Raw genomic sequence first — 72,089 nt, 5'->3', positions numbered from 1 at the left:
TTGTCAAAGATGAAGGGTGCATCTTTTTCAAGCAATTTTGTTAGAGGTCTTGAAATTTTCGAAAAGTCTTTGATAAACCTTCTATAGAATCCGGCATGCCCTAGGAAACTTCTGATTGCTCGCACGGAGGATGGAGGAGGTAATCGAGATATGGTCTCGATTTTTGCTCGATCAACTTCCATTCCTTCGCTTGAGATTTTATGTCCGAGTACTATTCCCTCTGTTACCATGAAATGGCATTTTTCCCAGTTAAGGGCGAGGTTAGTTTCCTCACATCGGGATAGCATCCGTTCAAGATTATCGAGGCATTGATCATATGAGTCTCCAAAGATGGAAAAGTCATCCATGAAGACTTCCATGGTTTTTTCAATCATATCATGGAAAATGGCGACCATACAACGTTGGAATGTTGCAGGCGCATTACATAGACCGAATGGCATGCGTCGATATGCAAAAGTTCCGTAGGGGCATGTGAAAGTTGTTTTCTCTTGGTCTTCTGGTGCTATCGGTATTTGAAAGTAACCTGAAAAACCATCTAAGAAACAATAAAATTTATGACCGGATAATCTTTCTAACATTTGATCAATGAAGGGCAAAGGAAAGTGGTCTTTCCTTGTTGCTTCATTTAATCTCCTATAGTCTATACAGACTCTCCATCCTGTGACGGTTCTTGTGGGTATTAATTCATTTTTCTCGTTAGTTATTACCGTCATACCTCCTTTCTTTGGGACTACTTGGACGGGACTTACCCACGGGCTATCGGAGATAGGGTAGATTAGTCCGGCGTCGAGTAGTTTGATGACTTCATTTTTAACCACTTCTTGAACATTGGGGTTCACTCTTCGTTGTGGTTGAATTACTGTTTTGTAGTCATCATTCATTAAAATTTTGTGCGTGCACATGGAAGGACTTATTCCCTTAATATCTACAAGCTTCCAAGCGATCGCATTCTTGTGTTTTTTAAGTAGGTTAACTAATTTTTCTTTTTCTACGCTAGTTAATTTAGACGAAATAATTACAGGTAAACTACCATCTTTGCCTAGAAAAGCATATTCCAAACCTTTAGGGAGTTCTTTGAGCTCGATGGGTGGGTCTTTAGGAGACACCTTATTTTGTGGTTCATCTAGATCAAGAACTTTAAAAGTTTGTTCTATGGCTACCTCTTCGTCGACAAAGTGGTCTTCCTCGTGGTTTGTATCAGGTGGTTCAGCTTCATCTTCAATTAGGGGGTCATTGTTGCCAAAAGGATATTTCATTGAGCGCTCAAGATCTATGCTCCTTTTGAATGCCCCTAATTGAAGAGTTAGATTGTTGAATTTCCGGTTTTTCAAAGCTTTGTGAGTTTGTACAAAAGGTTTTCCCAAGACTAGGGGGGCATCATCTAAGATGACGAAGTCGGTTGGGATTACCATTTGATTTGTTCGAACCAAAATATCTTCGACTACACCGATTGATTTCATTACTTTTCGGTCGGATAGAAAAATGGGTATTTGAAGTGGAGTAAAATCACTAATACTTAACTTTTCAAAAATGTAGTTGGGCATTATGTTAACACAAAGATCTTTATCAATAGTGACATTACTAATAAACGAATTTTGAAAGAAACATGGAACCGGTGTGATGTTAATTTCAAAAGGATCTTCTTTTATTAGCGAGGTTTGATCATTAGTTAACTTAACACTTACCATTTCTTCAATTTTAGCACTAGTGTTTAACTCTTTTAAAAACTTAGCATGAGGGGTTATTAAACAATTGTTTTCGAAAGTAGGTGACAAGAGAATAATTTCCTCTAAATTAGACTCTTCTTGAATTTTAACATTATCGGACTCACCATTTTCGTTGTTTAACTCATGTGTCTGTTTTTCACTTTCTTGTTCTTCCATTTTTACATTTTCAACTATCTCTACGTTATTATTACTTTTTAACTCTTCTCTCGCGCGGGATTCCTCTTCCCTTGCGCGAGATTCTTTTATGCAACGTTCGATAGTTTTAATGTGTTCTAATATCCTATTGGTTACTTCGGTGAGATTGAAAGAATTTGGATCCTCTAAGCTTGAATCCGGTTGTTCGATCCTTGGTTCCTCATAGTACTCATATGAAGTAGATGGTTCACACCATTGTTCTTCATTGTAAGTATATGATGGATAAGGGTCGAAACTTTGTTCTTCATAGTACTCATATGAGGTGGGTTGTTCACGCCATGGTTCCTCATAATAAGTGTATGAAGGTGGTGGCTCATATGTTGAATCTTCAAAGTATGAGTATGAAGGCTCATACCTTGGTTCATCAAAATACGAGTATGAGGGAGGAGGTTCATACCTTTGGTCTTCATAGGATGTGTATGAAGTCGATGGCTCGTACCTGGGCTCCTCATAATGGTTATACGAATTGGATGGTTGATATGAAGTATTATATTGAACCGAGTGTGTATTACGACAATTAGTGCAATAATTACCTCTATACTCATCCTCATCATAGGTGTAGTTGTAATCTCTTGAGTATTGATCCATAGGAATCACTCAACAGACTACAACTGAGTCTCGGGACCAGAAAACAAAAATAAGACGGAAACAGAAGCTGGACACGGCCCCGTGTTGGGTGAACACGGCCCCGTGTTCAGGGACTGTATCTGGGCGTTTTAATTAAATTAACTGGTCACTTTGAGCACGGGGGCGTGTTGAGTGAACACGGCCCCGTGGTCAGACTCTGTATCTGGGTATCTACTCTAAAATATGCAGCACGGGGGCGTGTTCAGCGAGCACGGCCCCGTGTTCAAGCTACTGTAAATGCAAAAACTAAACTAAAATGCAGAAAAATGCGCGCGTTTTGAAAAACTGATTAGGCCGTCGATTTTAAGCTTTCTTAAAATCCTTGTGTCCCCGGCAGCGGCGCCAAAAACTTGATGTGCGTGTAGTGTAATATAATTTTAGATATATTTTTAAGCCCTTTTTACACTTTTAGTCAAGTTTTAAATTTATAAAACACGATATTTACTAACACTAAACACACATATGGGCAAGTGCACCCATCGTGGACGTAGTATAGTGTTGGTAAGATACCGAGGTCGTCCAAGGACACAAGAGCTTTTAATACCGGTTTATCCTCAACGTCTAATCAAATCAAAAAGTTAGAAAAATGTTTTAAACTAATAAAAACTAACTAAATGCTGAAAAATAAAATAAAAGTAAAAACAGATAGACAAGATGAATCACTTGGATCCGACACGTGTATTAGTATAACCTTTGATTATTTTCGCACTTTTGCACTTGTTTAAGAGATTATCTTAGTTATTGTAGTAGGCCCCTTTTTCGGAGGTGACGTTACCCTCAACCCAGTAGTTTGAGTCAGCAAGGATACAATCCTAAAGGGTTGGATTATTGAAAGATAATGAATTAAGTTATTAATGCAAATTATGGTAGGCCCCGCTTTTGGCGGTGACGTTACCCTCGGCTAAGTAGTCTGAGTCAGCAGGGATACAGTCCTAAATAGCCGGGTTATAGTATTAATAGTAGTTAGCTTATGAGGGGGTCAAAGAGTTTGGATCCCCGCCATCCAATACCTATGGGCATTGAAGGAGATCCTACTAAATTTGACCCAGGTCCCAAGCAGGACCTCTAAACGCTGAACAAGGGCAAGACCTTTACCAAACCGTTCCCTTAACCCCCGACCAGGTAGCCAACATACCTCCATATAGACCGTGGAGATATGAATGGTGAAAATCTTTTATTTTATATAGACAGTAAAATAATGCCAAGACACCACGGACAAACGATAAGGAAAGATCACCTTCAACATAAGTAACTAGTTATTAAAGTCATTAATACAAAACCAAATAAAAAGTGCAAAAGATTAAAAATAAAAAGTATTATACTAAACACTTGTCTTCACCAAGTGATGTAAGAGACTTAGGCAAACATGGCCTTGATTGTCAAGAACTCTTACGATCAATCTTGGATCCCGAGACGACTCACACACTCTATGATGGACAATGGATGATGGTGGTGGATGATGGTGTTATGGTGGTGGTGGGTGGTGGATGAAGTGTGAGAGAGGTGGTGTGCCAAGGGATGAGAGAGAATGAAGCCAAGCTCCTCTATTTATAGGCTGAACAGAACGCTGGACACGGCCCCGTGTTCGCTGAACACGGCCCCGTGCCCGTCTGACATTCTCTCTCTTCATTAATTGTAATTGCGAATTACAATTAATGCGCCTGCTGTACTTTCAACACGCCCCCGTGTCCGCTGGGCACGGCCCCGTGGTGAGCAATGGAAGCTTCTACTGGTTTGTCTTTTCTGCTGCTTCCTGGGCACGCCCCCGTGTTCACTGAACACGGGGCGTGTTCAGACATCTGTTCTCTTCTCTTTGTCTTGGGAGGTGCCGTTGAGGGTCCGGGCAGTTTGCTTTTGTTCCTTTTCTTGTAATTATGATAGAATTAGGGGTCTTTTTGCTTCTTTTGTGATTTTGAGCTCATTTCATCCTGAAAATACAAAAGGAAGACAAAAACACTCTTTTTCCAACATTAGTACTTAAAAAGGGTTAGTTTTATGCCTTAATTGATGTGTTTTATATGTTGCATTTTACACACATCAGTCTTACAATAAAGGCACACTTTTTTCGTTACGAAATCTTGTAGCTGACTTTACAAACGCTTTGACATTGTGATAATCCAGGGTGGAAACGATTATTCTTTTTTTATTTTATTTAAATAGATTCAAACCACACTTGTATAATTAAAAAAAAGAGTAAACTGTCATTTTGGTCCCTGTGGTTTGGCCAGTTTTGCCACTTTAGTCCAAATCTCAAACTTATTACATCTGGGTCCCTGTGGTTTGCATTTTGTTGCCATTTTAGTCCAAAATCCAAAAACCCTAGTTTTTTGACTGTTGCAACCTCCTATTTTGTCCTGTAGTGCAGGGGCATTTTGATCATTTTTTAAATTTCATTTGTTTTAATTTTTTTTAGAAAAAATATATGAGGAGGATGATGATGATGATATTGGGGATGATGATCAAAATGGCAGTTTACTCTCTCTCTCTCTTCTCTCTCTCTCTATAGCACCACAACCGCCATCTCCTTCCTCACCCCTCAAACCCTACCAGATCTCACCTCCTTCCTCACCCCTTAAACCCTAAATCATCATCGGTCTGCCAGAAAATCCGTCCTCCACCTCGACCCCACCCCCACTACGGCTTCCACTACTCCACCCTCACTCTCCTCGACCTCACCCCTCAAACCCTAAATCCCCAAAAATCCGGCACCGAAGAAGCACCAGATCACACCACCGCTGTCTTCCTGCCATTTTCACTGTTGAAAAGGGTGGTGATGGTGGCTGCATTTGGTGGGATTTTCAATGTTGAAGTGAATCAGAGGTAGTAGGGGTGTTGCGGTGGTCGTCGGAAAAGATTTCAGAGGTTTCAGGTTATGTTGGTGGTGGTGGCCAGAGAATGGAGGTGGAGGTTATCTGAAAATAGAAATGGTGGTGGTTGGTATTTATACTTGATTCAGAGTCCTTGATTTTTTTATACTTATTTCTTTCGGTTCGTGAGTCCTCCAGATCTGGATCTTTGTGTTTTCATATTGGTCACTGCAAATTCATTTGATTTGATTTTGTTATTGTTTGTTTGACATTTGTAGATCGGATGAGTGTTCGATTTGAATTTTGATCAGTTTTGATGTTGAGTTTTTGAGTCCTCCAGATCTGGATCTCATATAATCAATGATACATTTTGTATACTTTTGATGTTGAAGGTAATGAGTGTTCGATTTGAATTTTGATCGGTTCTGATGTTGTGTTTTGAGTCGGTTTTTTGTTTTGTAACTTCAGATCTGAATTTCGTATAATCAATTATACATATGTGCAGGCTGTGATGATGATGTTTGATGATGTTCTTGAAGATACAGATATGAGCCTCGTTTCTTTTTACAAATCGGTTTTTGATTTTCTTGAAGATGATGTTCTTGATTTGCTGGATTTTCTGGGTTTTGATGATGATGTTTAATGATGTTCTTGAAGATACAGATCTGAGCCTTGTTTCTTTTTACAAATCGGTTTTTGTTTTGATTTAATTTTAATGAAATTATATTTTTATTCTGGGTTTTGTTCTGGTTTCTTGATTTTCTTGAAGATGTTCTTGATTTTCTGGGTTTTGATGATGAAGTTTGATGATGTTCTTGAAGATGATGTTATTAATTATTGAAATGTTATAATAAATTAACATGGACCAAAATGCCCCTGCACTACTGGACAAAATAGGAGGTTGCAACAGTCAAAAAACTAGGGTTTTTGGATTTTGGACTAAAATGGCAACAAAATGCAAACCACAGGGACCCAGATGTAATAAGTTTGAGATTTGGAATAAAGTGGCAAAACTGGACAAACCACAGGGACCAAAATGGCAGTTTACTCTTAAAAAAAAAAAAAAAAAAAAAAAAAAAAAAAAAAACCTTGCCCCTTGCTCATTTAATAAGAAAACAGTTCGTGAGTTATTTCACAAACTCAAGTTTGTTTGAAACTGCCTTGTTATTGTTTAGTTATTCTCTATATATATTTTTTTGAACGGCTAATTTTTTAATCCCATGTCGTCTGTGGGACTTGAACCCAAGACCTTCCTCTTCCCAATCTAGGTGTTTTAAAGGCTTTGCCTTTGCCAATGAACCACCATCCCATTGGTAGTTATTCTGTATATACATATAAAGTTTTTCTTATATATTTTTATAGCTATAAGTGTATATGTTCTTACTTTTTTTTATTTTTTTAATCATAACAACCATTATTAAATATTTAAATAGTATAAAATCATATACAAGAACTTCTATTATAAAAGTTGTTCATGGCAGCTAGTTGTTCTAGAGAAGAGAGAAAGGAGAAACGAATGGCTGAAATCTGTGAGAGCGATGTCGTCCGTTTACAGCTTCATCACTACCGACACCGACATCATCGGCACTAGTTATTATATAAAAGTATAGTGTGTCAATTTATTTTAGAATTTTTAAAAATATTTTTCTATATAAAATGACTCATTTCAATCCGACTCTATTTTGTCCAGAACCTGATTTAACCCGCACCAAATTGATATTTTTTGTAAGACAGACCGTCTTAATTTGAACTCGTTTTGCTCACAACCTGAACACGTTCTTATACAAATTTGTTTTAATATGTCACCTGAACCCGTCGAGTTTGTCCTTTATTAAAGGGAGATCCTATTCGCACATCGGCCAATTTATCCGCACACTTTGACTTTTTCAATACGGATCGTATAGGCCTATACGATCCGTATAGGTTAGGATTTTAGACATGACAGAGTCAGTCTTTGTCCGACGGCTGGTCTTATACGGATCGTATAGGCCTATACGATCCATATTGGCCACCAGCTTTTTTTGAGGATAAAGTTTAGTGTTTTGGTTGTGGTTATTGGTGTTTATTGTTGATTATTTTTTGTTTTTATGTGTTTTATAATTTATATTATAATTTTATGGTGACGTATCGCATTTGTATTTTGTATGATATTTTATGGTAACGTATCCTATTATATCGTATCCTTTTTGTATTCTGTATCATATTTTTATCATATCGTATCCTGTCGTATCGTGACGTGTCAGTATTTTGTATGATATTCTATCGTGACGTATCGTATTTGTATTTTGTATTATATTTTTATCGTACCGTATCGTATCGTATTGTGACGTGTCATATCGTATTATACATTATACATAACCAATTAACAAATCTAAACATTGTAAATAAACAATACAAAACATAAATAAATTGAAATTGCAATATTAACTATATAATAAGTTTGTTTATACATGACATAATACAAAATACATAAAAAGACAAAACACAAAAGAGGATAATAAACTATCCTAAACCATCGGATCCGGATCCAAAGGATCCTGAGTAGTGCCTGACGGCCTCGGATCCTAAGCGCTGCCAGACGACCCTGGATCCTGTCCAGGGCGATGCAGCAATGTCTGTAACAACCCGCGTTTTGAAGTCAAGTACAAGTCAAAATCAAAGGAAAAAAAGATTGCTAAATGCGATCTGTCACTCCTTGCTTAATTATTGATTGTACTCTTTGACTTGTTAATCGATTTCTTTAATTTGTGAACTTTAGTTGTACTATGTGGAGTAAATGCTAATAATCGCATGTTAATCTCTAATCTATTTATCGCTAATCGCATCGATATCGCATCGCAACTTGAATCGCAGGTTCTGAATATTGTTTTACGTGTGTGTGCTATTTATGTGTTACTTGTGCATGTTTGTTATATGTTGTGGTGATCAATCGGAAACGCAATCGCAACTCTATGGCAACGCAATCTCATTGCGAACTGGAAATGCAAGTTTACTTATGTTGTTGAATGTTAGTTATGTTATTTGTGTGACTATTATTTAAACTATCTGATAGAAATCGCATACGTAATAGTATATTGTAATTGTGAAGGGGGGGTTGGTGTAATTACTACTTAAATAAATAAGGTATTAGTCATTAGGGAAGGGGAGGAGAGAAATTAGTAAGTTGTTAGGCTCATGCTTATGCATTGAGAAGGGCATAGCCCTGGCCACTTCGGTGGTTATTAGTTTGTATTGTCTTCTTCAATCAAGCAATAAAGTCACAGATTTGCTTTCATCATCTCAATTAAATTCAATCTCTATTATTGGTCCGACCTGCCACTGCTCTACCACTACTCGATCACAAATTCAACCAGATCTATCTTCAATTTTCGGATCTCTGTCACATTCGGATCTCAGATCCAATTCGTTTCAGACCTGCTCGACCTGCCTTCCTCTTCCTTTGTTCTATCCAGTTCATTTCAATTTCCTATTCTCAGATCTCACTTCGATTTCTACTTCCAGATCTATAATTCCAATTCCTCCATCTATTTTTCCGATTCCGTCTTCTTCAATTCTCGGTTTCTGATCCAATTTCATTTGCGTTCCTGCTTCCATTTTCCGATTCAATTTCCAGATTCATTCTCGGATTTAATTTTTTACTTCATATCAATCGCTAGTTTCACTTTCCTTTTCTGTTCCAGTTCGATTGAAATTGCGCTACGGTGACTGATCTGACTTCGAGATTGGATCTTCACGACCAACAGATCCATCAAATTCACAGTGATATGGCTGAAATTAAAGCAACGTTGCAGGTTTTGAAAGCGGATCAAGAGGAACAGAGAGATTTCCAAAAGTTTTTTTCTAAATTGGATAAAACAACAGAATTCGAGTGCAGTGATGGATTCTTCATGTGTGGATGTCCGATCTTCGCCTTCGTCTTCACATTTGGCTGTCGTGGACTTGTTATTTTCCGCATCATCCGTTCGTCATGGCAACTCGGTAGCTCCGGTCACTTCAATTACCTCGTCAGATCTGGCCGACTGTGTAACGGATCGTTCCTCAGGTTTAACCTCTCGATCCTCGTCTACCTTTGTCAAATTGGCTGCCATCAGATCTGAATTTGACGTTCTTCCGCTTGACCAAGAGAACTCAATAATGCAGAATGCAGATAGGGCCATATCGGAGGATTTTACGTGGGTGTTCGACTAGCCGACTTACTGCCTAAGTTGTTTGATCTGGATCCTGATCCAGAACCACCTGACCGTCATACACCTTCGCTTTCAGCTCCTATTCGGGTTCCTTCAAGTCACCTCTGGGTGGTGCACGGGCAGTGTTGGCCTCCCGAAGACTCAACTAAGGAGATCTCAATTTGCCTTTGGAGCTCGTTATCGGATTCCAGTCTTGAGGACAAGACTATTTTGAAGGGGGAAGTATTGATAGAAATCGCATACGTAATAGTATATTGTAATTGTGAAGGGGGGTTGGTGTAATTACTACTTATATAAATAAGGCATTAGTCATTAGAGAAAGGGAGGAGAGAAATTAGTAAGTTGTTAGGCTCATGCTTATGCATTGAGAAGGGCATAGCCCTGGCCACTTCGGTGGTTATTATTTTGTATTGTCTTCTTCAATCAAACAATATAGTCACAGATTTGCTTTCATCATCTCAATTAAATTCAATCTCTATCACTATCGCATCTCTAAATCGACACTCGCTTAAACGCATCGCAATGCTCAACGCACGAAACGAAACATCGAGAAACCAACCCATCACGCCATCTGATCGAATAACCGTTCGATCGAATGGTCATCCGACCGGATGACCATCCGATCGGATGGCCATCCGATCGAAGGGCCCCCCGATCGAATCACTCACACCGCCTTTCTCACCCTTTCACCTATAAATAGCACATGTCACATCACTGTTCATGTGATGTGACAGCTCTCGTTCGACTAACACGCTTTTGGGCTATTTTCTCTCGATTCCCTGCGATTCTTGTAAGTTTCTACCTCAAACCTTGTACATCTTTGATCTCCACACACTTCTCCATCATTTCCACCATCAAATCTTAACTTTTCACCGTGAAATCTATCGATTTGGGCTGTTCTAGGGTGATGTCATCATGGGTTCTCAAGAACTTCAAAGTGTGACCTTATTCCACCAAGAATAACTCAGATCTAAGAGATTTCAACATGTTTAAACACTGATTTCACCTAAATCTAAACATTTTCAAACTGATTTAAGTTTCTTTCAACTCTTTTACACTCTTGCACTCAAAACCGATAGAATCGGAGCTCATTCAGGCCTTCCACTCATTCTCTAGTGAAGTGTCGGTCTGAGAACTGATTCCTATCGATGAGATAACCGACTTAGCGGGTTAAATATGAACAACCTTCAAGAACAGTTAACCTATCGAAAGGGGTGATTCCCACACGATCGGGTGACTTGGACTTGGTGTAGTTTTCGTTTGTTTAACACGTTGTCATACCGTCTCGGCCAAACCGCAGACTTTATAAACTTAGTGAATTTTCCTGATTTCAAAACGCGCCGGTTACCAAACGGACTGCCGTCCGATCGGATTGCCATCCGATCGAACGACAATCCGATCGGATGACTTGTGGTCTCAAATACTTAAAAACTATTACAAATTTCCAATACATGACAATAGCCAAACGAATGGTCATCCGATCGGACGGCCATTCGAACGAACGACCGTTCGACCGGACGACCTGAAAGGTAGAGATACTTCTCTGTTTTTAAAATGCTACAACGAAAACTTCAAAGTCATTATACACAAACACATCCATCCCAAACGAATGACAATCCGACCGTATGGCCATCCGACCGGATGACCATCCGTCCGGATTGTCATCCGTTCGAATGACCCTACGTCATTCAGTTCACGCGACACCGTCTTTCGCACCGTTCATCACTTATGCTATTGTTTTGTAATCAGACTAACTTTCCAGCGCTCCCTTCAATCCAATCCAAGACTGTGTTTATTTTAAACACAATCTGTGAGTATACTTGAACCCTTTTTGCTTTACACACTTTTGAGTGTTACATACGTTACCTATTTCAAATCACAATCGACACACAACGCAAACACTTTTATACGCTGACTGTTACTGCATGTTGTATGTGTTACTCGATGAATGCTTGTATGTTATGTTTACACAGTGATTGTTGCCTGACACCTTAGCAACGATAGTACTATAGTTTGGACTCAGCACCTGTCGTGGACAGGGGTTGTTAAGGGTTTTACTTCACGTGTCACAGTGGTGATAGGTGTTGCGCATTCTATAACTCGCAGTCACGTCTGTGCATATTTCATTGTCGATAACCTGATGGCTTCACTTTGCTACATGTTACATGCTGGTTATGCGTAAACCGATTTTCGCTATCTATTATGCTATTAAACTTGTATGCTCACCTTTACACTATGTGTATTGACCTCTATTTTAACGTATGTGACAGGTGTTTAGGATGATGTGCTTTGCTTGCTATGTGGAATCGAGCTTAGGAGAGTCTAGAAACAAACAATTAATTTATGAGTTGTCGAAACTATGATTTGTCTTTGGGATATCTATGTCTGTAATAACTGCTTTATTTGATAAGTTATGGTATGGGACATAATGTTAATTATCCAGTAATTTAGTTGTTATGGATTTCTCTTGGACAATCTGTTTCGCTCAGTGCCTCACCTCGATGTTTCCGCCATCGGTTGGGTTGTGACAGATTGGTATCGGAGCCATAACTATAGGGAATTAGGCAAGACTCGACCTAGTCTGGGTCGATGTATTAGAAACGACCTAGTCTATAGTCTAAGTACCAGCAAACCGCGTTGTGCGAACCCGGTAGGGGTTCCGCACGAGCTTACTTCTGTTAATCGACCAACTCGCGAACATCCTACACTCCGTCGACCTATCCTAAGGTCGAGCACTATAACTCTGCCTTTCCTATGGCAGGCACACCGCATACTATTTTCGAAAACGAACGAGTGATCAGGTCGAGATTAGGTGTGAAAACCGCAAACTCTCGATTGGATCGCTTGTTCGACGCGTGATTTTTACTATAAACACGAGAAGTTGCATTGAATCAGGAGTGAAATCCATATTTTGACGCAAATCTCTCTCTATCTCGTGATTCTATCACACAAAAAGGAACGTAGTCGCTAAGTTAGGGGTGAAACCCGAACCTTGATGACTTGTTCCCCTCTCTATTTTGGTTTTACAAAACTCTCACCAAAGTCACGATGGATTCCAATGACTCGAGTTGCGTAAATAACTGAAAGGGCGCGTGCCATTCACCGTATTCCGGTGATAGAGCACAATCTGTTAGGCCAAAACGTGTACTCGAAGTCCTTGAGAATAGTCGAATCACTTTGGGTAGTCGACGTCTATCAGCCAAGACACTCTATTTTTCGATTTCAAGCTTTTAATCGCTGATTTTATGTGTTTCGATTCTGAGCCCGCAACCGCTGACTCTGTGATTTATCGCTTTTATGTGGAATTTTATGTGATTTATGTAGTTTTACATGCTTATGTGTTTCGATTTTAGTGGTTTATACGCTTTTCTCTTTGATCAACACGCACATCTCGCACTGCACATCTATCTCAAAACGTTAACAAATCGCATGCTATGTTACTCACTTATGCTATACTACTCGCTATGCTACTCGCTGTGTACTCGCTACTCGCAATCGCTGCCCTCGAACGCACTCGCGGACTTGAATGATAGGTGAATAAGTGCAATATATGTAGGTGAATACGTGCAAAATATAGTGTGGTTACGGTGTGCTTAGGTACTTATGTGCTCTACTTGCTTATATGCTTATGTGTTTATGTGCTTCTATGCTTATGTGCCTTTGTGATTACGTGATTGATGTATTCCTGAGCTTTATTTAGTAGTAGTGCGTGTGAGGTGAGACTCGATTACATAGTGTTTGAATCCTATGGTGATGTCTGTTGCAGACAATGTCGTCATTTGGATCGCATCACTCCCGCGCTGCTCGCCGCAATCACGTTGACAAGCGAATCGCTTCTCTATTCGCTAAGCAGATGGCTAAAGTTATCCCGCAAATCGTCAGCGAGCTTAATGAAAACGCCAGCAAGTCCTCTGAGGAATCAAGGACTGACTCGCCTAAGGGTACTTTCACCTTTAAGCAGTTTAAGGCCTGTGGCCCAAAAGACTTCACAGGCGAAGACAGACCAAGCGCAATGTTTCAATGGTTCGAATCAATCAAAGTCACGCTATGCCAGAGCGAATGTCCCGAACACCTACGAACTGTCAACGCCAGACGTGGGAACGACACAGCCTATGGGCTCACGTGGGATGAGTTGAAAGAACTCATGATGAAGGAATTCTGCCCACCCCACGAGCTCCAGAAGCTGGAGAACGAGTTCTGGAACATCAAGCAGGATGGTGGCGATAACGCCGGTCAAACAGCTCGCTTTAAGTAGCTAAGTATCATTTGTCCAAGCCAGGTGGAAACACCTGACATGACGATCAAGAAGTATATCCGTGCTTTACCGGATTGTGTTGCTGACTTCGTGCAAGTCGCGAAGACAACAACAATTGAAGAGACCTACCTACTCACTACTGAGATTAATGACAAGCGAGTTCTCGCTGGGTGCTTCAAGAATGCTCCGAAGAATCTTCATCAAGCAATCGCTGCTCCGCAAGCTTCAAAGTCCTCCCGCCGCAAGCGAAAGAACAACAACAGCAAGAATTGCGCTGTCACAAACGCCGCTCCTCTCCAAGCTGTACCTGCTCAACTGCAACCTCAGAACCGCCAAGTAGCGGCACCGGTGACTAATGCACTGCCAGCCAAGTGTGCATATACTGGTCCACACCCGGTCTGCCCTACCTGTACCTATTATCATCCTGTTGGGATTGCATGCAGGTTTTGTGTTCACTGCAATATGAACGGCCACTTTACTGCCAATTGCCGTACTGGTCCTCGCCAAGCCCCAGCTCAAGCTCAAGCTCCTGCACCACCAGCTCTCCTTCCTGCTCCCCAGGGCCAACAAGCAGCTCCTGCCCCCGCAGATCATGCAAGAGTCTGCTTTGCATGTGGTGATCCTAACCACTTTTCAAACATGTGCCCCAACAGAGTGGTGAAGCAAGAGCCGCAGCAGCAGCAGCCTCAACATCAACAGTAGCAGCCTCAGTAGCAGCAACAGCAGCCAGCAGCCCGCGGATGTGCTTTCAACATCAACGCCCGCTAGGCTCAAGCAGACAACAATGTGGTTAGTGGTACGTTCCTCGTAAATGGTATATATGCTTCGTGTTTATTTGATATTGGAGCCGATAACTGTTTTGTGTCGTTAGAATTCGAAAAGCTCCTTAATCGTAAGCGTGCCCATCTCCCTACGACGTTCGACATTGAAGTTGCCACTGGAAGAACCGTCACTGTTCGTTCTATTCTTCGTGATTGTACGCTTGAACTCAACAATCACGTCTTCCCTATCGACCTTATCCCGATGCAGCTTGGTAGTTTTGATATCATAATATGCATGGATTTTCTTCGTGAAAATCATGCTGAAGTTGTTTACTTTGATAAAATGATTCGTTTCTCACTCGTTAACGGTGATCAACTTTGTGTTTATGGTGAAGTCGCATCGAAGGATCTCAAACTCATGTCGTGTATCCAAGCGAGCAAGTATCTCCGCAAGGAATACAAAGCTTTCTTGGCACACATCATAGTAGCGAAGGAAAAGGAAAAGAAGGCAATGGATAAGGTGCCTGTGGTTCGTGGTTTTCCTAAAGTCTTTCCTGATGATTTACCTGGTTTACCCCCGAGCCGTGATATCGATTTCCGAATCGACCTCATTCCTGGAGCTAATCCTATTGCTAAATCTCCTTATCGCCTCACTCCATCCGAAATACGCAAACTCTCGAGTCAACTCCAGGAATTACTTGACAAAGGCTTCATTCGCCCTAGCACCTCTCCTTGGGGCGCGCCAGTTCTCTTCGTTAAAAAGAAGGACGGGTCGTTCCGGATGTGCATCGACTATAGGGAGTTGAATAAGCTGACTATCAAGAATCGCTATCCCCTGCCCTGAATAGATGATTTGTTTGACCAATTGCAAGGCGCAACGTGTTTCTCGAAGATTGATTTACTCTTAGGCTATCACCAGTTACGAATCCAGGAGGAAGATATACCGAAAACTGCTTTCCGAACCCGATACGGCCATTATGAATTTGTCGTAATGCCCTTTGTTTTAACCAATGCCCCTGCGGTTTTCATGTATTTGATGCACCGGGTGTGCAAACCATTTCTTGACCGTTTCGTTATCGTGTTCATCGATGACATCCTTATCTATTCGAAGTCGAAAACCGAACACACGCAGCATCTACGTTCGGTTCTTGAACTACTCCAAGGGAATCGACTCTATGCCAAAGTATCAAAGTGTGAATTTTGGTTAGAGAAGGTTCAATTCCTCGGTCACATCGTCAATAGTCAAGGTATACACGTCGACCCCGCAAAGATCGAAGCTGTTAAGAGTTGGGTTACTCCAAAATCACCATCCGATGTTCGTTCATTCCTCGGACTGGCGGGCTATTACCGTCGATTCATGGTTGACTTCTCGAAAATCACCGTTCCGCTTACTTCCTTGACGCATAAAGACAAGCCTTTTGTTTGGGAAACCGAACAAGAGTAAGCCTTTCAGACTCTGAAGCATATGCTCTGCAATGCTCCTGTTCTCGCTCTACCTGACGGAAACAATGACTTCGTTGTCTACTGCGATGCCTAGAACCTAAGTCGCGGTTGTGTTCTCATTCAACGGGACAAGGTTATCGCGTACGCTTCTCGTCAGCTCAAGATCCACGAGAAGAACTATACGACCCACGACCTCGAGCTAGGCGCAGTTGTTTTTGCGTTGAAAATTTGCGACACTACCTTTATGGTACCAAGTGTACGGTCTTCACCGACCATAAGAGCCTGCAACACATCCTCAACCAAAAGGAACTGAATATGCGCTGATGTGCACAAAATGCAACATATAAATTACATCAATTGTGGCTTAAAACTAACCCTTTTTTAGTACTAATGTTGGAAAAAGTGTGCTTTTGTCTTCCTTTTGTATTTTCAGGATTAAATGAGCTCAAAATAACAAAAGAAGCAAAAAGACAGCAAAATCTAACATAAATACAAGAAAAGGAACAAAAGTGATATGCCCGACCCCCCGACAGCAACTTCCCAAGCAAAACAAAGAAGACAGAAGACTGAACACGCCCCGTGCTCAGTGAGCACGGGGCCGTGCCCAAGTGCCAGCAGAAAGGACAAACTCATAGAAGCTTCTGTTGCCCACCACGGGGCCGTGCCCAGTGGACACGGGGGCGTGATTAACTTCCTTCAGGCACATTTATTGTAATTGCGAATTACAATTAATGAAGAGAGAGAGTCAGATGGACACGGGGCCGTGCCCGAGCTTCTGTTCAGCCTATAAATAGGAGTGTTTGGAGCTCTTGCAACTCATCCCTTGGCACACCACCTCTCTCACACTTCACCCACCACCCACCACCATCATAACACCATCATCCACCACCATCATCCATTGTCCATCATAGAGTGTGTGAGTCGTCTCGGGATCCAAGATTGATCGTAAGAGTTTTTGACAATCAAAGGCCATGTTTGCCTAAGTCTCTTACATCACTTGGTGAAGACAAGTGTTTAGTGTAATACTTTTTATTTTTAATCTTTTGCACTTTTTAATTGGTTTTGTATTAATGACTTTAATTACTAGTTTCTTATGTTGAAGGTGATTCTTCCTTATCGTTTGTCCGTGGTGTCTTGGCATTATTTTACTGTCTATATAAAATAAAAGATTTTCACCATTCATATCTCCACGGTCTATATGGAGGTATGTTGGCTACCTGGTCGGGGGTTAAGGGAACGGTTTGGTAAGAGTCTTGCCATTGTTCAGTGTATAGATCCTGCAAAGGACCTGGATCAAATTTAGTAGGAACTCCTTCAATACCCAAAGGTATTGGATGGCGGGGGTCCAAACTCTTTGATCCCCTCATAAGTTAAACTACTATTATAACTTTAACTCAGCTACTTAGGACTGTATCCCTGCTGACTCAGACTACTTAGCTGAGGTAACGTCGCCTTCAAAAGAGGGGCCTACCACTTTATGCATTAATAACTTAATTAATTATCTTTCAATAATCCGACCCTTTAGGATTATATCCTTGCTAACTCAAACTACTAGGTTGAGGGTAACGTCGCCTTCAAAAGAGGGGCCTACTACAATAACTAAGATAATCTCTTAAACAAGTGCAAAAGTGCGAAAATAATCAAAGGTTACACTACACACGAGTCGGATCCAAGTGATTCATCTTGTCTATCTGTTTTTATTTTTATTTTATTTTTCAGCATTTTAGTTAATTTTATTTTCTTAGTTTAAAATCTTTTTCTAACATTTTGATTTGATTAGACGTTGAGGATAAACTGGTATAAAAGCTCTTGTGTCCTTGGACGACCTCGGTATCTTACCAACACTATACTACGTCCACGATGGGTGCACTTGCCCGTATGTGTGTTTAGTGTTAGTAAATATCGTGTTTTATAAATTTAAAACTTGGCTAAAAAGTGTAAAAAGGGCTTAAAATATATACCTAAATTATATTACACCTAACGCACATCAAGTTTTTGGCGCCGTTGCCGGGGACACAAGGATTTTAAGAAAGTTAGGAATCAATGGCCTAATCAAATTTTTTTTATTTTTTTAGGATTTTCTTAATTTTTCAGCTTCTGCAGAGCTCAGCACGGGCCGTGCCTGCTGCACACGCCTCCGTGCCCAATCATTGGAACAAGCGATCTTGTTTTAAGTCAGACAGTAAGCTGAACACGGGGCCGTGCCCACTCAACACGCCCCCGTGCCCAAGATTCAGTTATGAAAACATAACCGTAAGATCCTAACGGTTGGTAATTTCTGACACAAAAATGAGTGATAATGATCTTTTTTACTTTCGGCACTCTTATGGTACGTGGTGTCAATTATGTGGAGGCGGTCATAAAGAACTAGAATGTTATTTTCTAAATTATAAGCCCCACTATATAGACCTATCGTTTGCCTGTATCCTTAAGAGGGGCGAAAGTAAAAATAATCCTTATCTCTCCCTCGAAGGCGCCCAACCAGATATTCTAGGAGAAATGCTTCTTGATGAATTATTTCAACTAGAAGATCTAGTTCTTAATTGGTTAAAAGAACTTAAGATGGGTTTCCTTAATTCATCTCAAGGCGATTACCAAGAAGAAGTGTTGGGGTCGCATTCAAACAACCTCGCTGTTCCCGATAATACCTTCAACTCTAGCGAAGACTTGGACGATAGTCGTCCTTGTGCCGATTGTGCCATGAAGGACTCCCCATCGACTTCGTTCGATGCATACATAGACCTGAGCGATTCGGCATACACCTTCTTTAACAAGAGCCCGGAAAAGGGTTGGACTTGTCAGCCTACATTTAGCTTAGGAATCACCCTCACCGACAACCTCTTGCGTTCTCGTCTTAATCTAGATCAATTAAGGTATCTTAGGCACTTCGGGGTTGTTTCATCCAGTAAGGAACCACCCGATCCTGATAAGTTCCTTAAAAATAGACAAACTTCATAATCAGCCTTTCGACACGGGGCCGTGTCCGGCCAACACGCCCCCGTGTCCACCAAAAGATTCCTTTCTGACCTTACGTCAAAATACGGACAAACTGTGTCAGGATCCTGCCTGCACACGGGGCCGTGTCCAGCGGACACGGGGCCCTGTCCAGCATGCTGTCGTTTTCTATAAATGCAGCCAAGACTCCTGCACATTTGGACCATCTAGGGACAGAGATTTGAAGGGATCTTCTCTCCTACCATCCTAGGTATGTTCTAAAAGAAGGTTCCAACAACCATCTTGTCCTTTCCTCTTTTATCCATTTCCTTCTTCTTCATCTTTCTCCAAAAACCTCCATTAAAGGTTGAGATTTCAAGCTTTATGGCAATGATTATTGAGTTTTGTTCCAAGAATCTTGTTAAAAATAAGTTGTATAACATTGTTTTAAGTTGCTATTGTTCAAAAAGGCTTCACAAGTTAGAAAAATAACTTAAAACTTCAAGATTCCTTGTTTCCAAATTCTGCAGAAAGGTGAACACGGGACCATGCTCATTGAGCACGGGGCCATGTCCAAGGTACTGTTTCACTAAAATAAGCTGTTTTCGTTTTATCTTCGTAGAATGTCAAGTGAAAACAGTGGAACATCGTCAGTGCATTCAAGAAACAGTAGAAGTGGAAGAAGGCCTTCCATTGAAGCTACCCTTGTACACTACGTCATGGCGCTACCGGAAGCTCTCGATGAAATGACTTCGATAGAGGAGGTCCTAATAGACCGTATAAACTATCTTACGGTGGGGCTGGAAAATAGTTTTCAAGAGATTAACCTCTTGCACCAGAGGTTAAATATTCTTGTAACACCTCCCATGGAACCCGTCCTCCCTCAAGAGGATTGGAACCTAGCACTTAGAGTCAACAACCCTACCGGATGGGGTGACATTCCAGCGGAACCTCCTCTTGAAAATCTACAAGAAGTCCAGGTGGAAGTTGCACCTCCTCAAACCAACGCCAACGAGCCCTCCTTCCTCCTCCCGAGGGAGATAGAGGAGTGGCTCGCCGACATATGAGGAGTCCATACCCGGAGGAAGGAGTTCTATAAAGCCGCATCCAACCGAGACTACTATCTTCTCGGAAATTTTGCTAATTAGAATAACTTGTAGGCTAGAACTCCTTGGTTTAAGCTTCTTGTGCTTACTTATCTAACTTACTAGCATTTTAGGACTATGTAATTCTCTCTATGATGGTTTTTAATGAAATGATGGTTTTAAGGTTTGGATGATGTTGTAATAAACACTCGGGATGGTGAAGGATAACAAGGGAAACGAGAAACATCGCCCCATGCACGAAAACATGGCCATCCGACAACAATTTCTTCATTACAGTAAGCTCAGCACGGGCCGTGTCCGCCCAACACAGCCCCGTGCTGCACACTCTGCAGAAAATTGCCCAGTTTAGGTAACTAGACACGGGTCGTGTTCGCTGAACACGCCCCCGTGTCCAGGCTTCTGTTTCTTTTCTTTAATTTTTGTCGCTGGCACCTGAACACGGGGTCGTGCCCGGTCACCACGGGGCCGTGTCCAGGATGCTAGTAACATAAAATTCTGCTTTTAACACCATTTTACACATTCAATCAACCTAAAAACTTATTTTGGGGACACATTGAGGACAATGTGTAATTTAAGTGTGGGGGGGATGCTAAAACCTTGAATTATGCAAGTCCAAATAACAAGCCTTACACAAAACTCTATTGGAACCGCTAATCACCCCAAATTTTTTCAAAAATTTTCACTTTTTTTACTTCTCTAAGTTTAAGTTGGAAATTCAAGTTCTAACAAGGTTATATTTTTACAAGTTTACAACCGATAGCGTTGTGATAAAAAGAACCAACATAAGAAAATTACGAAAAGGCATGACAAACTTAGTTAAAATTTGATTATATATACTTGATCACATAAAAACCCTTTCCCACAAAAGTGAGTTTTGAGCCTTTAAGTAGCATACAAATATATATCTTTACACTAAATGCTCATTTTTCGTTTCTTGTGTGAATAGTCGCTTGGTTCGTACGACTCTAGAACTTGCCACAACAATACATTCCCGGTCCTTACCAACTTAAACCCGAGTAAGTAAATGATGGAGGCATTAGGACTAACCCTTTTTCTTTCTACACCATTATTTTTCATTTTTTTTACCACCTACCCAAAATCCCCCTAGTTAACCCCTTTGAGCCTAAATCTTTTCATTTCTTAACCCAAAACAATCACCCTTTTTACCCACCTAAACCTTTTTATTTTTAAACCTTTCTTTTAGTAACAACGTTCGGTTTTCTAATGACTCTTCCAAATATATATATATATATATATATATATATATATATTGATGAAACCAAACAAACAAACAAGTTCATCAAAAATAACTTTGTCAATTGGTTCATCAAAATAAAATAAAAATGTGAAAAATAAAAAGTCTTTCAAAAACCGACGTTTGTTACGCTTTTCGCCCTTTTACTAACCACTAACCCAACCACTCACCTTTAGCCCAAGCCTAACCCTTCACCGAAAAAGTCCTCTTGATATTTACAAAGGTATATAGTTAAAAAGGAGGAGGATTGATTGCTTGGCAAGCTTATGGTAGGAGTAAGTTCCATGCCGTTCTCGAGTGATTCACTAAAAATACACCTTCGGCCGAGTGTTGAGTGATTCCCCGTGAGGTATGTGAACTTGTATATAAATGGAATTTTAAAGAGGTATGTTATGCCCTAATAAACAATTTATCTTGTGAAATGTTTTTAATAAATCATGACGAATAGGATTGTAAATAAATAAAAATAAAACCTAAATGATCTTGGAAATCCCGACATTCTATGACAAGCCCAAAAACCTTCTCTTCTACCCATTCCATTTGGGAGTGAATAAAGCCACATTATAAAGAGTTTTGCTTGAGGACAAGCAAAGATTCAAGTGTCGGGGTATTTGATGTGCACAAAATGCAACATACAAATTACATCAATTGTGGCTTAAAACTAACCCTTTTTTAATACTAATGTTGGAAAAAATGTGCTTTTGTCTTCCTTTTGTATTTTCAGGATTAAATGAGCTCAAAATAACAAAAGAAGCAAAAAGACAGCAAAATCTAACATAAATACAAGAAAAGGAACAAAAGTGATATGCCCGACCCCCCGACAGCATCTTCCCAAGCAAAACAAAGAAGACAGAAGACTGAACACGCCCCGTGCTCAGTGAGCACGGGGCCGTGCCCAAGTGCCAGCAGAAAAGACAAACTCATAGAAGCTTCTGTTGCCCACCACGGGGCCGTGCCCAGTGGACACGGGGCGTGGTCAACTTCCTGCAGGTACATTTATTGTAATTGCGAATTACAATTAATGAAGAGAGAGAGTCAGATGGACACGGGGCCGTGCCCAGCGGACACGGGGCCGTGCCCGAGCTTCTCTTCAGCCTATAAATAGGGGTGTTTGGAGCTCTTGCAACTCATCCCTTGGCACACCACCTCTCTCACACTTCACCCACCAGCCACCTCCATCATAACACCATCATCCACCACCATCATCCATTGTCCATCATAGAGTGTGTGAGTTGTCTCGGGATCCAAGATTGATCGTAAGAGTTCTTGACAATCAAAGGCCATGTTTGCCTAAGTCTCTTACATCACTTGGTGACGACAAGTGTTTAGTGTAATTCTTTTTATTTTTAATCTTTTGCACTTTTTAATTGGTTTTGTATTAATGACTTTAATTACTAGTTTCGTATGTTGAAGGTGATTCTTCCTTATCGTTTGTCCGTGGTGTCTTGGCATTATTTTACTGTCTATATAAAATAAAAGATTTTCACCATTCATATCTCCACGGCCTATATGGAGGTATGTTGGCTACCTGGTCGGGGGTTAAGGGAGCGGTTTGGTAAGAGTCTTGCCATTGTTCAGTGTATAGATCCTGCAAAGGACCTGGATCAAATTTAGTAGGACCTCCTTCAATACCCAAAGGTATTGGATGGCGGGGGTCCAAACTCTTTGATCCCCTCATAAGTTAAACTACTATTAAAACTTTAACCTAGCTACTTAGGACTGTATCCCTGCTGACTCAGACTACTTAGCTGAGGGTAACGTCGCCTTCAAAACAGGGGCCTACCACATTATGCGTTAATAACTTAATTAATTATCTTTCAAAAATCCGACCCTTTAGGATTGTATCCTTGCTGACTCAAACTACTGGGTTGAGGGTAACGTCGCCTCCAAAAGAGGGGCCTACTACAATAACTAAGATAATCTCTTAAACAAGTGCAAAAGTGCGAAAATAATCAAAGGTTACACTACACACGAGTCAGATCCAAGTGATTCATCTTGTCTATCTGTTTTTATTTTTATTTTATTTTTCAGCATTTTAGTTAATTTTATTTTCTTAGTTTAAAATCTTTTTCTAACATTTTGATTTGATTAGAGGTTGAGGATAAACCGGTACTAAAAGCTCTTGTGTCCTTGGACGACCTCGGTATCTTACCAACACTATACTACGTCCACGATGGGTGCACTTGCTCATATGTGTGTTTAGTGTTAGTAAATATCGTGTTTTATAAATTTAAAACTTGGCTAAAAAGTGTATAAAGGGATTAAAATATATACCTAAATTATATTACACCTAACGCACATCAGCGCCAACGCCGATGGGTTGAACTTCTTAACGATTACGACTATGAGATTCGTTACCACCCTGGCAAAGCAAATGTCGTGGCCGATGCTCTAAGTAGACGAAGCTATTTGCATAGCGTTCGTAATACTCACGCCCAGCACGACCTCGAAACCTTGATTCGTGATGCCCAGTACGCCTACTTCGTTGAAGATACCATACGAGAGGAAATGAAAAAGTGTGGTGCCGAATCACACTTTGTCACCAAATCGAACGGTATCTATTACTCTCTAGATCGCATCTGGATTCCACGTCGCAATAACCTTCAAGATATATTGTTGACTGAAGCGTACAAGTCTCGATATTCCATTCATCCTGGCGCCGACAAGATGTACCATCACCTTCGTCTACGGTACTGGTGGCCTTGAATGAAGAAGGATATTGCAATCTATGTTTCGAAGTGCCTAACTTGTTCGAAAGTCATGGACGAGCAACAAAGACCGTCTAGCTTACTCGTGCAACCCGAGATCTCGAGTGGAAATGGGAGAGTATAGCTATGGACTTTATAACGAAACTTCCGCGTACACCATCAGGTCACGATAGCATCTGGGTTATCGTTGACCGTTTGACTAAATCTGCTCATTTTCTGCCGATACGAGAAGACTTTAAGGTAGAACGATTAGCCCGGATCTACACCGACGAGATCATCTGTCGACACGGGACACCTCGTGATATCATCTCTTACCGCGATGGTCAGTTTACCTTGCGTCTTTGGGAAATGTTTCAATCTGCTCTCGGTACTACCCTCAATCTAAGTACTGCTTTCCATCCCCAAACCGACGGTCAGACTGAAAGAAGGATTCGTACACTTGAAGACATGCTTCGCTCGTGTGTCATAGACTTCGGTGGTAACTGGGACGCACACTTACCTCTGGTCAAATTATTGTACAATAACATTTATCATTCTAGCATTTAAATGGCACCATTTGAGGCACTATACGGAAGAAAATGTCGATCGCCGATTGTGTGGCATGAGATCGGAGATGCACAACTAACCGGTCCTGAGCTGCTGCAAAAAACGACTGGCAAAATCCTCCAAATTCGAGACAACCTGCTGAAAGCTCGTAGTCATCAGAAAAGTTACGCCAATAAACGCCGCAAGCCCCTTGAATTTGACGTTGGCGATCACGTACTCCTAAAGGTTTCACCTTGGAAGGGGGTGATCCGATTCGGCAAGAAAGGGAAACTCGCGCCACGATATGTTGGACCCTTTAAAATCCTGGAAAGGATTGGCAAAGTGGCTTACAGACACGAACTACCGGAGGAACTTAGTAATGTCCACCCGACTTTCCATGTATCGAATCTCAGAAAGTGCCTGGCCGAACAGAATTTACAAGTACCACTTGTGGATCTACAAGTGGACGAAACATTACACTTCGTGGAAAAGCCTGTCGGGATCATGGATTGAGAAACCAAGAAGCTCAGACGCTCACGCATTCCCGTTGTGAAGGTTCGCTGGGAAGGCAAACGAGGCGCAGAGTTCACCTGGGAACTCGAACGTGACATGAAGGCGAAGTTTCCATAGTTGTTTGTTACGCCTGCGGCCTAATTTTAGGACGAAATTCCCTAAAGTAGGGGAGGCTGTAACAACCCGCATTTTGAAGTCAAGTACAAGTCAAAGTCAAAGGAAGAAAAGATTGCTAAATACGATTTGTCACTCCTTGCTTAATTATTGATTGTACTCTTTGACTTGTTAATCGATTTCTTTAATTTGTGAACTTTAGTTGTATTATTGTCACACCCCGATATTTCCACGTATTACCGGTGGGCCCGGTGGGGAGTACCGTGACGTAGTTGATATCATCATAGTCAAATAATCACAGTTCAATGCACAACGGAAGTCTAAAGTAAATATATTACAAACCGATTCAAATGTAACATCAGATATTACAAACGGATTGTAAGATGGATCCACATGCGGATCTTAAACAGAAACAGAAACATAAACACAGTTCAACAGACTTTAGACGTCTAGGACTTGCAAGATTCCTTATTAACGCCCTGAGCTCCTAGCCAATTATGTACAGTACCTGTCACTTAATCTTTTTTTGGAAAATACGTCAGTTTACACTGTTAAATACAATTAACTGACTCTTTTGAAAACATTTATGAAAATTGGTTTAAATGCACAAGGCACAAATATTCTTTTATAACTTGGGACAATTATATAAAAATAATCTTGTATACAGATTTACATGTTCGTTATACATTCAGGGCCCAATGTTAGAAACCGAGTCAAGATTAACAGACACACCACAAGTATAGGCCCACAAGAGAGTGAGATACCGTTTCCCTTACGCAACTGTCAGGTGTATGCCTACACCCCGTGCTTAAGACGTGGCCATTTCTTAATAATGATGCCAAGGATATCCGGGACATGGTCATTAACCCCTAAAGGCTTTATTTCAAACAAGACAGATTAAAACGGGTTACCTCAATAATTTAACCACTAATCGATTAAATATTCAATACCCGACCAAGCGGTATTATTATAATACCGTATCCCAAGCCCGTATAGGGAAAATAAGTTAAAAGTATTTACCTGAGCTTAAAATGCAATTTATACTCAGCTGTATATTCTAATCAGCAAGCACAGGTACCTCTACTGGGGCTCTCAATCTAGAACGAAGGTTTTATTAACCTATTAGATTCCTAACGGGTCTTATTTAAGTTGTAACTTAGACTGGTTAGTTTTAAGGAAAGGTTTACGGTTCAAAACGCAAGATTAAGCGAAGATCGGATTAGAATGTGATTTAGACCCGACAAGTATGGAGACTTGTATAATATGGGTAAACTAAACACCTTCTGGATTTTGAAATGAAAATGATAAGGTTTGCCCCGTTTCGGTTAATTTATGCAAACTGGTTACATAAATCGTACCGAACGTGAAAAATGCATGACGGGTAACCAAGAGAGTCATGAACATGTTTCACAACTTAATATGCCTTAAATATGTTGTGATATCAGTGGGATACCTTCCATTATGCCCAAAACGAATTTAAAACCAATTTAAGCCTCGTAGGGGTATTTTGGTCATTTTAAAGGTTATAAAAGAGGTTAAATAGTAATCTGAGGTTCTGGTCTAAAATAATCAGTAAAAATATTTATTTTGTCAAGTTATATCAGTAAGATATCTCACATATGTGAAATTTATCATTTATGGCCAAACTATGCACCGTAGGGGCATTTTGGTCATTTCACATATGCTTTAACGGTTAATTTTGGAAATCTGAGTTCAAAACTTTTATTTACTGTTAAAGTATAAAAAATTATTCATAACATCGGTAGGTATCAAGCTTTAGGTGCCTAATATGGTTTTAAACCATACTATGCGCCTAAATCGCATAAAAGTCGGTATTTGACGGTATTCAGGTTAAATAAGTAAGTTAGAGATTTTGAATAACCTTTACTGTTTAAAATAATTTATTTAATATATAAAATTAGTAGAAAAGGGTTTGATATGTAAAGGATGTGTGAAACTCATTTTATTAGCCAAAAAGGGCATAACCGTCAATTACCGAATCAATGCAAGAACCCTATGTTATGATCAGTTTAAAATTTAATAAAAATTTCCAAAATCCCTAAATATTATATTACATCAGTGGGTAGAAAGTTTGGTGTCAAAATTTGGGTTTAAATAGGCTTTATGCCGAAAATGCCGTTTAATTAATAAAAAGCTTTCAATTTACGCTATCACGCATAATTCTTAATTTAGACCTCAAACTGATGTCAAATTTTTAGGACATGTTTATAAATCAGTAATAAAGGTTTTTATCGTCTCACATTTTCAAAAATCTTGTTTTTACATCAAAAGGGCATAATGGTCAACTTTTAGGCAATTAACGGAAACATGCAATAAACTAGGATTTCTAAGGAACCAAGTTGTATAACCTCAGAGAGTTATACTAACCTATAACATGGTCCTAAAGGAATCCTAAGGCATATCTAAACTAAACTAAATCGGGTCAGAACTGAAAGTCAAAGCAAAAGTCTACTTTTGTGACTTTCGGTTCCGAACCGAGCCTAAACTCAGAATTGTCGGGTTGAACATGCCTAGACATGTTCAATTAATATTTACCAAGTTATTAAAGTGACAAAACTGATTTTATTGCCTTTACATCATTAGTTATGAATTTTGTTTAAAAACCGACTCGCTTGACTTTTATTTTAATTACTTTGACCCGACAATTAACTAAGCAAACGTGGTAATTAGGAGGTGCCCTTTTGAGGGTTTAATACCTACATAATTACGATCACGTAGCCATGTTCGTTGCGAAGGATGGCTCGATCGTTTAAAAGTCAAAGCGTTTATCGTGAACGCTTGACTTTTCGGCTTTAAGAGACAAACAATTAAACTAAGCACGAAAGGACACTTACAAAGGGTCCAAGCAAGGATGGAATTGATCTAGAATGCTCAGGTATGAAGTATAGAAGCTCCAACTTAGAACAATTCAGATCAAGTGTGAAATGAGAGCAAGAACAAGTGGGTTTATATAGGATTTCAAGAACCGTTAGGATCGTTTCTCGTAACCCGTGGTTCAATCTTGGCCTTCCATGTGTGCCCATGGTTTCTAAATACAATGGGGGTTGAAAACCAGCTCATGGTATTGAGAATTTTACATAAAAGCCCTTGAAAAACGACCATAATGTTGAAAATAAGAATCTGCCCAGACCTGGGCGTAGGCTACACTGCAGGGGGCGTAGGCTACGGCCTGCACAGATCAAATAACTTTTAGCAGTTGCAGTTTTGGTCCCTGTATGTGTTTAAGCTCATATTTGACCCGTTTAAAGCCCGTTAAGCCATTCTCAATGCTCTACAATGATGTCTAAACATAGGGAACATAAAACATGCTCAAAAATATGTCGGTTCATTTGGTCGTACGGTTGCGTTGATCGGCTAATTACGACGAAACACGAATGGACGCGAAAAACGATCCAAATTACACGAAGAATGGAATTTTATCATGCCAATCACTAAAATAAAATATTTTAATGATTACATAAATTTTTGGATGTCCAGATATATTCAGAACATAAGATATGCGCGAAAATGCAAACTTATGCACTCTTTGACGCTTTTAGTCCCTGTTGATCAAATAAGTTTATTTTTACGCACCAAACACCTCTAAGCCTATTTCTAAGCTATGTAAAGGATATTTAGGGCATGTTTAACTTATGATCATATTCCGGAAGGTTCGATACCATACGAATCGACAGACTTTTGCAGTTTGACGCAAATAGTCCCTCTAAAGCGCAAACTTGCGCATATCATCGTTTAATAGCATCAATGCCTTATCTAATCCATATTAGGCATTCTTGAGAGTATTATTAAACATCATGATGCTTCAGGTTCGTAAAAAGGTCATTCAGAGGTATGATTAAACATATTGATGCTTTTAACCTCTTAAACTTGCAAAGTTGCGCGTAACGTCACTTAAAGGGATAAAAGCCTTAGACGGCCAATAATTGGCATTCCCGAGAGTATAATCAATTATCATGAAGCTCCCAGTTTGTTAAAAGGTCACTCAGAGGTAAGAATTAACATGTTGACGCTTTTAACCCTTCATCGCGCAAACTTTCAATTAATCACGCAAACGGCTACTCTCGATCAATCAAGCGGCTCATTTGTGAATATGAATACCGTAAGAGGTTATTCAGAAACTTATTTTAAGTATGTTAACACTTCCAGTCCTTCCATAATCAAAGTTTTCGATTTTTTGAAAAATCAGTCCCTTAAATTCAACGTTTGACTTTATTAGGGTTTATTTCACGTGTCAATACATCATTGGACGTGATTTTACGAGGTGTTACAATTATGTGAAGTAAATGCTAATAATCACAGTTTAATCTGTAACAACTCTTACTAAAATCAATACTTAAGGTGTTAATTATCTATTAAGGAAACCCTAATTAAGATCCCCAGGTGATTCTACACAAACCCTGAAAGTTTCAGAACAATCAGAATCAGGATCAGGGCCCCTAAAACTCAAGAGGGGTAAACCCTAGCCAACGATTATCCTTATCATTTGCTGTAGGATGAGAATTTCGTCGAATTATGACTCACCAAGGCTATGTTGGACACGAACCTACCCTACCCTAAAAACTAACCCGTCGCGCCACGCGACAGATGCACATCTCCCTGTCGCGACACGTGAGGGAGTCAATTTTTCAGTATAAATAGAGGGCTTTGGGACTTGAATTTGGGAGTTAGAACGACGTACAAATTCTCTCTGTACGTTGAGTTATTGTCTAATTACTCCAAAACACACACCAATCCCGAAACGCTGCTACGATTCAGGGTATTAATTCGATCGCTATTACGATTCAACGTCCGATCGATTGAAACTATCCAACGATTATTTAAGTGCTGCTCAAATTGAGTTTATACTTTGTTATTCGTCGTGATTTCGACTTGAATATTTGAGTATTATCCAATTTCGGACTATGCTCTGTTATTCATTGTGAATCCACTGAATTGTTAAGTATTGCACTTTGTTAATCGTTGTGAGGGTTTAATCTCGTGAATTGTCGTAAATGCTGTATTGGTTACTTACCTAATTTCGTGTGCGTTAGATTATTAGGCTTATCAGTAGGCTAAACTCTATCCCATACCCTTACAATCAAGGAAGATAAGCAAACCGAGCAAAGCAAAAGCAAAGGTGAGTTCACGAACTTTCTACAAGGCACGGCCATCCTCCAGAGGTAGGATGCCACTCCACTAATCTTCGCACACATGCCTGTAGGGCCGCGATGCGATAGGATACGAATACTAACCTTCGCACACATGTCTGGGAGACCGCGATACGGGCTAGTAAGCCAGTGAACCAACCGTGAATTTACTCAACTTTGTTGTTGACTCGTTGTTACATGCCTTGCAGGTCGTTAGGTCCCTAGCTTAAGGAGCTTGCACAAGGAGGCATGGTCGTTGTGGGAAAACTTATATTAAACTTATGTTTTGCTTCCGCTGTAAACTTAAACTATGTTTTGACACCAATTGTATTGTGTTGGATTTTATAAATAAACTACATGCTTGTTCAATATGATTGGTGGTTATGATCCTGGGCATGTCACGCCTCCAAGGCGGGGTGGGGTTTTAGAAGGGTGTGACATAATCGCATGTTAATCGCTAATTGCATCGCTATTGCATCGCAACTTGAATCGCAGGTTCTGAATATTGTTTTACATGTGTGTGTTATTTATGTGTTACTTGTGCATGTTTGCTATATGTTGTGGTGATCAATCGGAAACTCAATCGCAACTCTATCGCAATGCAATCTCATCGCGAATTGGAAATGCAAGTTTACTTATGTTGTTGAATGTTACTTCTGTTATTTGTGTGACTATTCTTTAAACTATGGCATCGCTAAATCAACACTCGCTTAAACGCATCACAACGCTCAACGCACGAAACGAAATATCGAGAAACCAACCCATCGTGCCATCCGATCGAATGACCGTTCGATCGAATGGTCATCCGACCAGATGACCATCCGATCGGATGGCCATCCGATCGAAGGGCCCTCCGATCGAATCACTCGCACCGCCTTTCTCACCCTTTCACCTATAAATAGCACCTGTCACATCACTGTTCATGTAATGTGACAGCTCTCATTCGACCAGCACGCTTTTGGGCTATTTTCTATCGATTCCCCGCGATTCTTGTAAGTTTCTACCTCAAACCTTGTACATCTTTGATCTACACACACTTCTCCGTCATTTCCACCATCAAATCTTAACTATTCACCGTGAAATCTATCGATTTGGGCTGTTCTAGGGTGATGTCATCATGGGTTCTCAAGAACTTCAAAGTGTGGCCTCATTCCACCAAGAACAACTCAGATCTAAGAGATTTCAACATGTTTAAACACTGATTTCACCTAAATCTAAACATTTTCAAACTGATTTAAGTTTCTTTCAACTCTTTTACACTCTTGCACTCAAAACCGATAGAATCGGAGCTCATTCAGGCCTTCCACTCATTCTCTAGTGATGTGTCGGTCTGAGAACTGATTCCTATCGACGAGATAACCGACTTAGCGGGTTAAACATGAACAACCATCAAGAATAGTTAACCGATCGAAAGGGGTGATTCCCACCCGATCGGATGACTTGGACTTGGTGGAGTTTTCGTTTGTTTAACACGTTGTCATACCGTCTCGGTCAAACCGCAAACTTTCTAACCTTAGTGAATTTTCCAGATTTCAAAACGCGCCAATTACCAAACGGACTGGCGTACGATCGGATTTCCGTCCAATCGAACGACAATCCGATCGAATGACTTGCAGTCTCAAATACTTAAACACTTTTATAAATTTCCAATACATGACAATAGCCAAACGAATGGTCATCCGATCGGACGACCATCCGATCGAATGACCATCCTGCTGTGAACTTGTTCTTGTGGAATGTCTCGCTGGAACGGATCGCCATCCGAGCGAACGGCCATTCGACCGGATGACCGTTCGACCGGACGACCTGAAAGGTAGAGATACTTCTCTGTTTTTAAAATGTTACAACGAAAACTTCAAAGTCATTATACACAAACACATCCATCCCAAACGAATGACAATCCGACCGTATGGCCATCCGACCGGATGACCATCCGTCCGGATTGTCATCCGATCGAATGACCCTACGTCATTCAGTTCACGCGACACCGTCTTACGCACCGTTCATCACTTATGCTATTGTTTTGTAATCAGACTAACTTTCCAGCGCTCCCTTCAATCCAATCCAAGACTGTGTTTATTTTAAACACAATCTGTGAGTATACTTGAACCCTTTTTGCTTTACACACTTTTGAGTGTTACATACGTTACCTATTTCAAATCACAATCGACACACAACGCAAACACTTTTATACGCTGACTGTTACTGCATGTTGTATGTGTTACTCGATGAATGCTTGTATGTTATGTTTACACAGTGATTGTTGCCTGACACCTTAGCAACGATAGTACTATAGTTTGGACTCAGCACCTGTCGTGGACAGGGGTTGTTAAGGGTTTTACTTCACGTGTCACAGTGGTGATAGGTGTTGCGCATTCTACAACTCGCAGTCACGTCTGTGCATATTTCATTGTCGATAACCTGCTGGCTTCACTTTGCTACATGTTACATGCTGGTTATGCGTAAACCGATTTTCGCTATCTATTATGCTATTAAACTTGTATGCTCACCTTTACACTATGTGTATTGACCTCTATTTTAATGTATGTGACAGGTGTTTAGGATGCTGTGCTTTGCATGCTGTGTGGAATCGAGCTTAGGAGAGTCTAGAAACAAACAATTAATTTATGAGTTGTCGAAACTATGATTTGTCTTTGGGATATCTATGTCTGTAATAACTACTTTATGTAATAAGTTATGTTATGGGCCATAATGTTAATTATCCGGTAATTTAGTTGTTATGGATTTCTCTTGGACAATCCGTTTCGCTTAGTACCTCACCCCGATGTTTCCGCCATCGGTTGGGGTGTGACAACGTCGGCATCGGTAGGGGGTCTGTTGATCACAGCTAATGATGCTCTTTGACTAAATTTGGCAATAGATTTCAATAAGTATGGAAATAATGTGCAGAAATGGAAATTAAACTTTCAAGAAACACAGCTTACAAAATTTTCAAGTTTATATCACTTTGGAAAACAAAGTTTAGGAGGTGATTATGAGGTTACTGATTATTACAAACGAATGCTTCAAGAATTCTGTAATGAAGGGTAATGGAGTTTTTGTTGTAAGTATTAAATGCTTGGCTTAACTCATCCTCCTTCGGTGGTCACATCTCTATTTATAGAGAGTCTTTGTCATGAATAAACATTTGTCTATTCATGCACGTGCTCTGTATAAAGTAGCTTTTTGGCATATTCATTGAATCCAACAAGGTCAATTTGCTATTTAACAAATGTGGCAGAGCCTTATCTTTTAGAAAAGTTGGCTCATCAGAATTTCTGATAATATGTTACCAGATTCTGATGATAAATACCAGATTTATCATCAGATTCATCAGATTGGTCTTTTTTGATCGTCTTTCTTTGCTTGTGATCAGATTCTAATATATGATGAAGATGTGTCTTTCTTTCTTTTTCTTGTCCTGTTATCTTGTATCTTTCTTTTGTTATCTTCTTGACTTTATCTTCAGTATATGATCAGATATCATATTTTTCTTCAATACTTACAAATAATTTCATAATAATTTACCCCTAAGTATTGTAAGAAAAATAAACTACTCATATTCAAAGAACATAAAGTAAATTCAAACCACAGAAATTCAAAAATTGACAAAAACATTGTTCAAGATAAACAAGTAACATAAACAAATTATTTTTCAATCATTGGCTAATCTTGTAAAGATCTCCATCCTTCAGCTTTTTCTTGTGGTCAATCATTTTGTTGCATTCTTTGTACATTTCCTTGTACCAAGTTCTTGCTTGAACCCATTCATCAATGATGACTTCAATCTTTCTCTCATCTCCTCTTTGTCACGTCCCTTCAGCTTGAGCTGCTCTTGTTTCTTGTTCATGCAGTCCTTAATGTATTTAAGAGTCTGATTAGAGTACTTGCATATTTCATTTACTCTGAAGAGAGCCTTCTTGTTGTCATGATCTCTGAAGACAACTGAAAGTTCTGGATCTTTAAAGATGACTCGAGTTCTGGATCTTTAAAGATGACTCGAGTTCTGGCTTCTCTTTCCAGTTCTGATGGGATTGATGTGTCAAGAGAGGACATGTGCACCTTTCTATTGTTGATTAGTTCATAGTTGATACAGAGGTCAAAATCAGTCAAAGTAACTCTAGTGAATAGCTTTACTCCAGCTTGTGAGAGATTGTGTAGAGCTCTTCTGATGAACTTTGTATTACCCTTTTCTTTATTAAAGGTCTTTTTCATTATTGTAATGTCTATAGGATGAAGCTTGTTTGCCAGATCTCCGTCTATGATCACTTCTTCATTTCTATCTCTCCTCACCAAGGTGTATTTGTTTTGCTCATGGTATCCTAAAACTCTATATGTTGTAGCAAAAGTATCCACCTTTCTGATTCTCACTATTGGGTTTGGGTGAACTCTATGTATATAGAAATCTCCCCTTTCAGTTCTTTCCAGGCTCCAGTCCCTGCTCATAGGACTTTGTGGTCTATCTAACTTGTCTTCCTTAGTCCAATAAAATTCTTTAAGTTTTTCTTCAGGGAACATCATGTCTTCTCTATCAATTTCTTGTATTAAGGAGACATTCCCTGTTGAATCTCTTATTTGCACTATTTTTGGTCTTTGGAAGATGTAGCAGATTATTCGCATCTTCTTTTTGCTATTATGTTCAAAGACTCACTAAAAGCAGTCTCACCAGATGAGGTCCTTTTTGATGGTTCTGGCTGCTTTTCTTTGTCTTTTGGAAGATCACTTATCTTGGAATAACAAGAGGAGTAGTTTCAAACTTTTTGAGAACTTCTGATTTTGATACTCGAAGAGGGGGACCCATTGGTGTAGGCCCTGATTGGCTTGCTGGAGTGACTAGTTTCGACTGAGATGTCTAGCAGCATGTTCTCTCCTTTGTTGTTAAACCTTCGATGTTGGACGCCAGCGAGTGTTTTCTTGTACGACATGCTGTTTTTGTCGAGACAACCTATCACCATAAAAGGGCATCCACATTTTTTGTCGTCGGTTTTCCTAACCGTAGCCTTACTTTCATGCTCGCCGTTACGGAAACATTGGAGCCATATCCAATGATCCTTAGACCGTCTAGTAACAATAACATATCCGTTGTCTAAACCCCTTTGTTTTACCCAAAGTTCCAACTCATTGCGGGATATAAAATCCTAAACATCATAAACAGAAATTATATATAACATTTACAATATTCTTTTTACAAAAATATATAACATTTATAATGTATTTTAAAAAATATATAACATTTATAGTAATATTTAAAAATATATATGATTCATGCCTGATCAATTTGGTACGAAACTTTCGGGTAAGCGGGTTGCTCGTCAAATGACTCTTGGGCGTAAGAAGGCTCACTAATGAAAAAGTTATTGCCATAGTTTTCTTGTCCGTACGAGGCACCATAACCGTCTTGATAACCCGGACGCCCATAACCATAATCACCGCTAGGCACAAACAACCTGGAAAAAACCAACCTTTAAAAGCTGACGGTAAATCTAACGCCTCATTAAAATAAGTAAATAAATGTTGAGCTCATTCAGGTCTGGCAACAACGGTTCGACGCCACAACAAACTAAAAAAACAACGGGTAAAAGATAAAGGTAAATTTACTATCGAATACAAAATAAGTAAATAAATACTTACCTCATTCAAGTTTGGCAACAACGATTCCTTTTGATGAGAACAGAAGCCGAACGCGACCTCCTTCGCGTGATCATCATTTAGTCTCTTATCGTAAGAATCAGGGACAACGAGCTCCTCCAATATTTCATAAACAAAACAAGTTAAAAAAATACTATACCACACTGCTTTACGGAATAAATGTGCTCAAGTTGTTGCCGGATGACTCGCTAAAATAGTAATTAAGGTCGAACCAAGACATGGTAGATTGTTTGAAATCGTTTGTCGAAAGAAAGAAAGGAAGAAAATAACAAGAAAGAACAAAATCTTCCTCCTCTCTCGGCAATTATAAAGGCAGAAGTTGCCCTGATTTTTAACAGATTAATACGGGTAGTATAGGGCTATAAGACCCGTATAGGGCTGACATAATATCACTTCCATCACTTTCTATCACTGTTGAGTGACAAAAGACAGCCTTGTACTTGATACGTGTCTTATACGACCCGTATAGCGTTTGCACGTGACGACATTGTCAGCCTTTAACTGATCTTAGAAATTGATTTTTCCCCTATACAGAATACTACCCGTATTAGAGGTGTCGATAGGTGTGCCCTTATTATTAAAGAGAATTCTTAATTTTTTAACTCGAAATCGCAAGACAAGAGGAAATAAGAAAGAAAAAGCAGTAAAGCGAACCGTGTTTTGAGTGCGTGAAAAAAACATTGCAAAGACGACACAGACCGGGTAAAAGTAAAACCATCGACGATCAACAACACACTCTTTGACTCCTTCATACTCAACCAACCCCGCACATCTTAAATATGATCAAATTGCCAAAGACTTGCTCACCCAGATGGCGAACCCGAAAGTTGTGGTTATTGGTGGCGGAATTGCTGGCTCCTACATTGCTAAATCCCTTCAGTTTCACTCCAATCTCACCCTTATTGATCCGTACCTTCCATTCTCATCCTTACCTTATTCTTTTATGTGTTTGGGATTATTATGCAAAACTGAATGGTTGTTGTTGTATAAACAAACAGGAAGGAATATTTAGAGATTCCATGGGCGAGCTTAAGAGGAATGGTGGAACCCGGTTTTGCAGAGAGATCTTTGATCCAGCATAAGGATTATTTAACTGGATCGCGTCTCATCGTATCCAACGCTGTTGACATACGTGAATCCGAAGTCCTCACATCCGAGGGACGATTGATCCCTTATGATTATCTTGTTATAGCTACGGGTCATGGCGATCCACTACCCAAAACTAGAGCTGACAGACTTAAACAGTATCAAGCAGGTAGTTAGTTATAATTGTTTTTCAAAATTTTGATTTGCTAAAGGAGTGTTTGGATGTGTTTTTCGTTATATATATCGTTCCAACGTTTTTGTAGACCCTAAAAAGCGGACTACGACCTTTTGCAAAACATATAGAGATTAATAGAAAAATTAGCTGCTAAAGTTAACCTACGTTTAGTAATTAGCCCTAATTTTGCCCATAAATTCTCCTCCAATCCCGACAGACCCGACGTCATGAGTGATTACCGTTAGTGATAGCCGATAACCTAGAAAATCGAAAGTGCAGGTTGCGATAGGAGGTAGGAACGATGACTGCGGCTCAATTATCGGGATTTTTGGCGCTGATTCATAGAATTCGGATGAGGTCGAGTGGTAGATGGTTGCTACAGACTGCAATTATGTTTGTGGTTTAATTTCGAAACTGGGTCTTGAATGTGGGCCTTTTTTCTTAAACAAATTTTATCTGTGTAACTTTATAAAAGAACATGGTTTAGTTTTGCTTTTTATCTGAGCCTGATACATGTACAATATATAAAACTTTACTAAAAATTGGAGGCCCTTGATTTTTGGTGGCCTAGGCCCGTGCCTAGATTGGTAAGCCTAACGGACCGGCCCTGTAGCGTACTTGTCTCTAAATATTGGGTAAATGATCTATTTTGACTTCATATTGTTTATGTCAATATAGCTTCAAAACATAGATTGGTTATGGTTATATGCTGCTAGTCAACGATCAAAATCAGATTTTGTCTTCAAATTGTTAATGGGGTGTTTGGATGTACATTTTGTTAACGATGATCAACAATAAAAATCAGATGATTCATTTCGACTTCTACTTGTTTACGCAGATTCATGTTACTGATATATGCTTGAATCTGATTTATATCTTGTTATAATATAATGGCAGAAAATGAAAAAATTAAAGCTGCTCAATCAATACTGATAGTTGGAGGTGGGCCAACTGGAGTAGAACTTGCAGGGGAAATTGCAGTTGATTTTCCAGAAAAGAAGATGACATTAGTGCATAACGGGTATCGGTTGCTTGAATTTCTTGGGCCGAAAGCTTCCAAGAAGACGTTAGATTGGCTAACATCGAGACGCGTTGAAGTGAAACTGGAGCAAACTGTAAATTTGGAGGGTGTTGCAGAAGAAGGAAGCAAAGTGTATAAAACTTCAGCTGGCGAAATTATCAGAGCAGATTGCCTTTTCTTGTGCACAGGGAAACCATTGGCCTCATCATGGCTGAAGAACACCATTCTAGGAGATAGCTTAGATGATAATGGGAGTTTAGTTGTTGATGGAAATTTGAGAGTTAAGGGCCGCAAAAATATTTTTGCAGTTGGAGACATTACAAACATCAAGGTAAGATCCGATGAGGGTAGGAGTTTTTTATTAGCGACTTTTTTCGTGTATTTTTTTACAAGCTAAAGTGCTTTAATTAGGGGGTTTTCGTGAAACATAATAAAGTATGTTGTTTTTTCAAGCATCATCATCATCATACTTAGTATATTCCACCGATAGCAAAGCTAAGGTAGGGTCTGAGGAGGGTAAGATGTAGACAGCCTTACCTCTACCCTGTAGGAATAGAGAGGCTGCTTCCAGTGAGACCCCCGATTCGGTAGTAGTTTTGCATCAAGCCTTGGACATAAGGCACATAACACTCAGTAATTGGGCTATCAACGCCACCACATGATGCATGATTAACCATCCCTCGCTTTTTAACGTTATTTTCACGAAATTAGTAAAATAACGTTAAAACTAGTGCAGTTACTGAAATGTTGGGTGGTGGTTATTTTGTAACATAACAGGAAATGAAGCAGGGTCATTTGGCTAAAAAGCAAGCATCAGCTGCAGCCAAAAACTTAAAATTGGTGATGAATGGAGGAAGTGAAAGCAAGATGGTAGCTTACAAGGTGAGTTCAACAACTAAAGCCATTGTTTCCCTTGGAAGACATGATGCTGTGGCTCAGTTACATCTTACCACAATGATTGGTTTAGTCCCTGGATTACTTAAATCCAAGGATTTATATGTTGGGAAAACAAGAAAGGAATTGGATGTTGATTCTTTTCTTCTTCATTAATCAATTATTGTGGGGTGTGTAATTATATTGTATACTCATTTTGTTTAATTTTGTTATTCAAATATCATTAATTCTGCGTGTTGCCCAATACCATACATCTTTAACATGTCATGTCATCATAGCTTGTTAGAACACTTCTACTTTTTGTTCTAGTGCTTGGCGCAAAAGCCGTTCACCGGTTTATAAACAAACATGTGTGCAACTGATGTCCTAAGGATGATATCTTGTTTTTGTTCTTAAGGTGCGCATAAGATGGGGTGTGCCACATCAGCACCACGCCCTCCCATGCCTGGTAACAGGCTTGGGTAAGCATTTGGAGTCAATGAGCTCATCGACTGATGGAGAATGTGCCATTGGGTAAATAACCAATAAATACTACTCCTTTAATCATTTTTTAGAAAATTGCCCTTTTCGTCCTTTCTGTTTTAAAGTTTCTGCAGGCGCTGTCCTTTAACGTTAAAAATTATAGTGGTTGTCCTTTACGTTTGCACATGATTACATGCGGTGTCCTTACCTAACCCAGTTAAATTTAGAGTTAAGTTTGATCAAACCTAACTCTATAATTTAACCTAACTCTAAAATTTAACTGGGTTAGGTTAAAAGGACAATGTTTGTAATCATGTGCAAACGTAAAAGACAACCACTATAATTTTTAAAGTTAAAGGACAACGGTTGTAGAAACTTTGAAACATGAAGGACGAAAAGTGCAATTTTTCTCATATTTTTTTTTCATATTAACTGATCTCCTGTGCACCATTCTCTTCTCTACACTGTATTCTTATACAAAATCTACAACCCATTTTTATACATTTTCTTAGACTTTGTATTCGATATTGTATTTTAATTTTTATTCTTTTGTAATGTTAATTTTTATTTAATGTGGTATTGTCATTGGAAATAGTCAAACACCCCCAAAATTTTGGAAACGTGTTTGTCAAAATTTTTATAACACAATGGGCCGGAGAGAATACCATACTCTCGACCAGGGGCGAAGGATAATAGGGGCCGGGGGGGCCGACCCCCGAACTTTTCGTTCAGTAGTGTTATATATGTAGTTTTCGTATAGAAAATTTTGGGTGTATACCTTTTCGACCCCCCGGTTCTTTAGAATTTTTTTGGTATATACGTTTTCGACCCTCCCCTCGGTCATTCGGGTCAAGCTTCGCCACGATATCATACATATGGAGGGAAATCAGGTTGTAGGTTGGTAAGTTAACATGATCTATAACAAGAACTGCAACAACCAACAAAGAAGTACAAGTGACGCTAAGAACTATTTACATGATCATTGCACATCTTATTGAACGTCACTCATCACATGTAAGAGCACTTTATTTTCACGTTCACATTAACATTACCATTAAGGATGGCATTCACATTAAAAAGATATATACATCCATATCAACTGTAATCATATTCATCACCAAATCACAATAAAATTCCATGTAGAGTGTGACTTCCAGAGACGATACGGAACCATTTTGCAAACTTTGCACTCACCGGCTTGTTTGGATTTAGATGGGATGTTACCTCGGCTCACGAACACATTTAGCTAAAGTCTAAACTAGTCAAAGTTGACTAATTTTTATTATTTTTTTTTAATTTTTTTACAACACGTTGACCCACTTAATTTCATAAATTTATTCCAAGACCATTTTATATCAAAAACATAAAACGCTTCGACTATTTTGTAAATAAGAAAAAAAAGTCGGTCAAATCGTATTTTTAAGTGCACTTGTTTCATACACAATTACGTATGCTCTGTTGGTGTAAATTACTAGTGATGAAAATAAAATGTAATAAATTTCCTGTTCAACCCACTAGATAAGCTCGGGCAGAATTACGAACCAAGTAGCTTGCTAAAGATATATACGAGCAAGCTTTTACTGAGCTAATTACGACCAAGTTGAAGCACCTAACTCCTACCCAAGAATACAACCCATTTAACACCCAAATGTAAACACAACCCATTTAACACCCAAATATAAACCCCTTTTTTATATATAATCTACATTCTATGGCTGGATCAGGTCCAAACCAGAAGGCTATCGTCGTAAAACTTATGGGGAGAGGTATAATGTCAAGTTCAGTAAAAGCTTATTCAAACCCTTGTAACATCAATAAATTATCATCCTCGCAAAACACAAACCATAGTAACAAAGTTATCAAGAAAGTTTACTGAACCAGCCAACCTAAGCACCAACCCGATCGCGAGGAATCAGGCGTAGTTCGGAGCCATGTTTGAGGAAGACATTGCCTGTCAAAACCAATTTAAATTATGAATCATAACAGAAAAAAATCAAATTAATTCAATTATGTACATGGTTGATTGAATGCCAAAAAGGTTACACGGCTGATTAAATCCCAAAAAGGTTACCAATTAAGGGTGTTCATGGCCTGGTTCGTTATAGCTGGTTCAGACGAAATTCTAGGCGGAGTCACTAAATAAGGTTTCAAGAAGCGGCAAACCAAACCAACGGGTTGGCAGAGCCAGCCAATTTTAATAATTTGACTGTAGAACCGATTTTTGTTTTTAATTATTTTTCAAATCTAGTTTGTATTAAAATTGTAAAAAAAATGATAAACATAATTGACGAACAATTCTCAAAAATGAAAATATAAATATATATAAAAAAAAGTTAAAAGCCGGTTCCAGGTTACTAATAACCGTCAGCCAAACCATATAAATCTCAAACCGGGCTTGTTTCCTTTTGAGCGGTTCAGTCAGTTACAATGGTTTATGAACACCCCTAGTTAGCATGATAACAAAAGAAGAAAAAGCCGGAAAATGAAGTGTGTTATTTTTACCATTCAGCTGAAATGTTTTCCTGTGTGTATTTGGTAAAATCAGAAGTTATCATTCTCATCTCAAAATATATGACTATAAATTATGCCTTTTGTGGCTATGAAACATGCTTTGATAAGGTAATTGGTTTGTATTTAGCATAGTGTTTAGCTGAAATTAGATTAAAATTTTAACCAATATGGGTGATTCTGCATGCATTTTAAATAGCCTAACTACTTGGCAGAGAAATTAAAAATAAGATTACTAAAAAAAATAAAAATACCTGCACTTTGCTGAGGGTTGATTCCAACACCATCTGTAAAGCAGAAAATTTTGGAGTTAGTATTTACAAACAATATTTCAAACTTCAAAACCAATACTGCTATGAACTATGAACACATCATATAACTACATGTCAAGATCATTAGCAAATGTTTTATGTGTACGAATGGTTGATTATTGCTACTCTTAAAAGTTGTTTCATATCGACTCAACATTTATGAGACTCAACAGACATGACCAAAAAGAACCGCAATTGAATACATCAGTAATAATGAATGCATCGCCAAATGATATTTACTTTGAATTCAACACGGGTGTTAATTATGAACACATCATACAACTACACGTCAAGATCATTAGCACACGTTTCTAAATGAACACGAAATCGAATACTGCTTCTCTTAGAAGTTATTTTACATTGATTCAATGTCACTCAACAGAGATGATTCCTGGTGTAAAAATCCTTCAGGCAAAATTATAACACGGTAACCAATAAATTCAAGACATGTAAGTAAAGAATTGCAGTTGAATAGGTCAGTATCGGTCAATCGTGAATCTAACAATGGGGATAACAAGACCTTTCGGTGCTATAACATCTTTATATCTCTTACTCATGTGTTCACTTCCATTTTCCAATTAATCAGATCTGCTCATTCAGCAATCAGCATACCTCATCCTTCTTTAAAAGTTTAATTTTTTATTTTATTTTCCTTGTTATCATATCACAGGATCATACAAGTTCCAATCATCCATCTCCCATTATAAATATGTTACAAATCAGCAAATCTTAGATTTACTTCATCATATCTACTCATTCAGCGATCAACATACCTCATCCCTATTTATTTTTAATTTTGACATTTTCTTTTCCTTTTTATCATTTTACAGGATCATCCAAGTTCTAGTCATCAATCTCCCATTATAAATATGTCACAAATCACAGATTTACTTCATCAGAATAGTAAAGTAATCAGATCTACTCATTCAGCAATCAGCATACATAATCCCCCCTTTAACTTTAACATTTTTATTTCTTTTCCTTGTTATCATGTCATGTCACAGGATCATACAAGTTCCAATAATCAATATACAGTCATAATTAAGTTACAAATCACAGATTTATTTCATCTGAATAAGTAAAATAATCCCTCTATAATTTTAATTTTAATTTTGTAATTTTCTTTTCTGTGTTATCATGATACACCGATCATACAAGTTCCAACTATCAATCTCCCGTTATAATTATCTCACAAATCACATATTTAGGGTGGAGGGAGTGGTCAATCACTGGTGAGTGTTTAAGTTATTTTCTAGCCAATAATATCAAGCTATGTCAAGTCCCCACTCCACTCCCCATTTTTCACTCAATCACTGCAAACACATGGAGAGTGGTAAAAAATTTAAAAAAAAATGTGATTGGTTGAAAGGGGTTGGGGCCCACCATTCACCCTCTCTCTCCCACCTCTCCCTCTTCTTCACCGAGTCGGTGAATACTCACCGCCCACACCACTTCTCTCCTCCTCCCCGACTGAACCTCGGCATCTGTTCACCGATCGGTGAACTACATTCACCGAATGGATCCCGAGACCACACCGTCCCCCCTTATACATCAAAACAAGTAAAGTAAAAAAGTAAATAAGTAATCACATCTACACATTCAACAATCATCATAAACCTAATCACTCTTTAATTATAATTTTGTAATTTTCTTTTCCTTGTTATCATGTTACGAAATAATAAAAATTCTAATCATCAATCTACCAACAAAATCAAGTTACAAATCACATATTCACTTCATCAAAACCAGTAAACATCCGTAAACTGCATGACAAAGATTCAAATAAAAACATCAACGAAATGAATCCAAACGAGAAAACAAGCTACCGTTGGTGATGATGGCACTAGTTTGTGGAGGAACTTTGAATTCTTCAGCAGCAAATTTGAGTACAGCAGTGAAAGGAGCTCCTTCCGGAACGCTAAACCTATAAATCAACATTAAACTTCAATCAGAAACACAATCGGCAAACTAAAGTACTTTTAACAGAAATTTCAATGAAAAACCCTAGAAATTGATGGTGGAGAATGAATACGAACACTTTGAACGGTAGCTTCGGATCGGAGGTGAGAGTAACCTTGAAAGAAACCTTGCCGCCGGCACCGGTAGCCATCGCTTGATAGTAATGTGGTGAGGTGGTTGTGGTAGTGGTGGTGGTGGTGGTGGTGGTTTAATGGAGTTGAAAATGTTTATTTAGCGTACGTTTCAAGCCGGGTATAGATGCCGGGTTCTCGGTGTTCAAATCGGTTCTAACTTGGAATTAGAGTGGACAAATTAGGTTTTTTTTTTGGGTTAATGGATTTAATCACCCCCAACTATGGCCATTTGACCGATGGCACTCTCAACTTTCACTTTGGCTCAGACCACTCCCAACTTAACACATCGATTGTCATGGCACCCCGTCGTTAAATATTCACTAACCAGGTTACTAAAATTAGCCTATGTGGCAATTTAATCTGATGTGGCATTTCATACGTGTCAAGTATAGTCATTCACCTTCTTTAAAACCCCCAATCCCTAACAAACGCATTCTGTAAACCCTAATCCTAACTCATAGAGCAAATCAGACGCACCTTGGAGCAAATCCATCATCAACATACGATCCGGTCGATTTCTGTGAAGAACAAGCCCTAATCTTGAATCAAAATGAGCTCCTCTTCTACGTGTTCATCCACAGTATCCAGAAACCCTAAATTGTTTAAGGTTGATTTGGAGGGTAATGTCTACTGCCATCATGATGTTGTAGCAGTTGTTCGAGTTGTTGGACGGAAAAGTGTGCGGCAAGGTCAACAATTCTATGGATGCTCTCATTGGCCGGTATGTTCCACCTTAACTCCAAGTATTTTTCTTGAATTGAATTGATTGATTAACTGAGGTTTTGTTGGCTTTTGCAGAGATCAGACTGCAAGTTCTTCTTATGGAAAGAAGATGTCGACAAAATGTTCAACCAACATGCATCCCAGTGCAGGTTCAGTTCAAGTTCAGAAGACCTGAAATATGAAAACATGGTGTTAGTAGAAGAGAATGGGCGGTTGAAAGCAAAGATATCTGGAACAGAGTCGAAATGGAACAAGCAATATGTGTTAACCTTGTTTATTGGCATTAGCATAGTGTTGTATATGTTTAGGTAGTATGAAGTGTGTTCTTGTTGTAATTGTACACTTTTGATGAATTTTAATGCAAAATCCTAGTTCTTGATTGCAAATATCTGCACATGTATTGATATTACCAGATTAGTCAACATACCTCTAATGGGTCTGCACATATAGCTGCACATCTGCATTGCATTGCATAATGGGTCTGCACATATGGGTCAAAACTGCAAATGTCCAAACTGCACAATGCATATGGGTCAAAACTGCAAGTGTCCAAATCTGTGTATGTTGTCCAAGCTGCATATGGGTCAAAACTGCAAGTGTCCAAATCTCTGTATGTTGTCCAAGCTGCATATGGGTCAAAACTGCAAGTGACCAAATCTGTGTATGTTGTACAAGCTGCATATGGGTCAAAACTGCAAGTGACCAAATATGCAATATGTAATGACCAAAACGACATAGTATAATGACCAATCAACCAAAATGCATAAAGACCATAAGCAAGACTTATACCATTACATAACCAACAGTTATAACATTACCAAAAGTTACCCTAAAGAGTTATAAGATCACCACAAGTTATCCTAGAGAGTTATTACATAACTTAAAGTTGTCCAAACAGCCAACAGCACAAAAAGGTCATAAAGACCACAAAAAAGTCAAACATGTCCATTTATCACAAAAAAGTCAATCTATGACTTTTTAACTGTTGCCTTGTATGTTCCCTGTCCATTTGACATTTGACTTGACAGTTGACTTGAGAGTTGACTTGACAGTTGACTTGACAGTTGACTTTTTAGCTGACTTATGGCTGGTAATTTTGCTTCCCTCCTGGGTAGATTGCTGAGTTGTTCCTTGTGAAGGTACTGGAGTAGATTGCTGAGTTGTTCCTTGTGAAGGTACTGGAGCAGATTGCTGAGTTGACTTCTGGCTTGACTTTTTTGTTCCCTTCTGTCTCTTTTTAGCAGACCCTACAACATACAAAACAAATGTAGTTAAAGCCTACAATATACACAGACAAGTGTCACTAAAACAAGTAATTCACCTGCAGTAGATTGTTGATTTCCCTGTTCAGTACATTTTCTCTTGTTGTGACCTTTACCCCCACAATTACCACAAGTCATTATCACCCCATGCTTGGTAAGTTTCCCTGGTCTTTTTGGATCCTCATGAGGATCCCTCTTTCTATTCTTCTTAGGCCTCCCAGGTTGAGATCTTATTGGTGGTGGATCCATAGGGTGGTGAATCTTGGGCCAATACCTTTCACTAGGTATTGGAGGGATTGAGAATTCATAAGCCTTCATGTATGTGTCTTTGTGGTAACACACATCAACATACTCTTCTGCATTTTTATGCAAAAACCCAGCTACAGCACAAACATGTTTGCATGGATAGCCCCTCAAATCCCATTTCCTACATGTGCATGTTCTATTATCTAGATCAACTGAAACATCATCAAAATCCCTGACTTGAAACACATGGTATGATGAGGGATACACCTCACATCTATATGCAGCCTGTTTTGAAAAATCAAGCTTTTCTTGGATTTTAGGGCATATAACAACATCCCTGGCACTCATTTCTGTTCTTTTAGTAACCAGCCTACTCATGACCTGAATCCTTATGTCCTCTAACATGTGTATAATGTGTTTGGACCTTGCATTGATGATAAAGCCATTAAAAGTTTCAGCCATGTTGTTTACTATAACATCACATTTTGTGTGAGTGTTCAAATAGCACCTGTTGAACCAATTGGGATTTTGCTTCAGTAAGGCCTCTACTGCATCAGGGTTTATGCCCCTTATCTCTTCAATGGCTTGCAAGTAATCAGCTTCACAATAGGACCTAGTTGATTTCCAAAATAGCTCCTTCAACTCTTCATCTTTGTATGTCTTGTGCCAGTTAGCATAGATGTGTCTTGCAAAGTTTCTATGCTCTGCCTTTGGCCATACCACTGCACAGCATTCAACAGACCCTGCAAAACCAATACAACAGTGTCACAGATAAGTGATGAATAAGCTAATTATTGGTTAGGGAGATCTGCCTTTTGCTGGTCAGATATAAATGTCCATGATTCACCATCATCAGTTACTCCCAAACACTACCTAAGCTCATCCATAAACCATTCCCAACTCTCATTATTTTCCCCTTCAACTACTGCCCATGCCAAAGGAAACATTTGGTCATTACCATCCCTTCCCACAGCTGTTAACAACATCCCTCCAAGGAATGTTTTAAGAAAACACCCATCTAAGCACAATACCTTCCTGCATCCTGCTAAAAAACCTTTTTTGACTCCATCAAAACAAACAAACAGTCTAAAGAATGTTTCACATGTGGCCTTTGGATCTAGGTTAATGAAACCTGGTGGAGCAGTTTCTAACCTAAAGGTTGATGATGGATTTGCTTTCTTTAGAACTTCCAGGTAAGAACCAATTTTACTGTAATGATCTCTCATTGAACCATGAAGCTTCTTGTGTGCACTTGATTTAGCCTTGTAAGCTAACCACTTAGTTTTAATTACCTTAAACTTCTGTTTAACTGCTGCTTGAATCTCCTTAGCAGACCAATTTGGCTTGGCCTTAAACAAAGGAAGGAACTCATCCCCTAAGAACTTAGCAGTTAGCTGTCTATTCTTGATCATGTTTCTCTGGCAGTTGTGTTTGTTCTTCACACTTTTAATCATGTAACACTCTTTGGCTTTGTTTAGTGAACAATATAGATAGAAGGGACACCCTGGTACACACTTCACAGCTAAACGACCTTCTTCCTTATTATCACTCTTTGCAATGATCAGATTCCTGCCATTAGTCACAGCATACCTTCTCACTGCCTCCTTAAAACGATCCCTTGATGCAAACCTTATTCCAACTTTCCATGTAAACTTTTTCCAGTTGGTGTGTTCATTTACACTTGGAGCAGTTTCTTTGTACTTCTTACCTCTTATATCATCATCCTCACTCTCACCCGGAGTAGCAACATCACCATCAGATTCCTCGTAACTACTGTAACCCTCTACATGTGCACACCCTGCATCATTAGACTCAATCAACTTACCTTCTTTTTCATAAGGTTTAGTATACTGTTCAACTAACTTCTTTTTAGCTTCAACTTCATCCTTATTAGCTCGTTTAATGGCATCTTGTGACTGTCTCCATTCAGCATCTTCTCTGTCCGAATCTGAGAAAGCTATTTCATCATGAACCTCATCTTCATTACTATCATCAAGAAAACCTTCATCTTCATCTGAGCTTGACTCTTCTGTCCCATTTAAGTCAGCTTTATAGTCACTGTCTTGACTATCATCTTCATCTGCACACTGGTTATCAAAACCACTCCTTTCTTCCACTAAAACCTCTTCTACAATAGGTTCCTTTTGCAAACCATCTGTTTCTTTCGATAGACCCTCTTGAACAATAGACTCCTCATCTAAATCAAATGCCCATGTAGCCTCTTGTACACTAGGCTGATTATTCAAACCAACTGGTTTATCAGCAACAGCCTCCTTTCCTGAGGCAGTGGATCTAGATCTAGGGACTTCAAGTACAGGAGGGTTACCACTTTTGTCAGATGCCCTACTCACTCTACTGACATGGACTACTTTCTTTTTGGACTGGATTACAAGTTTTTTGGGCCGGCCTCTTCGTTTAATGGGTTGGGAACTGGTTTGGGCTTGTGGTTTACTGGGTGGTGAATAAGATTGGGCTTTGGGTTTACTGGGCTGGGACATAAATTGGACTTCTTGTTCATGGGTAATTGGAACGACTTGAACAAAGACCTCCATGAATGGTTCAGACCATGTTAGAGCCTTTAATGTAATCTCCATAACATCATTATCATCCCCAAAAAACTTGAATTCACCAGTATCAGCATTTAATCCATACATGTAAAAATCCCTACTTTCATAACACCCAGAATCCATTACATACTCTAACAACTCAAAGTATGCAATGTGATCAACATCCATAGTTATCAACTTAGAATTACCTCCAATATATTGAGGTTGATCAAAACAAAAATCCAATGATCCACCATACCATAGCATCACATCAATAACCTCCATCAGTGCAATCAGTGAACAATACCAATATATTGAGAGAAAACGTACCTCTGATCGATTAGGGTTTGATCGCCATTGATGAACTTGAGAGCTTCTGATATGTTTATCTTGGTATTAGTGAAGTGATACTGTGTGTTTTAGGGATTATAAACTTCAACGAATGAGGGATTATCCACATCAGCTCATGTATGACACGTATGAATGCCACATCAGATTAAATTGCCACATAGGCTAATTTTAGTAACCTGGTTAGTGAATATTTAACGACGGGGTGCCATGACAATCGATGTGTTAAGTTGGGAGTGGTCTGAGCCAAAGTGAAAGTTGAGAGTGCCATCGGCCAAATGGCCATAGTTGGGGGTGATTAAATCCATTAACCCTTTTTTTTAAATCCAGACCGAATCGGGTTTTTTTCTTTTCAAAATAAACCGGTTCATCAAAATTTAACCGGTTTGCGGTGATGTAAACCCGAACCAGTTATAACCGGGTTAGGTTTTTTTATAAACATATATATAAATAAACTTACTTTTTATTTAATATTTAAAAACTTAAGCATTCAAGAAACATTTAAAAAAAGCATTCAAGAAACATTAAAAAAAGAAGATATATAGTCTTCTTTTCCACTAATATATGTTTTATTTTTAGTGGAACTAAATAGGTAAACTACTAAATCTTGAAAACTGGTTTTTAATCTTCATTCAAACCGGAGCTATTTCAGAGGTATTCATCAAATGCAGCTTCTTCGTCAGTCATTGCGGTTTTCAATCCACCATCTATCTTTCCTCGCACAACTCGGCTTCATATTCCAATTCTCCCTCGAGTGAACGTTTATTGTCATACCCCAACCGATGGCGGAAACATCGGGGTGCGAGCCCTAAGCGTTCAGATTGCTCCTGATATTTCCACAACACTAGATATTTCAATAGTAATTAATTAAGTTTCATGCAAAATATGTCTAAAACATCACCTCAAAGATAAGATTCAAAATACAACCACAAATTTCATTGTTCAAAATTCTAGAATTTAACTAGGCGAGTTTCTAGCTTCATCCCTAGCTTGTTTCCATGATTCCTGCATCCTATCATCCTGCAACATGTATTAAAATATCAATACAAAAGTATTAGCGAGTATACAAGTTTGAATAATAGCATAATAGACCAAAAAACGACTCATATCCACGGTATAAGTATAAAAATAGTTTCAGCCATGCTAGTGTCGCAGTCCACGCAGTGATAGCCCAAGTATCCCGATGCTTTAGTGTTTACCCAAGAATCAAGGTAAACTAGAACCCTCCTAACAATACCCCCTGAGAATAATGGGAGAGGTGCACCTCCTATAGCGCTACTATTGTTAAGGCGGAACTACACACTCTAGATTAAACGTCACATAGCACAAAGAATCAAGAATCACAAGTTTCACATACACGTAGGATAGAGTTTAGATTCAAAAGTTTCAAGTATCATAGTTTATAGAATACATGTTACATCCCAAAGTTTAAAACAAAAAGGGATCGAGTATACTCACATTGATTGCTTAACAGTATAGAGTGTTATTGGATCAAAGGGAGCTCTTTTAGAATTAGCCTGATTAGATTACAACAGATAAGAGTCGGGCAGAATAATGAGATTGCGCCAGGTGTTGGAACAGTCACTGGATCGGATGGTTGTCCGATCGGATAGCTATCCGATCGGATTGCCACTCGATCGGGTGACTTAGTGCAAGTGGAACGGGTGGTTGTCCGATCGGATGCTTGTCCGATCGGATGGCTGTCCGATCGGGTGGCCATTCTATCCAAGTGTCAAGTTTCAAGTTTGCAGATTAAGTGCCTTGGTTACCTTGATCGGATGGATGTCCGATCGGATGGCTATTCGATCGGGTTGCCACTCGATCGAGATTCCCAAGGTTTCAATCTGAAAAGTTTCTAAGTGTTGAGAGGTTCCAAGGTTCAAAGTCTCAAGTATTTAAGTTTGCTAGACAATGCTACCCGATCGGGTGGCTGTCCGATCGGATGGTCATCCGATCGGATTGTCACTCGATCGAGTGATCCTTGTCCCGGTTGTAAAGCTTCTAAGTTTCTGATTAATGGTGACGGCACGGTACGTATTGAGACAACAGTGAACTCATCATTTTACAGCCGTTCTGGTCGGATGGGAATCACCCCTGTCCGGCCAGCCGCCTGTATACAACGGTTTATGTCGGAATCCGTTCCATGATCGTCTTCTCCGGCATTAATCCGTTTCCAAACCTACTCTAGACTACTCATCAAGTCTACAATCCGTTTATACCCGGATTTCACCATTTTAAAGTGAATGATTTAAGAAAAGTTGAAGAAAACTTAAGTTTTATTATAAAACTCCTAGATCTCTTTAGATTTGATGCAAAACACATGAAATTCCTTAGATCCGAGCTGGATCTTGCCATGAATGACATCATAAGGTCAGTTTGAACAACCACCATGATGACATCATCCTCAAGAACTTAGATCTGAGAGATTTCACGGTGAAAAGAGCGATTTCAAAGGTGAATCATGTAGAGAATGGAATGTAGATCGAGAAAGTACAGAATCTAGCTTGAAACGTACCCAAATCGTTGAGAAAAATGAGAGAAGGTAGTGTGCGTGCGTCTAGTTCGAGCAGGGCTGTCACATCACTGATAATGGTGATGTGACAGGTCTATTTATAGTGTGAGAGGAGTTTAAGGAGGTGGTGCGCGGATCGGATGGCGAGCCGATCGAGTGGCCGTCCGATCGGGTGGTCATCCAATCGGATTGCCACTTGGTCAATCCCATCCTTTCCGTGTTCCCGTCTTTTATTCGTTTCGCGAGTTAGATTAAGTGTTGAGTTGCGTAAAGTTTGGTAAAAGTGTCACACTACTAGATTACGTCATAAACACAAAAGTTCCCAAGTTTCATAGATTCCGCCAGTGACAAAACTCTAGTCTCTCGTTCAACCAAGAATCAAGTTTCACGAGTCTAAAGAGTCAAGCACCAAATAAGTATCAAGAGTCAAGAACCATAGCTTCTCAAGTATCAAGTATCAAGAATCAAGAGTCTAGATTTCCAAGTATCAAGTATCAAGAATCAACATAAAGAATCTAGATTTCATAGTATTAACAATCAAGCGTCTAGATTAAGCATCAAGAGTCCAACATCTAGATTTAAGTGTCAAGCCTCATAGTTTAAATATCAAGAATCAGGATTCAAGTATCAAGTATCAAGTTTCAATAAGATTCATAGCCAAAAGTGTCAAAATATCAACATCACCTAACTACAGGGACTAAAATTGTCATTAGATGAAAATTCAGGGACTAATCTTGCCAAGAGTCTAAAGTTTAGGGACGCTGGGCGTTACAGTCTCCCCTCCTTTAGGAGATTTCATCCCCGAAATCTTAGAAGAAGACTGCTCAAAGAGCTACGGATACTTAGCCTTCATATCACTTTTCAATTCCCAAGTGAATTCGGCGCCACGCTTTCCTTCCCTTCGAACCTTAACAATGGGAATTTTGCTGTGCCTCAAACGCTTGACAGCTTGATCCATGATTTCGACCGGTTTCTCCACAAATTGAACGGCTTCGTTTATTTGTAAGTCTTCGAGGGGAACCTGCAGTTCCTCATCGGCTAAGCATTTACGTAGATTAGATACATGGAACACTGGATGCACGTTGTTTAGTTCTTGTGGCAAGTCGAGTCTGTACGCCACCTTGCCAATCCTTTCAAGTACCACGAAAGGACCCACATAGCGAGGGGCGAGCTTTCCCTTCTTTCCAAAACGAACTACTCCCTTCCAGGGAGATACCTTGAATAGAACTCGGTTACCAACACCAAATTCCAAAGGCTTACACCTAACATCAGCATAGCTCTTTTGTCTGCTCCTAGCCTTGATCAAGTTATCACGGATCTGAAGAATCTTATCTGTTGTCTCTTGAATGATTTCAGGGCCAGTAAACTGCTTGTCACCAATCTCATGCCAGCTGAGAGGAGATCAGCACTTGTGGCCATACAAAGCTTCAAAATGAGCCATCTGAATACTGGAATGATAACTGTTGTTGTACGAGAACTCAATCAATGGTAAATGCACATCCCAGTTACCACCAAAGTCGATGACACAAGAACGGAGCATATCCTCTAGGGTTTGAATAGTACGCTCGGTCTGTCCATCCGTCTGAGGATGAAAGGCCGTGCTAAGATTCAAGTGCGAACCCATAGCGGACTGAAACGTTTGCCAAAGACGCGACGTAAAACGACCATCACGGTCAGAGGTTATGTCGAGAGGTATGCCATGACGGCATATAATCTCATCGGTATAGATTCGAGCAAGTTTCTCCACTTTATAATCTTCACAAAGAGGAAGAAAGTGGGCCGATTTAGTCAAACGATCAACTATCACCCAGATACTATCATGACCAAAAGACGTACGGGGTAGTTTGGTAATAAAGTCCATAGCAATGCTATCCCATTTCCAAGCTGGGAGCTTAGGTTGCTCCAAGAGTCCAGAAGGACGCTGATGTTCGACCTTAACCTTCGAACAAGTAAGGCACTTAGAAACATATAACGCAATGTCCTTCTTCATGCCAGGCCACCAGTAAGTCATACGCAGATCCTGGTACATCTTATCGGCGCCTAGATGAATAGAGTAACGATATTTGTGAGCCTCATTCATAATAAGCTCACGGAGGTTATCGCGATCTGGAACCCAGATGCGATTGAGATAGTACTGAAGACCATCAGATTTTGTTTCAAGCTGATTAACGTTAGCGCCAAGAACTTCAACAGATAGACTTCCTTCATTAGCTGACGAATACTGAGCTTCACGAATACACGCATGCAAATCATTAGAGATACGAATAGCCTTAAAATGAGTTTTACGACCAAAAGCATCGGCCACTACATTCGCCTTGCCAGGATGGTAGCGAATTTCACAGTCGTAGTCGTTTAGTAATTCCACCCAACGCCTTTGTCGCATGTTCAGTTCCTTCTGGTCAAAGATATGTTGAAGGCTCTTATGGTCGGTGAAAACCACACACTTCGTACCATACAGGTAGTGTTGCCAAATCTTTAACGCAAATACAACTGCACCAAGCTCCAGATCGTGAGTAGTGTAGTTTTTCTCATGTACCTTGAGTTGACGAGAAGCATAAGCGATAACCTTATCTCGCTGCATGAGCACACAGCCCAATCCACGATTCGAGGCATCACAATATACCACAAAATCGTCATTCCCATCAGGTAGAGTAAGTACAGGAGCGTTACACAAAAGGGTCTTAAGAGTCTGAAAAGATTCCTCTTGTTCGGGACCCCAAACAAAAGGTCTCTCTTTTTGGGTTAGAGAAGTAAGAGGAATAACAATTTTAGAAAAATCCGCGATGAATCGGCGGTAATAACCCGCCAATCCTAGAAAAGAACGAATCTCAGACACGGATTTAGGCGTACTCCAATTCTTCACGGCTTCGATTTTAGACGGGTCAACATGAATACCTTGCCTACTAACGACATGACCAAGGAATTGCACCTCATCGATTCGCACTTAGAAAATTTAGCATAAAGACGTTCACCACGTAAGAGTTCGAGCATGAGACGTAAATGATGAGCATGATCTGCCTTAGATTTAGAATAAATAAGAATATCATCAATAAAGACTATCACAAAACAATCCAAATAAGGTTTACACACACGATTCATAAGGTCGATGAACACAGCGGGTGCATTGGTCAGTCCAAAAGGCATGACCACGAACTCGTAGTGTTCATACCGAGTATGAAAAGCGGTTTTTGGAAAATCATCTTCGAGGACACGCAACTGATGATATCCAAATCGGAGATCGATCTTAGAAAAGCAGGACGAGCCTTGTAGTTGGTCAAACAGGTCATCAATACAGGGAAGCGGATAACGGTTCTTCACGGTAAGCTTGTTAAGTTCACGGTAGTCGATACACATACGAAATGAACCATCCTTTTTCTTGACAAATAGCATAGGAGCACCCCACGGAGAGGTACTTAGACGAATAAAACCCTTATCGAGTAATTCCTGTAGTTGGCTGGATAACTCTTGCATCTCGGAAGGTGCAAGACGGTAAGGAGCCTTGGCGACAGGAGTTGCGCCAGGTACGAGATCAATACGAAAGTCGACGGATCTAGGAGGAGGAAGACCAGGAAGACCTTCAGGAAAGACATCAGTGAAATCACACACCACTGGAACGTCGCTTATGTTCTTCCCCTTGCCTTTTTGTTCCACCACGTGGGCCAAGAAGGCAAAGTTCTGTTTAGGTAAGCATCTGCTCGCTTGTATGCAGGACATCAGCCTAAGTCCCTTTGAAGGTCGGTCTCCATAGACATTCAAAGTATCACCAGACGGAAGAGGAAGACGAACAAACTTCTCGTGACAAACAATCTCGGCATGGTTCTTACGCAACCAATCCATACCGATAATGACATCGAAGCTACCCAAACGCATGGGTATGAGATCAATAGAGAATACGTGATCGTTAAGAGTCAAGGAACAATCACGCATGATAGAGTTAACAAGAATCGACTTACCATTGGCGACCTCAACATAGAACGACTCTGGTCACTTAGAGCGTGTACAGTTTATCAAAGACTCAAATTCCACGGACACAAAGCTTTTATCGGCACAAGTATCAAATAGAATCGAAGCATAAAGATTATTAACGAGAAACATACCATTTACCACATCATTGTTGTTGCGCGCCTGATTAGCATTAAGATTGAATGCTCGTCCACGAGCGGCTACCTGTTGATCTAGATTCAGCTGGGGATAGCAATTACGGAGATGAGTAGTATCCCCACGTTGAAAGCATGCACGAACGACATTCACGGGACCTGGGTTCTGCGGAGGAGCTGGGAGAGCTGGTGGAGCTGCCTGTGCTGGGGCTTGTTGAGCTTGCTGGGCTGGGTTAGCTTGGCGACAGTAGGGAGTCGTGTGACCGTAGCGGTTACAGTTGGTGCATAAAAGACATGCGAAAGTAGCAGGATGATGGTAGTTGCAAGTAGTACACTTCGGGTGAGGGCCAGTGTATTGTTTCTTGGCTTTAGGAGCAGCAGGGTTAGCAGCAGCAGTCGCAGGAGCAGGTTTTCCAGCAGGGTTTGCAGCACGTACAATAGCATTGCATCCTGAACCCTGAGATTTCCTTTTCTTGTTCTTGCTGCCACTTGGCTGCTGGGTGACTTGATTTGCAGACTTAGAGGGAGCAGGAGTAGCAAACTGCTTATCACGCACGCGATTGTTGTTCAAACTTGCTGCCAAACGATAAACTTCTTCGATAGATCCAAGCTGGGCTGCCTCGATAGAATCACGCATAGCAGGAGGTAGACCGTTGATGTACTTGGTTATCATTCGCTTAGGAGTCGAAACCAAGTGAGGAACAATCAAGATTAGCTGCTTGAATCGGGTAGTATACGCTAAGTTATCATCACCAACTTGTTTCAAATGCCAAAATTCTTCTTCAAGCTTCAACTGTTCATGGGGAGGACAAAACTCAAGCATCATCAGTTCTCGCACCTTAGCCCATGGAAGAGTGATGTGCGTGAAGTGTGTTATATTTTTGATGTATATTTAAGCCCTTTTTACACTTTTAGCCAAGTTTTAAATTTATAAAACACGATATTTACTAACACTAAACACACATATGGGCAAGTGCACCCATCGTGGACGTAGTATAGTGTTGGTAAGATACCGAGGTCGTCCAAGGACACAAGAGCTTTTAATACCGGTTTATCCTCAACGTCTAATCAAATCAAAAAGTTAGAAAAATGTTTTAAACTAAGAAAAATAAAAACTAACTAAATGCTGAAAATAAAAATAAAATAAAAACAGATAGACAAGATGAATCACTTGGATCCGACACGTGTATTAGTATAACCTTTGATTATTTTCGCACTTTTGCACTTGTTTAAGAGATTATCTTAGTTATTGTAGTAGGCCCCTCTTTTGAAGGCGACGTTACCCTCAACCCAGTAGTTTGAGTCAGCAAGGATACAATCCTAAAGGGTCGGATTATTGAAAGATAATGAATTAAGTTATTAATGCAAATTGTGGTAGGCCCCGCTTTTGGCGGTGACGTTACCCTCGGCTAAGTAGTCTGAGTCAGCAGGGATACAGTCCTAAATAGCCGGGTTATAGTATTAATAGTAGTTAACTTATGAGGGGGTCAAAGAGTTTGGATCCCCGCCATCCAATACCTTTGGGCATTGAAGGAGATCCTACTAAATTTGACCCAGGTCCCAAGCAGGACCTCTAAACGCTGAACAAGGGCAAGACCCTTACCAAACCGTTCCCTTAACCCCCGACCAGGTAGCCAACATACCTCCATATAGACCGTGGAGATATGAATGGTGAAAATCTTTTATTTTATATAGACAGTAAAATAACGCCAAGACACCACGGACAAACGATAAGGAAAGATCACCTTCAACATAAGTAACTAGTTATTAAAGTCATTAATACAAAACCAAATAAAAAGTGCAAAAGATTAAAAATAAAAAGTATTATACTAAACACTTGTCTTCACCAAGTGATGTAAGAGACTTAGGCAAACATGGCCTTGATTGTCAAGAACTCTTACGATCAATCTTGGATCCCGAGACGACTCACACACTCTACGATGGACAATGGATGATGGTGGTGGATGATGGTGTTATGGTGGTGGTGGGTAGTGGATGAGGTGTGAGAGAGGTGGTGTGCCAAGGGATGAGAGAGAATGAAGCCAAGCTCCTCTATTTATAGGCTGAACAGAAGGCTGGACACGGCCCCGTGTCCGCTGGACACGGCCCCGTGTCCGCTGGACACGGCCCCGTGCCCGCCTGACACTCTCTCTCCTCATTAATTGTAATTGCGAATTACAATTAATGCGCCTGCTGTACTTTCACCACGCCCCCGTGCTCGCTGGACACGGCCCCGTGGTGGGCAATGGAAGCTTCTACTGGTTTGTCTTTTCTGCTGCTTCCTGGGCACGCCCCCGTGTTCGCTGGACACGGGGCGTGTTCAGACTCTGTTTCTTCCTTTTTGCTTTGGGAGGTGCCGTTGAGGGTCCGGGCAGTCTACTTTTGTTCCTTTTCTTGTATTTATGGTAGAATTAGTGGTCTTTTTGCTTCTTTTGTGATTTTGAGCTCATTTCATCCTGAAAATACAAAAGGAAGACAAAAACACTTTTTTTCCAACATTAGTACTTAAAAAGGGTTAGTTTTATGCCTTAATTGATGTGTTTTATATGTTGCATTTTACACACATCAAAGAGCATAGGCTCCTTCATTAGTACGGATGTTTCTCTTATTTGCCCACCACTCCAACGCTCTGCCCTGAAACATTCCAGTCGCACTCTTAGTCTTCAAATGCTCTGGGCACTCGCTGTTGATGAAAGTAACTTCAATGCTGTCGAACCACTTAACTATTACAGTCACCCGTCACTGCTCGTGAAAGACTTAGGGTTGCATGAGACAAAATGTTCGTAGTTGAACTTTGTAGTCTTTGGCTTTTCAGCCTTCGAGTCCGCAAAGGTTGGAGGAGTGTTTGATCCTTGGAGCTCAGAGACGATCTTTGGCACGACTCGAGCGACCTGGTCGGCCATGAATGACATCATCTTTTTCTGAGACTTCTCCCTAGATTTCTTGAGAGTGTCGGATAGCTTTCGAGTCGACATCTACAGATCCAACATGAGGATCGTATAAGTCGAGATCACGAAATCTCACAAATAAAGAATCACACACGATAGATTAAAGAATCAAGACTCAACACCGTAAACTCACGACCTTCACATGGCACGTTGTACGAAGTTTGGTCAACATGTCAGAAACGCTTATATATAGGAAGTACCAGCAGCGTATCCACCACGCTTCGGGCACATCGCCTTGCCTCGTACTCGGTGTCATGTTACGTGTCGCAATTATCAAACATAACTATTCACTCGTCATCATCATCATATGCATATAGATTCCCCAAATAGATTCACATAGATTCCCAAATAGACTTACATAGGTTACTCAATAGATACTTATAGATTTCCCAAATAGATGATCATAAATTAACTCAATAGATTAACATAGATTCTACTAGGGTACCCATAGATTGCATAGGTTACATAGACTTCTCATAGGTTTCATAGACTTTCCATAGAGTTCATAGATTACATAGATTGCTCATAGATTAGATTTCAACATTCTCCACACCAGCCTGCAAGCACTAAGTCTCACATGGAACTTGGTACGAAAGTTGGTAACATGCCGGAAGCACTTATATATAGGAAGTACCAGCGGCGTATCCACCATGCTTCAGACATGCCACTTCTGTCTCGTATTTCCATGCCATTTAGTGTTCCCTACCCACAACAACACACATATACCCATCAAATAGGTTTCACATAGTATCTTAGTCGATCATGGTTCCCACATAGATCACACATTGTAAAAGCTTCATAAATTTAGTTTGATCTTGAGATTAGAATTTAGCGTTTTAGGTTGCGGACACACGTGTGAGTAGTGTAAAAGCATACCAAAATGAACGAAGAATTAAGTTAAAAATACACAAAATCGAGATAACATAAAAGACAGGCTTATAAAACATAGGATTGTTCCGGGTAGAGGAACGATGACTAACCAAAGTGATTGAAACCCCTTTCGAATTGAGGTAACGTGTCTTGACTTACTTAGACAAATACGTCATCGATGTCAGGCCTATGATATTCGTCCTTTTAGTCATTCCACGTACCTAATTGATTGGAAGTTTCAAGACTTTGGCGAGACATAAAAATCAAGGAGTGGGACTAGTTATCAAGGTATGAGTTTCACCTCTATCTTGACAACGTCGTACCCTAATAGCGTTGGTACTTATCCGCAGGCAAGACCTTCTAGAATAATTTGGAGCTTTTCCCATCAAGGTTCGGATGTCACTCCTGTCTTGAGGGCAAACCTCGTACAAACACTGGTGAACAGTGTTTTCAAAGTATCATGTGTATATTATGTTAGCCTTAGGAAAGGCATGTGAGTTTAGCAGGAACATGTGTTGCTAGGAAGCAGATACGGTAGAATGCATAAGTATTAAACAACAAATAAGAGTCAAAATTCCTAGAACTATAGACTAGGGAAAGTATTCCTACTTATCCTACTTATCCTAATTTCCTATAGTTATGGCTCTGATACCAATCTGTCACACCCCAACCGATGGCGGAAACATCGGGGTGCGAGCACTAAGCGTTCAAATTGCTCATGAGATTTCCACAACACTAGATATTTTAATAGTAAATAATTAAGTTTCATGCAAAATATGTCTAAAACATCACCTCAAACATAAGATTCAAAATACAACCACAAATTTCATTGTTCAAAATTCTAGAATTTAACTAGGCGAGTTTCTAGCTTCATCCCTAGCTTGTTTCCATGATTCCTACATCCTATCATCCTGCAACATGTATTAAAATATCAATACAAAAGTATTGGCGAGTATACAAGTTTGAATAATAGCATAATAGACTAAAAACGACTCATATCCACGGTATAAGTATAAAAATAGTTTTAGCCGTGCTAGTGTCGCAGTCCACGCAGTGATAGCCCAAGTATCCCGATGCTTTAGTGTTTACCCAAGAATCAAGGTAAACTAGAATCCTCCTAACAATACCCCCTGAGAATAATGGGAGAGGTGCACCTCCTATAGCGCTACTATTATTAAGGCGGAACTACACACTCTGGATTAAACGTCACATAGCACAAAGAATCAAGAATGTCTCACATACACGTAGGATAGAGTTTAGATTCAAAAGTTTCAAGTATCATAGTTATATGTGACAACTCGAACCCTTGATCCTGATCGTCGAGACACGAGCATTTTATTAATGCTCGTATTCACTATTATTTATTTATTATTGTTATTATCGTCATTATTTCACAAAATAATAATCCGCGACGGAAGTTTCGATTATTTATGAATAAGATAATATAACCGGGCCAATCGGTTTGAGCGAGACGCGTAGTTGTTTAAACAGGTTCGCACTCAGGCTAGGCCCAAGCCCACTCCCTAAACCTAAAACCCTAGCCTATTTTAACACTGTATAAACCTTGCTAGAACCCTAAAACCTCTCACACTAGCCGCACACCCCTACCCCCTGCCCCTCCTCTCTCGGTCAAGGAACTTCCGGCGACCGGAGTATATTCCGGCTTGTCACACCCCCAAAATCCACCATGCGGAGTATCGCCGCTTGGAGGCGTGACATGATCAGGATCGAGCCACCAATCATATTGAACAACATAATTAAGTAACTAAAACCAACCACAATACAATTGGTGACCAAAAGCTAGTTAACCAAGTTCAAAAATTAAACAGCGGAAGCATTAAAGGTAAAACCCAAAGCATAAGTTCATAGTTCATAAGTTTAAAGACCAAAACATAAGTTCCATAAGTTCATAAAGATTATTTATTAAGCACGGGACGTAATAGTCCATATCCCACAAACGAACTCCTCCTCGTGCAAGCTCCATAAGCGATCTAGCGACCTATAAGGCATGTAACAACGAGTCAACAATAAAGTTGAGTGAGTTCACGGTTGGGTGTTTGTTTTAGTTTGTTCAAAACATAGTTTTTGTTTAGTTGGCTTACTTGCCTTGGGATTACCCCATAGTTGAAAACATGATTAATCAATTTCCTTCTTTCCCAAACCATACCCATAATTAGTGAGGGACTTCCCCATGTGAACCACTAGACCGTTATGATATCGACAACTGACGAACATTAATTGTGCCTTACGTCAATGTCTATCGTCATTGACAGTTTGCCATAGTCCATTAGTACACGCCCGTCCGAACGGCACGGTGTGAGGTTTGTTAAACCTAATAGCGCTATTAACTAATGATCCGCTCGCCATCGGCCTCGGCGATTAAGTCGATATAAGATGAGGGACTGAATGATAGAGTTTTGTCTAGTAAGTTTTAAGGTGGTTGTCCTACCCAAGGAGGACGAACGTACGTATTCTACCCAAGGAGAATACGCATGATTAATATTGGCATCCTACCTATGGAGGTTGGCCGTACATATCCTACCCAAGGAGGATATGTAGGTTCCGTTTTAATTCTTTAATCCATTCCCAACCACCGGGAATCCCATGCCTTAGAAAGTGTGTGAACTCACCTTGGTTTGCTCGGTTAGATTAATTACTCTAAAATCAGGAAATCACGCACGTCCTAATAAGGCACAGATAACATTCAGATTCTCATGCACGACACGCATCCTACGTATGGTTTATCTACTCTACTCCTATCACATATCACATAATTCAATTATCAAGGTACTTTGTTAAGTTATATTATTTTACCCTAAAATAATATAACTATCTCACAAAATAAACTAGTATTCACACAAGTGTTCTAATATGAAATATATATTCTAAATATATATTTATCCATTTTACTTATAAGAGTCAACCTCCGATACTTTGTATTTTGTAACAAAACTTTTGGCGAAGTTCGTTTTGAAAACAAAGCTAAAAATATACTTATAACACTTGTTTTAGAAAATATTTTCTAAGTGTTGGAATTTTAGAAAATTTTGCCAGAGTTCCCTTTGTAAATGGAGGTATCCATGCTTATTAGCATATCATTTTCTTTTCGGAAATCATTCAATCAATTAACAACAATTTACTAAACAACATTACACTAGTCAAGTGTAAGAACAATGCACTTTTACATAACAACATGAACTTGGTTTTTCATAAAAAAACGCGTAGTAACTTAGTGGGGTGTTTTGCGGGTTTAGTTACCCTCCAAAGTGTGTTTACTTTATTTAAAATCTCATACTTGGGATTTTTAGATGTTCACAACTTGTGAACATATTTTACAAAAATATTTATTTACAACATTTTCATGTGTTACTAGTGTCCATATACTTACTTTATTTCCAAAATGGTGTAAGGATCATGATCTTTCAAAACCGTCTTTTAAACTTGGTTTTCTAAAATAACTCGTATACAAGTCTTGAGTTTACAAGTTTACTAGTCCACTAGGTTTATTATTTTCTAAGAAAATCACTTTTATTTCCAAGTTCATGCTCTAATAAGAAGATGATTATTTTATGTACACATAATCACCTCTAACTTGTTAAGTCATGTTTTTAATCATAACTTAACAAGCCTCATATGATGATTAAACATCATATTGCTAGTAATCACCAAATAAACATCAAGTAATCATCAACATGACCAAACAACTTCATTTCATCATGTTTTCATCTTATTTCATCATCATGTTACTTTATATTCAAGACTTTGTTTATGATCCTTTAGTGTTCATGGATTCTCATCATAGAATAACTATTAACCACTCTAAATATGAAGCAAATGAAGATTCAAGAGACTTACTACTAGCTTTTAAGCTAGGGAAGAAACACTAGAGAAAATGAGTGGATAAAAGCTCGTGAAGAAGGTCCTTGATGATCCGTGAGTTCCACACCTCGCGATTCACCTTGATACACCTCTGTATATGAATGGAATGGATGAAACAAGCTTGAATGAAGGTGATGATGGTGGTGGTGAGTTCGGCCGAAGCCAAGGGAAGGAAGAGAGAAGGAGTTGTTGTTGAAGATGAATGAATGGATATCTAGAGGATTTTATAAAGAACTTCCAACATCCCTTAACCCTTTGGTCCATATGTCCCCAAAGTACTTAACATAATCAAGTTATTAATTCTAAGAAATCAAGGGGGGGTCCCACAAGTTCCATAACCGGGGGGGGGGGGGTAAAAGGGTTGGATTTCAACTAAATGGTTAAGGAACTAGTTAGAAAGTAAGTGATTTAATTAAAGGTTTAGGTTTCGTGTAATAATATAGTGTGTTATGATATTCGGGAACCATAACTAGTTCAGAAAAGTAAAAACAACGCTTCTAGCATTATTTTGGTGTTTCGGGTAATGTTCGGTTTGATACTGTTTCGTTAAAGTGCTTAATTAATCCGTAAAGTGTCCTATATATATATATATATATATATATATTTTTGTAACATTTTTAATTTTCAACACTCAAGAAAACATACCAGACTATTTAGTAACTTTTCTGTACACTACTAGTATGTTAACAAGCACATGTAAGTATAACACAGTAATCAGAAAGCAGTTAGGTGATTCAGCACAGTCATCAAGCACTTTAATCATCATTAATAAATTATACGGATACATGGAATTATGAGGGTTGTCACATTCTCCCCCTGTTAAGAAAATTTCGTCCCGAAATTTAGCACGTGGTTACTGAGGAAGCTAGTTAAGTTGCGTGGTTTTCCTGGTTTTCCTGGGGTGTCACATCATCCCCCCGTTGGCTTGGAATTTCGTCCCGAAATTCTGCAGTAGCTTCGGTCTCAGTAGTGGTTGCACTTTTCTTAAACAGCTGGGGGTACTTGAGTTTCATTTGGTCTTCTCGTTCCCAGGTATACTCTGGGCCACGACGGGAATCCCAACGAACTCGGACGAGAGGTATTCTGGTATGCCTGAGAATTTTAACGTCTCGATCCGTAATCTCTACTGGTTCTTCGACGAATCGCAGCTGGTCGTCGATGCAGACACTTCTTCAGATTCGACACATGGAAAACATTGTGAACTCCGCTGAGTTCTTCCGGTAGATTCAGCCTGTAAGCCACTTTGCCAATTTTCTCAATGATTTCGAACGGTCCGACATAACGAGGATTGAGCTTGCCTCATTTGCCAAAACGAACTACACCTTTCCAAGGTGAGACTTTGAGTAGCACCCAATCCCCAACCTGGAACTCGAGTGGCTTTCTTCGCTTATCAGCATAGCTTTTCTGACGGTCACGAGCTGCCGCCATTCATTGTCGTATCTGAGCAATCCTTTCAGTTGTATCCACTACAAGTTCTGGGCCAGTGATCTGACTGTTACCAACTTCTGCCCAACAAAGAGGTGATCGACACTTCCGTCCATACAATGCCTCGAACGGAACGGCCTGGATGCTGGTGTGGTACCTGTTGTTATATGAGAACTCCACTAACGGGAGATGCTTTTTCTCAGCCGTTACCAAAGTTGATTACGCATGCCCTAAGCATGTCTTCAAGAGTTTGGATGATGCGTTCCGACAGCCCATCCGTTTGCGGGTGATATGCCGTGCTCATGTCTAATCGAGAACCAAAGGACTTGTGCATGGCTTGCCACAATTCAGATGTAAAACGTGAGTCTCGATCAGAGATGATGGAGGTTGGCACTCCGTGCCTTGATACTATTTCCTTTCGGTAGATGTCTGCTAGGGTAGAAAACTTATCCGTTTCCTTGATAGCCAGAAAATATGCAGACTTGGTCAGTCGATCCACGATCACCCAAATGGTATCATTTCCGCGTTGAGATCTAGGCAGACCAGTAACGAAATCCATGGAAATTCGTCCCCATTTCCATTTTGATATCTCTGGTTGTTGAGGTAGGCCTGATGGTTTTTGATATTCAGTCTTGACTCTCGCACAAGTCAAACATTTGCTAACGTAGGTTGCTATGCTGGCTTTCATACCAGACCACCAGTATGTAGTCTTTAGATCGTGGTACATCTTATCCGAACCAGGATGTACTGAATAACGAGACTTATGTGCTTCATCCATCACAAGCTCGCGTAAGCCTCCAAAAAGTGGAACCCAGATGCGTCCGTTAACATAGGAGGTGCCGTTTTCCTTTTGTTCTAGCCGTTGCCTCGATCCTCGTAGGGACTCAGCCCTGATGTTTCTGCTTTAAATGCTTCAACCTGAGCATCGCGAATCTGAGCGGGAAGGTTAGAGTGAATGGTAAGCTGTAACGCACGTACACGCTTAGGTATAGTATCCTTTCGACTGAGGGCGTCGGCCACAACATTGGCTTTGCCCGGATGATACTTGATCGCACATTCGTAATCGTTCAAGAGCTCGACCCATCGGCGTTGCCGCATGTTTAACTCCTTTTGCTTGAAGATATGCTCGAGACTCCTGTGATCGGTGTAAATGGTGCACTTGGTACCGTACAGGTAATGTCTCCATATCTTAAGTGCGAAAACAACTGCTCCTAATTCCAAGTCGTGTGTAGTGTAGTTCCTTTCGTGAACCTTAAGTTGGCGCGATGCGTAGGCAATGACCTTGTCACGTTGCATCAACACGCAACCAAGTCCTTGGATGGAAGCGTCGCAGTAAACCACAAAATCATCTGTGCCTTCAGGCAATGAGAGGATAGGCGCGCTACAAAGTCTATCTTTTAAGTGCTGAAACGTAGATTCCTGTGCATCACCCCAGCGATAGGTGACACCTTTCTGAGAGGTTGCGCAATCTTTGAGAAATCCTTGATGAACCTTCTGTAATATCCTGCCAAACCCAAGAATTGGCGGATTTCTGTTGGTGTACGGGGTGCAGGCCAGTTCTTGATCGAGTCAACCTTGGATGGATCAACATGAATCCCATCCTTGTTTACCACATGACCTAGAAAGTGGACTTCGCGAAGCCAGAAGTCACATTTCAAAAACTTGGCATACAACTGCTCTTTTCGAAGAAGTTCCAGAATAAGCCTCAGGTGTTGCTCGGGTTCCTCTTGACTCTTAGAATAGGCTAGGATGTCGTTGATGAAGACTATGACAAATTTATCCAGGTAAGGTTTGCCCCGGTTCATGAGATCCATGAAGACCGCAGGTGTATTCGTTAATCCGAAAGGCATAACCAAAAACTCGTAATGGCCGTAACGAGTTCTGAATGCTGTTTTGGAGACGTCCTCCTCTCGGACTCTCAGCTGATGGTAGCCTGACCTTGGGTCAATCTTGGAATAGAAACTACCCTTGCAACTTGGTCGAATAAGTCATCAATGCGTGGAAGAGGATAACAATTCTTCACGGTCACCTTGTTGAGTTTGCGATAGTCAATACACATTCTGAAGGTACCGTCTTTCTTCTTTACGAATAACACTGGAGCTCCCCAAGGCGAAGGGCTAGGACGTATGAAACCCTTTCCCAAGAGTTCTTGTAGTTACGTGGACAGTTCTTCAAGTTCTGATGGAGCTAGACGATAAGGTGCTCGAGCTATGGGCGCTGCTCCAGGAGCGAGCTCGATTTGAAATTCAACTTGACGATGAGGCGGAAGACCAGGTAATTCCTCAGGAAATACCTCAGGAAAGTCACGCACAATAGGAATGTCTTCTATCTTCCTTTCTTCCGAGGATGTATCAGAAACGAGGGCTAGAATAACAGCGTGGCCCTTTCGCAAACACTTCTGGGCCTTAAGGAAAGAGATGATGCCCACAACAGCACCACTCTTGTCGCCACGAACTACGAGGGGTTCTTTACCAGAACGAGGGATGCGAACAATCTTCTCCTTGCAAAGAATTTCCGCTTGCTGATGAGATAACTAATCCATCCCAATAACAACGTCGAAACTACCCAGAACGATAGGAATAAGATCGATAGAGAAGGTCTGACCAGCTAGGACGAGGTTACAGCCCTTAACTATGGGTGTGGCTTCAAGACTTTTACCGTCTGCTAGTTCTACTATGTGTTTGGTGTTCAGAAGCGTTGGAGTGCGCTTAAGCATTTGGCTAACTTTTAAGGACACATAACTAGTATCGGCACCCGAATCAAATAAAACAGTAACAAAGAAGTCGTCCAGAAGAAACTTACCCATCACCACGTTGGGATCGTTCCTTGTATCACCCTGACCAATCACGAAGGCACGACCTCGGGCGCCATTGCCATTATTGTTACCCCCATTGTTGCCTCCATTGTTGTTCCCGTTTCCTTGGTTGTTGTTGTTCTGATTCTGGTTCAGCTGAGGGCAGTTCCTCTTAAAGTGGCCTTCAGTGCCACAGTGAAAGCATCCTATATTGCCCTGCTGTTGCTGCTGCTGGTGGTTCTGTGGAGCTTGTTGTTGTTGTTGTTGTTGTTGGTTATTCTGATTCGCAGGACGTGGGCTCCTGCAATCTTTGGCTTCATGGCCCAGCTTGTTACATCTCAGACAACGACCCTTGTGGCACTGCCCGCTATGATGCTTGTTGCACGTTTGCACGTGTTGCACTTGGGGTGGTTCCCTTGGTATCCACCCTGTCCCTGACTACCAGAAGATTGCTGACCAGGACTATGGTGGTCATCAATCTTTCGCTGCTGAGACTGAACTGAAGTAGAACCCTTGCCCGAATTTCCATCCCACTTGCGCTTGTTATCATTGGGAGCATCAGAAGTAGTAGTAGCGCTGATACGCTTGGGCAGCTTGTTCTGTTCAACTGCCTGATCAGTGAGACAGTGAGCTAGTCATATAACTTGCTGAATGGTGCCCAGGTTAGCTGAAGTCACGTGACTCTGAATTTCTGGTACAAGACCCTTGAGGTACAGTTCAATACGTTTGATAGGAGGATCCGCCATAGTGGGACACAAGATAGCTAGTTCGTTCGACCTCTTTGTGTAAGCTTTGATCTCAGACCCCGTCATCTTCAAATAGAAAAATTCCACCTCTAGCTTGTGGATGTCGTCACGACTGCAGTACTCTTCCTTGATCAGTTCTTTGAAGTCTTTCCATGGGGTGATTAGCAACCTCCAGCCCTAACAGTTGAACCTGTGCTTTCCACCAGGTTAACGCTGCACCTTCAAGCGTTCCAATAGCAAATTTCACGCTACGATCTTCAGGTTATTCACACATCTCAAAAACAGACTCAAGCTTCTCGAACTAGTGAAGAAGGCCTACAGCTCCCTCTGTGCCGCTGAAAGTACTAGGTCGGCAATCCATGAATGTTTTGAACGTGCACACAGGAGGCTGAGCATGTTGACCTCCTGCAGGGACAGCTGCGAGTGCCTCAGCAACTCGTTCATTGATCAAAGCCGTCAACTGGGCTTGAGTTAGGTTGATACGTCCTCCGCATCCGTTCATGGTCTTCACAACGAAGCAACGTAAGTGAGAAAAGTGTCGCGAAAATGTGTAAGTGTGGGACGACAGAAGAGAGTAAGCACACAAGGTTCAAATAGCAATTATCACATTAATTAATGCACAGTGTGAACTATCTAACCGACAATATAACATAAATCTTACCACCTATTGTGTCGAGTCTTGCACGTGGAGCGAAGCGTCGTTGTGGATCGTTGAGCACTGTACAGGTTATAGCCTGGTTTTGTCAAAAAGCTTTTCTCTTTTTAAAACCAAGTTCACTATAACCAATGGCTCTAATACCAATCAGTCACACCCCCAAAATCCACCATGCGGAGTATCGCCGCTTGGAGGCGTGACATGACCAGGATCGAGCCACCAATCATATTGAACAACGTAATTAAGTAACTAAAACCAACCACAATACAATTGGTGACCAAAAGCTAGTTAACCAAGTTCAAAAATTAAACAGCGGAAGCATTAAAGGTAAAACCCAAAGCATAAATTCATAGTTCATAAGTTTAAAGACCAAAACATAAGTTCCATAAGTTCATAAAGATTATTTATTAAGCACGGGACGTAATAGTCCATATCCCACAAACGACCTCCTCCTCGTGCAAGCTCCATAAGCGATCTAGCGACCTATAAGGCATGTAACAACGAGTCAACAATAAAGTTGAGTGAGTTCACGGTTGGGTGTTTGTTTTAGTTTGTTCAAAACATAGTTTTTGTTTAGTTGGCTTACTTGCCATGGGATTACCCCATAGTTGAAAACATGATTAATCAATTTCCTTCTTTCCCAAACCATACCCATAATTACTGAGGGACTTCCCCATGTGAACCACTAGACCGTTATGATATCGACAACTGACGAACATTAATTGTGCCTTACGTCAATGTCTATCATCATTGACAGTTTGCCATAGTCCATTAGTACACGCCCGTCCGAACGGCACGGTGTGAGGTTTGTTAAACCTAATAGCGCTATTAACTAATGACCCGCTCGCCATCGGCCTCGGCGATTAAGTCGATATAAGACGAGGGACTGAATGATAGAGTTTTGTCTAGTAAGTTTTAAGGTCGTTGTCCTACCCAAGGAGGACAAACGTACGTATTCTACCCAAGGAAAATACGCAGGATTAATATTGGCATCCTACCTATGGAGGATGGCCGTACATATCCTACCCAAGGAGGATATGTAGGTTCCGCTTTAATTCTTTAATCCATTCCCAACCACCGGGAATCCCATGCCTTAGAAAGTGTGTGAACTCACCTTGGTTTGCTCGGTTATATTAATTACTCTAAAATCAGGAAATCACGCACGTCCTAGTAAGGCACAGATAACATTCAGATTCTCATGCACGACACGCATCCTACGTATGGTTTATCTACTCATTACTCCTATCACATATCACATAATTCAATTATCAAGGTACTTTGTTAAGTTATATTATTTTACCCTAAAAATAATATAACTATCTCACAAAATAAACAAGTATTCACACAAGTGTTCTAATATGAAATATATATTCTAAATATATATTTATCCATTTTACTTATAAGAGTCAACCTCCGATACTTTGTATTTTATAACAAAACTTTTGGAGAAGTTCGTTTTGAAAACAAAGCTAAAAATATACTTATAACACTTGTTTTAGAAAATATTTTCTAAGTGTTGGAATTTTAGAAAATTTTGCCAGAGTTCCCTTTGTAAATGGAGGTATCCATGCTTATTAGCATATCATTTTCTTTTCGGAAATCATTCAATCAATTAACAACAATTTACTAAACAACATTACACTAGTCAAGTGTAAGAACAATGCACTTTTGCATAACAACATGAACTTGGTTTTTCATAAAAAAAGGCGTAGTAACTTAGTGGGGTGTTTTGCGGGTTTAGTTACCCTCCAAAGTGTGTTTACTTTATTTAAAATCTCATCCTTGGGATTTTTAGATGTTCACAACTTGTGAACATATTTTACAAAAATATTTATTTACAACATTTTCATGTGTTACTAGTGTCCATATACTTACTTTATTTCCAAAATGGTGTAAGGATCATGATTTTTCAAAACCATCTTTTAAACTTGGTTTTCTAAAATAACTCGTATACAAGTCTTGAGTTTACAAGTTTACTAGTCCACTAGGTTTATTATTTTCTAAGAAAATCACTTTTATTTCCAAGTTCATGCTCTAACAAGAAGATGATTATTTTATGTACACATAATCACCTCTAACTTGTTAAGTCATGTTTTTAATCATAAATTAACAAGCCTCATATGATGATTAAACATTATATTGCTAGTAATCACCAAATAAACATCAAGTAATCATCAACATGACCAAACAACTTCATTTCATCATGTTTTCATCTTATTTCATCATCATGTTACTTTATATTCAAGACTTTGTTTATGATCCTTTAGTGTTCATGGATTCTCATCATAGAATAACTATTAACCACTCTAAATATGAAGCAAATGAAGATTCAAGAGACTTACTACTAGCTTTTAAGCTAGGGAAGAAACACTAGAGAAAATGAGTGGATAAAAGCTCGTGAAGAAGGTCCTTGGTGATCCGTGAGTTCCACACCTCGCGATTCACCTTGATACACCTCTGTATATGAATGGAATGGATGAAACAAGCTTGAATGAAGGTGATGATGGTGGTGGTGAGTTCGGCCGAAGCCAAGGG

At 39.9% G+C, this 72,089-nt stretch overlaps 2 protein-coding genes across 2 annotated transcripts; one reads left to right on the top strand and one right to left on the bottom strand.

Annotated features, from left to right (window-relative positions):
• Positions 1-36,566: 36,566 nt before the first annotated feature.
• On the top strand, positions 36,567-39,375 carry LOC110908333 (ferroptosis suppressor protein 1). The gene is made up of 4 exons (XM_022153256.2): positions 36,567-36,862; positions 36,952-37,208; positions 38,112-38,566; positions 39,013-39,375. Exons 1-4 carry the CDS (start codon positions 36,765-36,767, stop codon positions 39,283-39,285), a joined length of 1,083 nt encoding a protein of 360 aa, XP_022008948.1. The 5' UTR covers positions 36,567-36,764; the 3' UTR covers positions 39,286-39,375.
• Positions 39,376-41,255: 1,880 nt separating this feature from the next.
• Positions 41,256-44,658, bottom strand: LOC110908335 (ubiquitin-fold modifier 1). The gene is made up of 4 exons (XM_022153257.2): positions 44,447-44,658; positions 44,237-44,334; positions 42,354-42,386; positions 41,256-41,542 (listed from the first exon to the last, which is right to left on the bottom strand). The coding sequence occupies exons 1-4, from the start codon at positions 44,518-44,520 to the stop codon at positions 41,478-41,480; spliced, it is 270 nt and encodes an 89-aa protein (XP_022008949.1). The 5' UTR covers positions 44,521-44,658; the 3' UTR covers positions 41,256-41,477.
• Positions 44,659-72,089: the final 27,431 nt, after the last annotated feature.

The sequence above is a fragment of the Helianthus annuus genome, chromosome 14, assembly GCF_002127325.2.
Source record: "Helianthus annuus cultivar XRQ/B chromosome 14, HanXRQr2.0-SUNRISE, whole genome shotgun sequence".
NCBI lineage: Eukaryota > Viridiplantae > Streptophyta > Magnoliopsida > Asterales > Asteraceae > Helianthus > Helianthus annuus.
Note: the sequence above shows the minus strand (reverse complement) of the source record. Positions and strands in the feature narration are given on the sequence as shown.

Coding starts and splice junctions, on each gene's coding strand:
- LOC110908333 (XM_022153256.2), top strand. CDS start 36,765: ATGGCGAACCCGAAAGTTGTGGTTATTGGTGGCGGAATTGCTGGCTCC. Junction 36,863..36,951: donor AATCTCACCCTTATTGATCC/GTACCTTCCATT, acceptor ATAAACAAACAG/GAAGGAATATTTAGAGATTC. Junction 38,567..39,012: donor GAGACATTACAAACATCAAG/GTAAGATCCGAT, acceptor GTAACATAACAG/GAAATGAAGCAGGGTCATTT.
- LOC110908335 (XM_022153257.2), bottom strand. CDS start 44,520: ATGGCTACCGGTGCCGGCGGCAAGGTTTCTTTCAAGGTTACTCTCACC. Junction 42,387..44,236: donor TAGTGCCATCATCACCAACG/GTAGCTTGTTTT, acceptor TCTGCTTTACAG/ATGGTGTTGGAATCAACCCT. Junction 41,543..42,353: donor CAACCCTCAGCAAAGTGCAG/GTATTTTTATTT, acceptor TGGTTTTGACAG/GCAATGTCTTCCTCAAACAT.